Here is a 60,948-nt window from a genome sequence, read left to right on the forward strand (position 1 = left end):
TAATGATTTCAATACCTGAAAGTTTAGCATATGATTATTAAGTACCTTAACAATTTCTTTCAATTAATATCCTGCTGATAATGACCGATGCACATTACTGTTGAAAGTATATTTCTCATTGGCACAGACTTGTAAATATTAATTTTATTTAATCCAGTCAGCTCTATCCTCATCAATGAATATGAAAATATTCTGTCTTAATTTATCTGCAAAAAGAAATACCACAAAGTACCACAAAGTATATACTACATCCTGTATTGTAAAATATAATATTATACTTATCTAATTCGCGAATCCTTCAGTCACTGTTAATTGAATTATTTGTGATTGTAGAGATTAACAGATGCAATATCGCAACACGATGAATAACCTCACTGCATTAAATAAAAATAACCTCACATTACAATTTACACAGTTCAATATAGTCGCCGAATTGACAGTTCACAACCATACATAGTTTGATCGTTGAGTATATTATGTTGGAAGCGTTGTGAAAATGACGTCATTTTTCTTAGCGACCAACTTCAGCCCGAGACATACACTCTGGCTGGAGAAGAAGAAGATAACAGAAAGAAATTAAATTTGTTATATATATAGCTAACAGATTATGAGATCTCTGGATTGCGTGAACCAATTTTGATGTTTATGGGCTCAAATAAAAGCTTGTTCTAATCCATTTCAAGAAAAGCTTTACTGAAATCATGACAGTGTTTCATTTACGGAAAAAATCGATTTAAAAATTGAGACGGCCAATCTTGCTGTATAAGATACAGTAGTGCCTGGACGGCGGTATAGACACGTCTATACCTACTTTTATGTACTTGCCGTCGAGACACTACCGTGTCTCTTGATTGATTTCTGGCATATTCTCTTTCAGATCAAAATCATTTTTATCTTCCTTTCAGCATTCTGTATCAGGAAATACCACAGAGAATATCATTGAAGCCTCAGTTTCTTAGAAATTCTACTGTCAATTTCCTACTTTCATCTACCGTATGCCTGTAATGTGATAAATGATAAATTGGTAGTATTTTCATAATTATAAGCTTCTAGATGTTCTGGTCATAATATTTGTAAACTATTAGCCTCATATTCTAAAGAATTTCAGTCCAAACTGAATTAGAAGCCCTTCATTTGTTAGGATTTGGCATTAAATTTACTCCTTTTTTCATATTTTTATTAACTCCAGGTCTCAACATCACCATTGAGTTCTGACATATCCTCTGCCAAACCAAGATCATTTTTATCTTCCCCTGGACCTTCTGTATCAGGAAATACCACAGAGAATTTCATTGAAGCCTCAGTTTCTTAGAAATTCTGCTGTCAATTTCCTACTTTCATCTACCATATGCCTCTAATGTGAAAAATGATAAATTAGTTGTATTTTCATAATTATAAGCTTTTAGATGTTTTGGTCATAATATTTGTTAACTATTTGCCTTATGTTCTAAAGAATTTCAGACCAAACTGAGTTACAAGCCTTTCATTTGTCAGAATTTGGCATTAAATATACTACTTTTTGATATTTTCAGAGACTATAGCTCTCAACATCACCATTGAGTTTTGACATATCCTGTGTCAAACCAAATCATTATTATCTTCCTCTAGAATTGAGCTTTCTGTGCCCATGGTAAATATCTGATGAAATATTTGTAATGCTTCATAACCAAAAAGGATATTAAACCATGGTCATTCAATGAATACGTAGAAACCGTTTCTCTTTCTGGTATACATCATTTTCTGTAATAAACTTGCGTAGTGACTGTAAAGTACTAAACGATGGCACTGATAGTAAGCCTAAAACCAATTAATCATTTAATAATCAAAATTCTTCAATAATAATAAATATTTGATGGAACATAAATCATCTCATTTACTTACCTGCATTTGACTTTGTACCACCTTCATTTCCTTTATTTCTTAGTGGCCTAACGTCCTTGAGATTAAAGATCTTTAATACTTGGGTATGTATTTGTTTCGTTTGTGAACATCTACTATTGTAAAATCCAAGCACTGGTCAACTTGGTTTCTACGTAAAGAGGGTTATTTGGAATGTTTCACATCTTTCAATCAAGCATTACTATAATTTAATTTGATATATTTGTTTGTATATATATCATATAACCTATCGGACAATTGAAACCCACATCAGTGTAAAGAAAAGAAACAGTTAAATATGCATTTTGTTAATGATTTCAATACTGGGAAGTTTAACATATGATTTTCAAATACCTTAATAATTTCTTGCAATTAATATGCTCCTGATAATCACTGATGCATATAAATGTTGAAAGTATACTTCTCTTTGGCATAGAATTGAAAATATGTAAATATTAATCTTACTTCATCCAGTAAGCTCTATCCTCAGCAACGATACAATAGTCACATTATATTTCTCTCTACACAGCTCGATCCTTAGCAGTCACAATAAACACATCACTATAATTTAATCTGAAATAAAATCCCACAAAGTACCACAAAATATATTACAATTTATATTATAAAATTCATTGTTATACTTATCTAATGTGTTGATTCCTTTAAGTAATTTTAAAAATCCTTTTAATGAGTATGATGAGTACGAGTATAACCTCATCGGTTTCAAATAAGAATAGCCTAATCATTTTCTTTCATTTATTTATTATAAAATTGGGTTCATTTTAAGGTTAATACTGTCAATCAAACTTGCAGCTTAACCTGATTTACCATATTAAACGAAATAAATCATATATCGCTGAGACACACACACACACACTATTTACGATTGTGTGCAACTATGTTTACGTTTACGTCTACTGACGTCACTAGCATCTACGTTAAGCAACCAACTTCAGCCCGAGACATACATTCTGGCTGGAAAAGAAGAAGAAGAAGATTATGGAGAAAAATCTGATTTTCGATATATATATAGCTAACATAGTATGAGTTCTCTGGATTGCATGAACCGATTTTCATGTTTATGGTCTCAAATGAAAGCTTGTTCAAAACCAGTTTAGGAAAAGCTTTAGTAAAATCATGACAATGGATTATTCACGGAGATAAATCGGTTTGAAAATTGGGACGGCCAAACTTGCTGTATAAGTTAACGGTAGTGCTCGGCGGTATAGACATGTCATTATCTACTTTTAAATGTACTTGCCGTCGAGACACTACCGTGTCTCTTGATGTCTCGGGCTGAAGTTGGCTGCTTGATGTAGGTTTAGTGACGTCAGTAGACGTAAACGTAAATATAGTTGCACACAATCGTAAACAGTGTGTCTGTGTGTATCTCCTAGATATGTTTTACTTCGTTTATTACGGTAAATCAGGTTAAGCTGCAAGATTGACAGTATTAACATTAAAACAATTTGAACCTAATTATGAAATAAATAAATGAAAAAACATGATTAGGCTGTTCTTATTTAAATTTGATGAGGTTATACTCATTAAAAGGATTTTTAATTACATAAAGGAATCAACAGATTAGATAAGTATAAAACTGAATTTTATGATATATAATGTAATATATTTTCTGGTACTTTGTGTGATTTTATTGCAGATTAAATAGTGATGTGTTTATTATCTGACTGCTAAGGGTCGAGCTGTGTGGAGTGAAAGATTAAAATATAATATACACCGTGTCTCTTGATTGCTGAGGATGAAACTACGTGGATTGAGTTGCTGAGGATAGAGCTGACTGGATGAAGTAAGATTAATATTTATATATTTTTAACACTGCTAAGAAGAAGTATACTGTCAACATTTATGTGCATCGGTGATTATCCAGAGTATATATAAATTGCAAGAAATTGTTAAGGTATTTGAAAACCATATGCTAAACTTCCAAGTATTGAAATCATTAACAAAATACATATTTAACTGTTTCTTTTCTTTAAAGTGATGTGGGTTTCAACTGTCCGATAGGTTATACCTTTGTCAAGAATTAGCAGCATAAATGTGACAGTAATTGGTGCTAAAAAGAAATGTGGTATGCAAAACGACAATGTCAGCTTTAATTATATGCTTGATTGTAGTTTATTTAAAGCTTTGCGAATTGCTTGTCCAGTCATGCCCCTGTATCACCCCAAGCAGCTGATGAAGTTACTGAAGTTTCGCAAAGTCAGATGTTGGTAAAAAGTCAAATGTTGATTAACAAATGGAATGATTCATGTTTCTTTAAAATATTATTTTCTTTGAAGAATTGAGATTTTTAAATGATGAATTTGATTTTAGGTTTACTCAGATGTTATCATTTAGTATTTTACAGTCACTGTGCAAGTGTATTATAGCAAATAGTAATACTTGTGCTTTGACTTAAATACATTTGGTACAATTGAATTAAAAATCCAAGGAGGAAGGTTCGCACACATACTGACTATTGGAGTTGAATCAACAATTGGGCTTTTTACTCCTGCATTCTGGTACTAGAAACAGGCAAAGATGCAAGCATTGAAAGATTGGCAAAGTAAGAATAAGCCAATATTCAGAAAAACGTCATCCATTGCTCAGCCATAATTTAAGGATGAGACTCATTGGATGAAATTCTGTAAAATTGAGTTAAAACTGTTGATTGTTTTCCTCTGTTACCTATTCTAGTATTCTAGGCCAAATGCAGAATACTGGTCATTGGTATGGATGAAAAATGCACGTTTATTCTCAATTGAAACTCAGTCCAAAAATTAATGGTTTCCACTCCATTTTGCAGCACTAGAAATCCGATCAGTTTCAACAGTGTATACAAATTAGCGAAACGAACATTTGAGGACTCTGGCACAGGAAATGTTATAAGGACGACTCGCCAATGTGTCTCCTATATCACCTTTGTCAAGAATTAGCAGCATAAATGTGATAGTAATTGGTGCTAAAAAGAAACGTGGTATACAAAACGACATTGTCAGCTTTGAATATATGCTTGATTGTAGCTTATTCAAAGCTTTGCGAATTGCTTGTCCAGTCTTGCCCCAATATCAACTGAAGTAGTTGATGAAACTAGTGAAGTCTGGCAAGGTCAGATGGTGGTAAAAGTCAAATGTTGATAAACAGAAAATGTAAATTAATTAAAACATGCATTTTACTTAATTATTTTTATATGTTGAAAGTATGTTTATTGATTATGAAAAATTAAATCAAACTTTTATTATAGTGAAACTGAAAACATTAAACAAGTAGCCGGGGCATTAATTATGAAGTTCATTTATGCACAATGCATTACAAGTATCAATAAATTCAATGTGTTGATTGTGATATTTTTTCAATATTAATATATATTATTTTATTAGTTAAGCGCTGTTGTTTCAAAAAATGAGAAGTGTGGAAATTTTCTTTAAATTCTGTAGAAAAATTAAGAGAATTATTCAATTTTTTATATATTATACTCTTACAAAACGTTATGAAATCCCACAAAAAACAGACTTCGCCTGTAAAAAAAGGCGGCAAGTACATAAACCATTTAGCATAAATAATATAGTAAAATTATCCAATTAAAAAAAGTAGTGAAATCCAAATATTAGGCAAGTGTATTTTTTCACCTTAGCAAAAGTTAAATTTTTGAAAAAAAAAAGGAACAACAAAGTTACTTGCCGGGCCCGTAATGTCCATGCACAGTGAGAAATAGAATCGTCTGTGGTTCGGCTAACTTCACTCTGTATTTTAACATGAAATTTGCTGTACTACGCTATAGCTGAATCTCACACACGATTCAATTTCCCACTGTGCATGGCCATTACGGGCCCGGCAAGTAACTTTTTTGTTCCTTTTTTTTTCAAAAATTTAACTTTTGCTAAGGTGAAAAAATACACTTGCCTAATATTTGGATTTCACTACTTTTTTTAATTGGATAATTTTACTATATTATTTATGCTAAATGGTTTATGTACTTGCCGCCTTTTTTTACAGGCGAAGTCTGTTTTTTATGGGATAATTATTACTTGTTTGTATTGTTTTTAAAATAAAGTGAAGAAGACGAAGAGAAGCAGACTGAGGAAGATATTGAGTCAAAGGAAACGAAGAAGGAAGAAGAAGATAAAGAGGAGAAAAGAATAGAGGAGGAGGAAGAGGAAGAAAAGAAGGAGGAGGAAGAAAAAGATATTGAGTCAAAGCAATCGAAGAAGGAAGAAGAGGAATAGGAGAAAAAAGTAGTGGAGGAAGATTGTAAGTATTTATATTATCTTTTTTTTTACCTTTTCATAATTATTACCTGTTTGTATTTTTAAAATAAACTGAAGAAAGACAAAGAGAAACAGACTGGGGAAGATATTGAGTCAAAGGAGATGAAGAAGGAAGAAGAGGAGAAAAAAGTAGTGGAGGAGGAGGAGGAAAAAGATATTGCGTCAAAGCAGACTAAGAGGGAAGAAGAGGAACCACCACATTTCTTTTTCTTTTACTATTAAATTATTTTATAGAATAGTTTAAAAACATACATTAATGATTCTTTTATTAAATAAATGGAAAAAATATCATTGTAAATTAACCTTTACTATTTCTTTTATCAAATAAATTGAAAAATATCATTGTAAATATACCTTTTACTAATTCATCTAGAGTTAACGGAAAGAAAGCTAATACGTATTGATAAATAGATATAAACTTCTCTCCGCATTGATAATGAGATGTAAACTTCATCTGAAGTGGAGAGAGAAGGCTAATATGTATTGATAAAGAGATGTAAACTTCATCTGAAGTGGAGAGAGAGAAGGCTAATATGTATTGATAAAGAGATGTAAACTTCATCTGGAGTAGAGAGAGAGAAGGCTAATATGTATTGATAAAGAGATGTAAACTTCATCTGGAGTAGAGAGAGAGAATATTTGAAAACGGAGAGGAGAGCACTCTTCACTTCAGTACTAATTCAAGCATCATGAGCTCCGGACGGAAAATTAATTTACCAGAAAAAAAATTGACTTTATCGGACTTGGAGAAGTCCTCTGTGCCAGTGGGAATTATAAAACCATATGTGCATGATGAAGAGCAGCAACAGGCAGTCCTAAGAGGTCATCGCTGGATACCTCAACAACAGCAGCCACTACGGCGGCCAAATTCGCTGCCCGTATCCCTGCCGATGCTGGCCGCAGCGGAGCAACCTGCAGTCTCGCGTAGGCAGCAATTATTATTACGTTTACGTAATATGCAGCCTATGTGAGCATGTGGATTGTGTGACAGACAGTCACCACCAATCGGTAAGAGTTAATAAAAGTCAATACTAATAAAATAATAATAAATAAATATATAAATAATTTTCTCTTCAATTATAGATGCTGTTACTGTTTGGGAGCCGAGTGGCGGCAAATACATATATATTTAATATCAGTAAATATGTATTTCAATAAAGAGGTTTTTTTATGCCGAAAGGCTTTTTCCCTTAAATTTGTGTTTTTCAATTAAATTACCTCTCCACCAATCCAATTTATCGCGTACTAGAAATATTGCAAAAATCAGCTACAGAGGAACAAAAGAAAAATTTACAACGTATGACATAAGCCCTGAAGATTTCTATTGGACTCGTTATTGGCAAGGTCACGTAGGCTCCGCTCCTGAGGTTTATTACAGAGCGGATGATAAGTATCCCGACGATGGATATAGCGACAGAGGCAAAAAATATGCAAATAAATATTACGATCGTCAAAGATACTAACATAAATAAGGAGGAGCGATCACTGGTCGCTCTCTACGAGTGCTTTCTCTCTCTTTCTCTTTCTCTAAGGCGTCTACACTATTTACCTTAAAAGAAGTCGTTCGCGCGGGCACCCAGGAGCGTAAGGACTAGTGATGGCGATATTGTATCGATATTTGTCAGTCGATATTTTCATGACGATACTATAGATTTTTATATCGATAATTTGCTCTTCGATATAGATCAATATCGATACTAAAGTGTCAATATCGAACTTCGATACATAATTATTATATATTTGAAATATGATTGCATGAAGTATTCCGCGTATTGTAGTCCTCCAACTTTATAAAAAATTTGAAAAAACCATAAGAATCAAATTTCTACTTAAATATTTAGTGGTCATCCAACGGTTTTTAGAAAAATTGCATGGTTATTTGGAATAGATGCAGAAAATAAAAAGATTTTTCAAGTACTATTAGTTAAAACTACATTGAAAGGTATTTTTCTATAATTTGTTATAAATTTGAATTAAGGTTATTTTTTTATTGCTTAGGTATTTATTATAACTTTAGTTAAGAAAGGTTCTAAATTGATTTTTTCAGCACAAACGATCATTTCTTTCCAAAACTCCTTCAAATTTATTTCCTGATTTGTTGCAGTATCCTTCATCACCAGTATGCATAATTATTTCCTTATTTCAACCTTGATTTTGCATTTGTTCCATTTTAAATTTTACATGCAATGATTTAAATGATGGAATTATTAAATTACTAGTAAAGGATTCTATGTGTGCTTTTATTCTAGTGCCCCGAGCAAGTCCAGTATGGAAATACTTTATTAAAACAACAAGAGGGGGAAAGTGTAAATAATGTCAAAAGGATATAAAAGGGAGTGGCAATACAACTAACTTAAGACTTCATTTGGCGAGGGTCCATAATTTGGAGATAAGCATTGAACTTAACAAAAATATATTGACATCGAAGAGAAAATCTATGTTAATAAATGAGTATAAAATAATTTACATAAAAGCATAATACTGTATAACAGTACACACAAACACTAATAAATGTATATGATGAAACACCATACACTTGAAGATATTTTAAATCAAGAGGATCCAGATGACCCGGATTACGCTTCTGTGAATTCTCCATCATGTTTCACAACTTCCACTGTATCTGTTGCTTCAACTTCTTCGCTTGTACAAGGACCAAGAAATAAACAACCTCGAATAGACACAACTTTAGTTAAGCAAAGCTCCTTTCAAGGTAAAGTTAATGAAATCATAATATTTGTATATTCAGTATTACTCTAGATAGAAATTATCAAAATAAATGAAATTGTAACATTTTTATTTTTATTATTGCTAATATTTTCTGAACTAATAGTACGTTACAATAATAATATAATTTCAGATGGAGGAAGTAGAGCATCGGAAATAATAAACAAGTTGTTATTTATGCTTGCAAAGGATAACAAGCCTTTACAAACCGTAGAAAAGGAAGGATTTAAATTATTCGTTAAATCCATAGCCCCATTGTACAAACATTCTGCCAGGACGACAGTTACAAATCTAATGGAAGAAAAATATGAAGCATTATCTGCAATAATTAAAAGAGAAGTGTCAAATGTGGAGCACTTATCTTTGACAACAGATATTTGGACAGACCAAATAAACACCAGAAGCTATATAGGTGTAACTTCTTATTACATATCAAATAATAAGCATAAATCAGTTACGATAGGTGTCACCGAACTAACTGAAAGACACACTGCAGAGAATATAGAAGCATAGCTCTTAGGTATCATCAATGAATGGGAAATCGACAAAGAGAATATAATAGTTATTGTAAGTGATAGTGGATCCAATATTAAAAAAGCCAATAAAGATGCCTTTGGTCATGACAAACATTTACCATGTTTTGCACACACTTTAAACTTAATTGTAGCAAAAGTAATTGAATCTCCTGATATTAACAGTATCTGCAAAAAAATTAAAGCAATTGTCACACACTTCAAAAAATCAGTTATTGCAGCAGATAAATTAAGAGTTATCTCCAATCTAAAGTTAGTTCAGTCTGTTGAAACACGCTGGAATTCCACACATGACATGCTGCAAAGGTTTATTGAACTATCGGACACAGTAAGTGGAATTCTTTTACAGTGTCCTACAGCACCTTCGATGATCACTGCCTCAGAGTTACAAACTGCCAAAGAATTTGTAAATCTTTTACAATCGTTTGTTGATGCTACTAAAATAATATCTGGTGAATTTTATCTAACAGGAAGTAAAGTAATACCAGTGGTTAATACATTAAGAATTGCTTTAAATGTAGCGCAGCCAGAAACAGATATTGGAAAAAAAAATGAAAGTATTACTAACAGAGCAATTTAAATAGCGGTTTGATACGATAGAGAAGGAGATAATTCTAGCAGTATCTACAATATTAGATCCTCGATTTAAAATTATCCATTTTAAGAATGAAAATGCTTGCACTAACACTATTAGTAATATTTCAAAAAATCTAAATAAGAGAAGCTTAGACAAGCGACAGATTCAAACTAATTCTACTAATGCTAATATTAAAAACAACTTTTGGTCGTATCATGAAGATTTAGTGAACAGAATTAAATCGCAAGAAGCAGTACATTTTAATGAAAGTGAAATGTCAGATGATTTAAGGTATGACTTAATATATATATAATATTAAATTTATACATACATATACATATAGCTCACTTATACTACTTCCTTAAGGTATTATTTGATCCAACCTCCAATTGGCATGAACAGCTGTCCTATTCAATTTTGAAGCTTCAATGATACAGTACTAGGTAAATTAGGTAAAAAATACTTAGCTGTTATTGCAACATCAGTTCCATGTGAGACGGTTTTTTCGAAAGCTGGCAGGATTGTCACTGAATCAAGAAATCGTTTAAGTGCAAAACATCTACAGCAGTTACTCTTTTTACGTTCATTATCTAGTCAAGACTGGCAATTACAGATTATTTATTATTAATTAATGTATAATTTTCATCTCATTCAAGCTCAAAAAGATTTTAATAGGATAAATGTAACACATAGTCATGTAAAAACTAGACAAATTAAATTGCAAGCTGGTAATAATAATATAACTGTTTTTTTAAATAAACGTTTTATTTATTATGCATATATTCTTACATTCTTTCCAATAATTTCAACTCACTTTAGACTGCTAAAAACTTTTTACAGCGTAAACACTGATTTTCAAAGATGGATAACTAATTGACCAAATATAAAAGATACAAAACTTTGTTACGTACTGGGTAGTCGTGGCCGCCTATCGGTCGAGTTTCGGCTGACTTGACACTACAGTCTGGGTCAGAAGAAACGCCGACTGAGTTTTGCGACTCGCAGTACAATATACTAAAGTATAACACTCCGAGCGGTAAGAATGTAATGAGTTGGCAAGATTCGGGGTGAATGATAGTATGTATAAACATATGTTGGAACAGCAGATTTGACACAAAACTATGTATTTTCAGGTATTACAATTATACTTACAGTAAACGCTAATTATGCTGGAGCAGCATTCGCAGGCTTATTGACTATTCGTCACAACTATTAGAGAGACTAAACTCTCTTATGGTTGTGGGTTATTCGCACTAGTTAACTATGATCAGTTCGTAGTAGTTGTTGTTATCTTTCAGAACGGTACATGTTAGGCACGACTGAAAGATACACACTCGTGATGATTACTACACGACTTGGTTCGGATTTACTATTACTAGACTTAACTACCAGTACATGGCGACTGGGCAAAAGGTTTGTTAGAATAGGGTGGAGTACTCTGCTCCCGTAGAACGAACACTAGAGTTACGACCTTGGAACGCGGATGATGCGGCTGCGGCTAAGCTTGCACAGAATAAGACTCGACTTGAGGGTCGCGGAACTCGCATATATGTAGGAGGCTTAATAGGTCATGTGTCGTCAGTAGCGCCATGATCTTTCGACACATGACAACCAAAAAGTCTCCACATCCACGGCCGACGCCCAAGGTTTGACGCATTTCCGGAAAAGAAGTCCGGGTGTCAGCAACGTGCAATACTACCGGTATTGCACACGGACGCGTGCGATCTACTTTGGTTCGGCGAGGTGGCTGACCCCTACGTTACACCTCCCCCCTTAGATGAAACATTGTCCTGTGTAGGTCAATGTTTCCAGGACAAGAAGTATGGTGTAGGCCAACTGCCGAAAATTTTTAGAGGAATGTGGTGCTTATTAACTAAAGGGTAGCGAGTCTCGTGGCATTGATATTGGTTCCAGGTAGGGCATACTCTGCGCGTGGCAAATAGGTTGTTGAAATGGCATGTTGACGGTGCGTACAGGAAGCATTGGCATGCTCTCGGCTGCTATCGTTGGAGTGCTTTGAACTCTGATGGAGGTGGTTGACGTCGTGCTGGCACGCGCAGGTGTCGGATTTCGTTTAAACCACAGGGCCGCAGCAATTAATATAATGAATATAAAAAGAGATCCGCGCGCGAATGAAGCATATGAGATGATAGATGCTCTAAGGGTGATAGAATCTTGACTCTGCAGGTCCTTTGCTTCTCGGGCTATGTCCTTTAGGGCTACGCTGTTTTTGGACAGATTCAAGTCCGCTAACGGTTTAGTTATAATGGGCTGTATCTTTATCAGTTTCTGTAGAGCCGGTAGGTAACCTTCGGGTAGAAGTTCGGGGAGAGCCTTCGGCTCTAGGGCTTCGAAGTGGGTCACATCGGACACCATCAGGGTTTGCAGAGATCGTAGCTGAGTAGATGTAGTGTCCGCGAAGCATCCAGCTTCTAACTGTATAATTCCATCTCCAAGGATGGTTTCAGTCCCTCTTACATTTCCTTAGCAAATGAGAGTGATTGGTTCAGGTTTTGATAGAGAGTATAACCAGGTTCGGGGTTGGACCAGGGGTATCCAGAAGGGACCGCTGAAAGAGGCGACCCTGATGTCGCAACCAGTCCATTGGGTGGTGTCATGGTGCTGGAGGACGGATAACTCGCATTCCTGGTTATACGAGATCTTATGAAGAGGTGCTCCAGGAGCGCAGTAGTATGTTTTCAGGTGATGGAGGCAATGGGAGAGAGATTCGGAAGGAATGGGGGTGTAGACGCGTTGGGAAGAGGAGACTGCCAGATAGGGATGGGCACGTTGAATAAAGGTGGTGATAGTTTGGTTATCGGGACGATCATGGTGAGTTGGGTAAGGATAGGTTTTGTACAGATGGTATTCTTCCTTGTTGAGGAGAGGAATTTCCATGACGACCACCAATTGTCCTTTGTAATGATTAACATGTAGGTGAGAGAGTTCCTGGATGTCCTCCATCATTAATTCTTCTTCATCGAATGGCAGGGAAAATCCGGTCTTGAGGATGGCTTCCTGCAAGGCCTGTTGTAACCGGGTAGGTGTAAGTATCATGGTGTGCAAAATTCCACGACGAGCGAAGAGAACAGCATCCACAAGGAATAAAATACTGGTCCTGTATTGGTCTGTGTACATTTCCATTTGTCGGACGTAATCTCGATGTACCCTCGCGTGTTTTTCTTGTTCAAGGGCGACGTCGGTGAGAGCGATAGCGTCAGCCAAGGCCTTGGTTTGTTCTTGAAGCTCTTGAGTATGGTTATTTAGGCTAGTGATAGAAAGTTACAAGGTGGAGAATTCCGACTGTACCACATGCGTCTGTTTTTCCAACAAACGGGCGGTGTGTGCTCCTTTTTCTTGTAGCTTTAATATTTCGCTGGTGTAGTATTCGCCATCTTTTTCGGTCAAGGTACCAAAAAGGGTTTTAGAGACTCCTCCTACGAATCCTAGTGGAGCGCTTCTACGGTTCCGATTAAGGTCCGTAGGATGTAAGCCTCGGCGAAGTATTGAAGCAAAAAGTTCAGTGTCAACGATTTTGCGTCCGATCTCTTCGAGTTTACTGTCATTGATGCAAGAGATATTGCCCTTGCACACATAGAAGAGTGTCGTAGAATTTTCCGAGATTAGGGGCTTGACTAGTCAAATTGGCGATGTCAATGGTTGTGGCGACCTTCCATAGCACAGGATAGTACTGTAGGGTTGCGATTTTTTCAAAGAAGATACCGGGGTTGTGTTTCAGGTGAGTGATGTTGTATGCGTGGATCCAGAAGATCTGCATGAGGCTTAGCATCATTATAAATAATATATTTATAATGGTAGTCATGGTGATATCGGTTGTGTAGTGCAGTGAATCTCGTGCGTCACAAAGGTGGTGTTGCAATCCCGAGCGGATTGGGAAATTTGGTATAAAGGTGAGGTGTTGACGATGAGCGATGTTGTTCTGATTAACTTTTAGGGGCAGTAACAGTGTTGTCAGAGTTATAACAAGAAAAGAAAGGAAAAGAGGAAGAAAAAGGGGAAGAAAAAAAACAATTTCAAGGGAAGTAGAAGTGAAACACGGGATGGTGAGGAGAGACAATAACGCCCACCTTGGGTTTAGAGGAGTGAGGTTCGCAGGCGGGGTATCAATATGTACCCGATTTGGTAAGTGGGTTGAAGGATATTGCCTTCCAAACAACAGTGGCAAATTGTAGCGATTGATAATAATTCGTTTTATAATTTTAGTGGTAGTTTTGGACCTGGCGGAGATGCGAGAGATCAAGCGGGAAAGAGAGTCCAACCGGAGGGTCGATACATGGATTGGCGAGAGGGAACTGGAAACGTGGTCCTTCCGGGAGGACTTCGACTGGTGGGGCCTGCGCTGGCTTCAAGACAGCCGTTGGGAGAGGATAAACCTTCGGGTGGAGGATCCTTGGAGTGGCTGGGAACCAGATTTGACGGAGCAGGAGGTGCTGGAGTGGCACGGGCTGGCCTAGATTTAATTAGACTTAAATAACATTAGTATTAAAGAAAACCAATTGTAACAATATATGATAACTAAAAGGAATTCTTGCGTGTTTATTTATGGAGTATTTCCCTTGCGTCCAATCCTATAGGATTCCAGTTGTCGAGAAAGGGGAGGGACAGGTTTTAAGAAAGAGAGGGATCGTAGAAGTTCGGTGGGAAACGGTGTCCTGCGTCTGGGTTTGCGTGGTCCGGGATTCCTGAAGAACTTGGCGGATAAGGCAAGAGAAGGGGCTTCCTGGGCGGACTTCGAACCTTCCGTCTTGTTCCGGCTATAGGAGGTGCTTGGGTGGCACGGATTTGACTTAGAGTAAAGAATAGATGAATAATTAGGCTATAAAGATTCAGGAATGTAACAATATATTGGTTCTGGTTTCCCCCTGAGATCGTCTCCTTTTTCTCTCTCCTCTTTCCCTTTTTTTTATGTATATATATATATATATATATATATAGCCCAGAGTTCATCAGCAGTTCCCTTCGGTTGTTGGTTGGCAGTGCCGTCCTTTGAGGGTTAGAGTTGGTTGTTCCAGATAGAATGAACGTGGAAGTATGGTAGATTAGTGAGATTGAATAATCTCTAGAATAGTTGCTAGCAAACAGTAATCATTACTACTGGTCGCTAGTAAACGCTAATTATCACCAATGGTCGCTTAGTAAAAGTTAATTATGCTGCAAGAGTCGCTCTATAAAAAGAAAGTCGTACATGCATTAGATTTTGTGGTTAGTAGAGGTGGGTGTAGGGAAGGGGGGTGTGGAGGCAGGTTTTAATTTGTCCAGATGTTTAGTGATGGGAATTCCAGAGTCAGTAAGGATGATAGCGTTGTGCCTGTCGTTGATGGAATCAATGACGTATGGTCCTATATACTGGGAGTCTAATTTATGCTTTCTAGGTTCTCGTAGGACATAGACCAAATCTCCAGGGGAATAGGAGACGACAGCGGCGTTTCGATCGTAGTATTCCTTGGATTTTTCTTTAGCTTGGACTCCGTGTTCTCTTGCTAAAGTGTGAAGCCGGGTTAACTGCTAAGCCAGCTCTTGGGCATATGCGTCGTAGGTTAATATCTCCTCGATCGCATAGGCGGAGACAGGGGACTGTGCTTTGCGCCAATAAACTAATTCATACGGCGTAAATCCTGTAGCTTCATGCACGGAAGTGTTATAGGAGAACATGGCGAAGGGAATGAATAAAACCCAGTCCGCATATTGCTTGATGTTATGTTTTAGGTATTCAGTGAGCACTAGGTGACTTCTTTCTAGGGATCCATTGGTCTGGGGTCGATAACCGGAGGTAGTCAGATGTTTGATTTTGAAAAGAGAGGTTACGCCTTTGAGTAATTTTCCTAAAAAGCTGGTGCCTCGATCCGTGAGAATGGCACGCGGAAGTCCGAATTGCGCAACAAAGTGTCTTGAAAATGCGTCAGCAATGGTAGCGGCGCGAATTTTGGGTATTGCGACAGCAATGCAAAATTTAGTCAAATTACACTGCATGGTTAAAACATGTAAATTTCCGGAGGGTGTAATAGGAAAAGGGCCTACGGTGTCTAAGGCTACCTTATCAAAGGAGGCATAGGGGGTGTCCGATATTAGCATTGTTAGTTTGGGTTTCACACGAACAAGTTTCTGCCGTTGACAGCTATCGCAGGATCGTACAATGCTCTGAACGTCCTTATGGAGACCGGGCCAATTATAATGTTCCCTAATCCCATGATATGTCTTGGTCACTCCCTTATGACCTCCAACTAAGCCTCCATGATACTCCAGAATGATGTGTCTTCTTATCTGAACTGGAGGAGTCACAACTTCACCAGTGCAGATAGTGATTTCGACATCGTCATCGTGGAACGCACGGGAGAAGACGGGGCTCAAATAACGCGCCGTCAGCCGGGTGGTTCCGAGTTTATACGGACCGATGCTGAACTTTGTAATTTTATTCTCGCGAACAAAATCTTTTAGTTTTTCAGAGAATTATGAATTTCTTCGTCGCTGGCGGGGATTAATTCGCGGGGATGGGTAATGACCAGGATGATCTTGGTGGTTTTGTAGGGAAAGTCTTGAACGGACCCAAGAGGAAAAGGATAATTTTTTATGTGGTTTTCAGGTCGATTCTTCCGGTTTCTATTAGCATTTGGCTAATGGGGTCTTGAAAGGAGCAGTCAGATGCGATCAGATGGACGATGTAGCTGGGCCGGTTACACAGAACATAAGCGGAGGTTTCTATGTTACATCTCCTAGGGTTAGGGGAAGAGCTAGAGGAGAATTTCACTGAGATAGGACTGGGCTCGATACGGCTGAGATCAGGATCTAGGGATGGATCATATCGAGGGGGTGGCATGGTTTTGTTTTGGGTGGCGTCCACTACGGTGATATCCGACTCGGCGTCGGAGCCAGATAGTTCATCTTCGGGTTTTTCAAAATCACTAGGTATCCAAGTGGAGCGTCTAATGGGTTTTATTTTAGCAAGCGAGGGGAGAGTAAAGTTCAGGGGTTCAGATGTTGCGGTAGGTGTTAATCACGAGTCCGCATCGGTTTCCTCTTCGGATTCAGTCTCTTCGTCCGATGACTGTTCGTTGTGGAGGGACGTCAAAAGTTTATGGAGTTCTTCTTGGCTAGTGCTCAATTCGGTAAGAATGGAGCATTGTTCGGGAGTCAGTGGGGTACAATCGGCCTCGAACGAATCTCCTAGAACACTGGGTTCCTCAGAGACGTCTTCCAGGTGATTCTCCAAGTTGGTGTCGTCAGGGAGAGTTGTTTCTTCCATAAAAGTGGGTAACATGCTGGTAGGGGGCCTGGAGTCGATACTGGTTAAAGGGTGAACTTCTGTAGAAGTCTCGAGATCGGCGGAAGAGTCCAATTCGGCATAATTAATAGGGGGAGCGGCTTCCTCCCGGCGGCGGCTTCTCAGACGGGCACCAATGGACTGTGTATTCACTGGAAATTGCTTTTGATGGGGAAGGTAGCTGGGGTCATCGCGGAACACAGGCAGAGCAATCGGCACAGGGTTCCGTGATAAATCGTCAGCATTGCAGTTAGTTGCTCCTTTCTTATAGATGATTTCATAATCGAATTCCTTTAAACAGAGTTTCCATCTTTGGATACGATTGGTGGGGTCGGTTGCATTGCTGAGCCAAACGAGAGGTTAGTGGTCAGTGACTAGAGTGAATTTTCTTCCATATACGTAATGACGGATCTGTTTAATAGCATAAACAGCAGCCAGTCCTTCTTTCTCGGAAGTAGAATATCGAGTTTCAGGGTCGGTAAGCGTACGAGATGCGTATGCTATGGGTCGATCGTGTTCAAGTTTTCCTTGACTGAGGATGGCCCCTATAGGAAATTCAGAAGCGTCGCAGGTGATGATAAAAGGGATCTGGAAATCTGGATAGGCCAATACTGGAGCTTCGCACAGGCAGGCTCGTAAGTCTTCAAAGCCTGCCTGGGCCTCCTCGTTCCAAGTAAAGGTGATACCTTTCTTGAGCAGTTGAGTCAGGGGTTTGGCTCTTTGAGCGAAATTTGGAATAAAACGTCGGTAATAACCGGCTAATCCTAGAAATTGTTTGATGTTTTTGGGGTTGGTAGGTACTGGAAATTTTCGTACAGCCTCCACCTTGGAGGGAAGGGGCTGGATGCCATTCGGGATGATAAGGTGGCCTAAATAAGTGATTTCTTGTCTTAGAAAGGCACACTTTTCCGATTGTAGCTTGAGACCGTATTGTCGAATTCTGCTGAATAAGCGCTTGCATTTTTCAATGTGTTCAGAGAGTGTGGCGGAAAATACGATAATATCGTCAAGATATACAAAAAGTTCCTGTCCTTGGAGTCCTTGTAAGACTCGATCCATAAGGCGCTGGAAGGTGGCGGGGGCATTTTTGAGTCCAAAGGGCATACGAGTATACTCGTAATGTCCGAAGGGCGTAGAGAATGCTGTTTTATGTCGATCCCGGGGATGAAGGTGAATTTGATGGAATCCACTGGCCAAGTCGAAAATAGAAAAATACTTAGATCCGCCTAGCTTGTCCAGGATGTCCACGATGATAGGCAAAGGGTAGGAATCTCCTATGGTTTGTTCGTTTAGTCGACGGAAGTCGGTAACTAGGCGCCACCGTTTCTTTCCTTGTGAGTCGGGCGCCTTTGGTACAATCCACAACGGAGAATTGTAGGGAGATGAGGAAGGGCCACTATGCCGTTCTCTAAAAGTACATTGACCTGGCTCTGTACCTCGGAATGTAGCATTTCTTCAATTCGGTACTGTCGGATCTTGAAGGCTGCTCCTCCGGGGGTATCGATTTCATGGTAAAGATCAGCCTTGTTCTCGGTGTCAGGTCGATCTCCCGTCAAATAGAATATGTCAGAATATTCGCGAGTTAAAGAACTAATCACAAGTTGAGCGTCTGGATCTTCCGGTGATGGGTTGAGGAACAGGGCTTCCAAGGCGGTAATCCTTTCCTGGGGTTTTAAAGGTTCAATTCCGGGTCTAGCATCTTCGTAGGGCAACTCTAGTCTAGGATCTTCGCCTAGGTAAGGAAGAGTTGTTGGAGAATCTTCCTCCGGAGGTGATGTTGCAGGAGAGTTTATGGTAACATTAAGGGACTGAGGAGGGTGATGATAGGCGTTGACCTTAGTACACCCTTCTCTTATACTTAGGAGTTCGTCACTATTTTTGAAGGGTAGAGACCTCACTGGTTTACTGGAGGTAACTAAGGTCCGATGTAACAGGTAGATCTGTGCCTCGGTTTGATTGAGGAAGGGCATCCCCAAGACTCCGGTTTAAGGGAGGTCAAAGTCCTCTATGACTTGGAATCTATGAGGTTCCTCATCGATGGTAAGGGTGACAGATCCTACTACGTCCAGTTATCCTCTGAGACCTCGTAGGGCCGGGAAATCGGGGTATTCGAGGCCAATATCCTCCTGAAGGGCATTATACACTATGATGTTAATGTGTGAGTCTGTATCCACCAAAAATTCTCCGTCCAAGTAGCTCTGTTGGGGAACTTTTTTGAGTACCAAGGTCGCGTGAGGCGAATAGCACAAATTGGTGGGTACGGGTGGCGGGTCTTTTCCCTTTTTCTGGGGTGCAGTTAGAATTTGAACGGACGCGGTTTCTATGATGGGTTCGTCGACGCGTCGTTCGGGCGAACCTGATCGTAGTTTAAATCACCGTCTTTTCGACAGCCTCCATTACTGCAGTAGTAGGAACATGAGTATTGGAAGGATATGCAGGAGAAGCTCGACAGCTGGATGCTCTATGCCCAACCCTTCGACACCGTCCTCAGGTGAGTTCCGGATCGTAGGGCTCTGACTGTGGAGGTCTAGGGGGTCGTGATCGATAGTGTTGATCGGACGGAGGTGGATAACCATTAGGTCCAGGTGCAGGTGAAGGTTGAGGATAGCGGGGGAACGGAGGGTATTGAGAAGGATGAGGGGAAGGATATGAGGAACAGTCGGGGAAGGTTGATGGGCACTTGGATTCTGGGAATAAAGAGGATAATTGGAGTGATCGAAGGCTACTCTTGTCTCTATACCGAACTCCCGTAAGCGCGCGTAGTCGCAAGCCTCTTGTAGATTTCGGGGATTTCTGGAATACACGGGAGTGTAATATTCTGGAGCTAATCCATCCATAAATACTTCCAGAAATTCCCGATCATTGGGCTCCTGTATCAAGTCGAGCGATTCTGACCCGTATTTGTTTTCATAAGCGGCATCAAGGTCAGCTTTCAAGCGTTCAGCTCGATCTATATACGAACCTAAGGCTTCGTTAGGACGCATAGCTAATTTTCCACATTGTGTGACCAAATCTATAAAAGTCCGGGGAGGTTGAAATTTTGGTCTTAAGTGAGTGATCAAGTCCTTGACGGTAGGGAATCGTTTACCAGTAACGCTCACACGAGCAGAACCGACTAATTTGGCCAATACCAAAGGAACGAATTCCTGACGAGCGGCGTCCGACAAGGTAGAATAAATATTCTCTAAATTTTCTATAAAAGGTTCCAGATCGTCGCGGGAGCCTTCATAGGAGGGTACGGTTTGGAGTTGGAATAATACCTCTCCTCGGGGTGGGGGGGGGGGGGGGAGAGAGCAAATTCCGTTGGAAACATTTAAATAACCGGACACATTTCCGCGGTGGCTACCGTTAGCGGGTGGAAGAGGTGGAGGTCCGGGTGGTGATCGTGTAGGGGTAAAAGCCATTTTATATAGGAAGTTAGTAGAAAATTGTGAAGAAAACTGTGTCAAAAAAGCTGTTCACACCCTGAGGAAATTCTATGGGAGCAGAATTTCTTGCGAAATCCCACCGCTGTCACCAGATTTGTTACGTACTGGGTAGTCGTGGCCGCCTATCGATCGAGTTTCGGCCGACTTGACACTACAGTCTGGGTCAGTAGAAACGCCAACTGAGTTTTGCGACTCGCAGTACAATATACTAAAGTCTAACACTCCGAGCGGTAAGAATGTAATGAGTTGGCAAGATTCGGGGTGAATGATAGTATGTATAAACATACGTTGGAACAGCAGATTTGACACAAAACTATGTATTTTCAGGTATTACAATTATACTTACAGTAAACGCTAATTATGCTGGAGCAGCATTCGCAGGCTTATTGACTATTCGTCACAACTATTAGAGAGACTAGACTCTCTTATGGTTGTGGGTTACCCGCACTAGTTAACTATGATCAGTTCGTAGTAGTTGTTGTTATCTTTCAGAACGTTACGTGTTAGGCACGACTGAAAGATACACACTCGTGATGATTACTGCACGACTTGGTTCGGATTTACTATTAATAGACTTAACTACTAGTACACGGCGACTGGGCAAGAGGTTTGTTAGAATACGGTGGAGTACTCTGCTCTCGTGGAACGAGCACTAGAGTTACGACCTTGGAACGCGGATGATGGGGCAGCGGCTAAACTTGCATAGAATAAGACTCGACTTGAGGGTTGCGGAACTCCCATATATGTAGGAGGCTTAATAGGTAATGTGTCGTCAGTAGCGCCATGATATTTCGACACATGACAACCAAAAAGTCTCCACATCCACGGCCAACGCCCAAGGTTTGACGCATTTCCGGAAAAGAAGTCCAGGTGTCAGCAATGTGCAATATTACTGGTATTGCACACGGACGCGTGCGATCTACTTTGGTTCGGCGACGTGGCTGACCCCTACGTTACAACTTATGAACAGATTGTTAAAAAAGTTTTGCTTTAAATTTAGAAGTTAGTTAATTAATAAAATGTAAATAATAAAAGACTCTACATAGAATTTAATTATTTATTCAAATAAATATTCACTGAGAATGCAGCAATAATATTTTAAGTATCGATACATTAACTTCGATATTTGACATGTATCGATACTTTCATTCGTGATATGTATCGGTACGAAATATCGACACTTTTGGAAAATATCGGCATCACCAGTAAGGACTCGGTTGGGCACCCCCCCCCCCCCCAACTCTCATCCCAGGAGCGTCAAGATTCGCTTGGGCACCCCCATCCGCTCTATAAGGAATTTAACGTAAGAGGGGGGGAGGTCACATATATACCCCCCAACTATAGGAGTTTAACGTGAGGGGGGATATACGCGGGGGCATCTCAACTACAAAACAATGCGCACAACCAGAGTTCCGCCGAGGAGTGGGGGCAATTCCCCTACTTCCCCTCCCCCCGCGGAACCACGACCCCCTCGACGCCCGGTCCCAGAATCCCCTTAGTCACACTACTAATAGCGATATTTTTGAACCTCAGGATCTGCACGAATATGTTTGGGTAATTAATTCTAATATCTGTGTGTCAATACTATGTGAAAGATACTTTAAAAGTACAATTTTCGGTACGTATTCCAAATGATCACTGCTTAACTCCCCCAAATTTGTAACATCCAACACAAATGCTGGCATAATGAAAACTGATTGAACTCTAAGATTTCATGCCTATAAATAGCTTGTGCAATTACGATTTAATCCCACAGTCGTTCGAGAATGCATTTCGTAAAGCAACCATTAAGTATCAATATCTCTAATACCGATTATCACACTGCCACCGTTAGTGATATTCGCGGATAATTTCGACAATTGAATAGCGACCAAATTCTCTTTAAATATCGCACGACTGTGAAAATTCGGTTTGGAAATCAGCGCTTCCGCCCCGTATCTTCCCTCCCACTTGGTTACGAGCCTCACGTCAACACTATTCCTAACATTTTCCATAGTCTTGCCAAATACCGCGTTGTTCATTAGCTTCAAGATATTCTTCTCGAAATCGTTTTTCGAGGCTGTCCGCAAGCGCGCATTTAATTCGATATACGCCTTCAGCCAGGTGGACTGCCGGAACTTTAAACCGCGATAAATGCGTTTAAGACGATATCGTTACGTATACACTGCTGTAAAGCACGGTAGTGTATCACATAACGCGTCTTATCGCCGACAGTTGCAAGCAGATTCTCCTGGCGTGAACCTAGCGGCTCCTTACGCACCGGGCAGAATGGTAGATCGGAGTGTTTGTCGTGAAGCTCGCTTGGTTATTCCAAGTCCACCTCCAAAATATAGCCTTCGGACGAATTCTCGGACACATTAAGGATGTCGAGATTGGCAGCGTCATCGATCCATTGGAAACCGTGGGTAGGCAACGGTTGACACATGCCCATCCATATAGATTATTAACGTCGTAATACATCAAGTATTTCGACGGTTCCGTCAAATCGTAGTTTCGCATGTACCGATTGTTGGCCCTCTCGTAGCAGTGGGAGAACTGGCTCAAACCACCGCGTACACCGCGTTCCATAAAAAGCAACATGTCCAGGTCTGTGAAGAGTTCCAGACGGATTCCCGTATGCTTGAGCATTGCGTCCCAAGTGAAGCCTGGAAGCGTATAATAGTGAGCGGGATCTAAACTATAATTTTTCATGCAGCTATCGCAAAAACCCTCGAAAACATCGGCCAATAATAGGACATCGGTCTTTAAATAGAGATCGCTGTACTCCCCGAGTGTTGTCACAGAGAATTTGGTCCATACCTCTTTGGCATGATTATATGGTTCTTCCGTAATATCGCTATCGGACAGTCTATTGTAGAACAACTCTCGTGCGGGTAAAACCGTTTCTTCCAAGCGAGTAATGTTATCCACATAATCGTAAGGGAAAATACCTTTTCTCGTAAGCAGGCTGAACTGTTCAATACTTAATTCCGAAAATTGTGACTCTAAATTTTTCAGCTGAGATCTATTCAGATATGAACTCAATTTATCCAAACTGGATGCCATAAATTTGAACGAGTCGATGAATCTTAGCTGTATATTATACTTTCGCAGATATTTACTAAATGAAGTTGTTCGAAATCAGAAGAAGCAGAAAAGCTCAAGGACCGCCAGCGTCCGTGCTCACTCTTTCTTCTATCTATCTTGCGTTCAGGAGCTGAACTGAACACCGATATCGCGCTTGGGCGAACCCTCGAATAGTTCCTCCCGACCGTTTCTCCCTTAATTTTCACAATTTCCTAGAAATAAGCATAGCTACGCATAGCCCCGAATGTTTACTTTCTATAATGTCTAAACAGCCTTTTTCGATAAAATCTGTTTTTACGGCTCAAAACAGCATTTTACTGATTACATGTCTGGGCTTCTATACCCGTCTCTCTCGCTCCGCGGCGAGCCAGCGTGCCTCGTAGGCACTGGCACGCCGCGGTAGCGACACTGGTTTCGCTCGGCCACCAGGTGGCCAGCACCACGATCGCTCTCGCTAGCGAAAATTGCATCGCACAACTATATAGATGGGTCCTTGATAAGGACCCATCGCAGCCTAATCACGCTCGACAGCAGCTCAGCAGCAGCAGCGACAGCAGCAACGACAAGCTCCGCCTCTTACTTTTGAAGCCTTCCGGCTACTGCGCCTCCACGGCCAACCAGCGCCTCCACCAGGCCATCTACGCCTTTTTAGGCATTCTTTGCTTCGGTAAGTATCACCAAACCACCCACCGCCATCCTAGGAGAGGACTTCCCTCCTGCGGCCTTCCACTCCCCTCTCCTACCCCCTCAACACTGCCTTCCAGGGGCTCGCCTGGAACAGTGTTCCTTAGTTCTCTTCCAAGGCTCTCGAGGAGTCGGGTAGTGGGAGGAAACCTCTCCGAGGCAAATTCCCTAGGACTTCTGACGGCAGGAAATTCCCTAGAAAAACTTATAATTGCGCGGCACCTTTAACAGTGCGAAAATCTATCTTTGTAAATTGCGTGAAACACATTACGTGCAATTTTATTGTAAAACTTTGTATATATTTATTTATTTATTTTAATAAACCACCTCTTGTCAACCGACAATTTTTCGCTCTTTTTATTTAAGGCAAACCTTCCCATTGTTCCTCAACAGATTTCTAGGTTAAGTTTCGGCGCACCATTTCGTACAAATTTTTGGTCCTTCGAGCCGGATATCCGGCAAAACGTTTGAGTGCATTTGGTGTTGTCGGCTTTGCTTGGAGCTGTTGGGGAATTTTGGTTTTGTTTTGAGTAAGAATTCGAGATGTCGAAGACAGAGGACGTTTTCGAGCTTATGGCTCTCGTATCTACGCTCCAAGGCGAGTTCAGCCGCTTTTTAACAAACATTAAAAAACGCGGCGTGAAGAATTTTACGGTTCCTTTCCTTGAAGAACGTCTAGCCACCATCGGGAAACGGTTAACGGAGTTACATATAACTCATGCCAAGATTTGCGCAGCATTTAAGTCTGCTGATTTCAGTAAATCTGAATATGTTATACGTGGCACTTACGACTTAGCATTGGATGCGTTTGATGTGGCAGAAAGTTACATTTTGGAACAATTAGAGAACTTACGTTGTTCGGAAGCAGCCGGGCCTAAAGCATCAGCAGCCGATGTTTCCAACATTCGTCTTCCAATAATTGACTTGCCAAAATTCTCAGGGGACTATTCAGAGTGGTCAACTTTTTTTGAAACGTTCCGCTCTATTGTACACGACAATCCAGCTTTACCGGGAGTTCAAAAATTCCATTATTTAAAAGCTAGTTTAAAAGGGGAGGCTGCTTCAATCATTCAATCATTGGCGGTCACTAGTGAAAACTATGCCGTGGCTTGGGGTATTTTAGTTTCGCGTTATACCAACAAACGATTGATCACAGCTACTTTTTTAAATAGAATTACTCAAGTTTCAGTAGCTCATGGGGATAATTTGAACTCACTTAAAACCATTCGGGATTCAGTCGCTGTAGCATTAGACGCACTTAAGGCCATGGGTTATTCGGTCGATAGATGGGACCCTCTGATAGTACACATTTTAACCAATAAATTGGACAATTCATTAAGGTTAGAATGGGAGAAATTACTAGGGAGCAGTACGGACTACCCTACTTACGCTCAATTTTTGGAATTTTTGTCCTGCCATATCAATACGCTAGAATCAATCGGCGTAAAACCAAAGACTTCTAGAAGGGAATCAGAAAAAACGTTCAAATCACATACAGCCGGCGTCGATAAAACAAATTGTGTTCATTGTGGAAGCAATCACTTGATATACCAATGTAAGGACTTCCTTGCCTTAAGCCCGAATGCTAGGTCTAAATTCGCGCTTTCGCAGAATCTTTGCATAAATTGTTTGCGTCCAGGACATAGTTGTACCTCGTGTAATTCTTCGTCGCGCTGTCGTAAGTGCAACAAATTGCACCACACATTATTGCATTTCGAGAGGTTAGGCACCGGGGGGAGCAAACCTAAGGAGACTACTCCTTCGTCGCGAACCGCCGTGGATCCTGAACCTTCTTGTTCAAATGCAGTTTCACATCTGAGCATAACTGATACTAGATCGGTTCTTTTAGCTACTTTCTCTGCTCGAATTGAGACCAACGATGGTTCTCATGTACTGGTACGCGGTTTAGTTGATCCGGGATCTGAAACGTCATTCATCACGGAAAACTTAGCTCAACAGATTCACGTTAAACGTAAACGTATCGCCGCTACCATTTATGGAGTCACAGGAGACTCTGCTCATACAGTTCGGGCAGAAACCGAATTAAAACTGCATTCTATCGCTCGTCGTGGTCTTTCTCTGGATGTAACTGCGTTAATTTTGCCGAAAATTACGAGTTACACTCCGCCGACGTATTCTCCGTCCATGTTTCCACAACTTCGCGAGCTAGAATTAGCAGATAACTTCGCAGCTACTAAAGCTCCAATAGACATACTATTAGGAGCCGATTATTTTCCTGCGTTGATCGAAGGTCCGGTAATTCGTTCTCCAGATCGATCTTTAGTTGCACAAAAGACGATTTTCGGATGGCTCGTTTCTGGGGTTCTGCCTAGTCCGGTCCGACATAGCGCGTTAACCGTTCATCATTGTTCCGGCCTCGAAAAAACGCTTCGTGACTTCTGGGAACTGGAAGAAGTACCAGAAGTAAAATCCGTGTCCACAGAGGACTCTCTCTGTGAACAGCACTTTGTAAATACTTTTTCTCGTACTCCTTCCGGTCGTTTTGTCGTAGCATTACCTTTCCGGTCTGAGGAATCGAAACTTAGTTTAGGGTCTTCTTCCCGCGCCGCGGAAAAGACATTATCACGCATACTCCGTAAATTGGAGAGGTCTCCCTCTCAGGAAGGTAGCTATTCTCAATTTCTACGCGAGTATCAATCTTTGGGACACATGTCTCCCATTAACTTAGATTCCGGTTTTCGAGTCTTTTTACCTCATCACGCGGTTTTTAAGATAGAAAATCAGAAGGAGAAGATTCGCGTCGTGTTTAACGCATCTTCTAAAACCTCGTCCGGTGTCTCGCTCAACGATACGTTGTTTATAGGCCCCAAGCTTCAATAGGATATCACACGTATATTAATGAATTGGCGCGCTTTTAGACACGTGGGTGTGACAGACATCGTTAAAATGTTCCGTCAGATACTTGTGCGCTCAGAGGACCGCAAGTATCAGAACATTTTGTGGAAGACTGAATCTGGTGGGATTCAGGCCTTTGAACTCAACACGGTGACGTACGGCACTGGGCCTGCGCCATTCTTATCCTCGCGTGTCTTACGCGAACTAGCATTTTGTGATGGAAGGGACTTTCCCTTGGCACAAAATGTTTTGCTCAATTCTACGTACGTAGATGATATCCTTTTCGGTGCTCACGACACAGAGCAGCTAGAAGCAACCCAGGATCAACTGATTCGCCTATTGGCAAAAGGAGGATTTTCCTTGAGCAAATGGGCATTTAGTGAGTCACGGTCTTCCGTGAATGAGCCATCCGAACCGCGCGTTTTCTCTGAAGACCCTTCGGATTCGGGTAAGATTTTAGGGATAGCTTGGGATCATGTACACGATCATTTCCGGTTTTTCGTGTCTCCATCGTCGATACTCGTTCTTACCAAGCGCGTTTTGCTGTCTGAAAACGCCCAAATCTACGATCCGTTGGGTTGGATCTCACCGGTAACGGTCGTTTTAAAGCAACTAATGCAATCAACCTGGTTGCTAAAATTAGCGTGGGATGATGAGATTCCAGATCCTATTCGTTCGAAATGGCTTGCGTGTTATGATCAACTTCAGGATCTACGCACCCTGCGCATCTCACGGTGGACTGGTCAAACTCTGACTACGATCAAACGTGAACTCTTAGGATTTTGCTATGCGTCTGAACTCGCTTATGGAGCCGTAGTGTACGAAAGAATTACTGCATCCAACGGGCAGATTTCAGTACATTTAGTTATGTCTAAAACCAAGGTCGCGCCGATCAAGACTACATCCATCCCGCGATTGGAATTGGTCGCTGCCGCACTATTAACCAAACTTATTCTTCATGTGAAACGCAGTCTAACCGGAGATCTCGATTCTATTACGTGTTACTCGGATTCACAAGTTACCTTGGCTTGGCTAGCTAAACAACCGGTTAATTGGAAGACGTTCGTAGCTAATCGCGTATCGCTTATCCAAACGCAACTTCCGAATGCCAAATGGCACTATGTAAATACTAAACTCAATCCCGCGGACCTCTGTTCACGCGGAATCAGCGCCAAACAGCTCACTGAGGACTCACTCTGGTGGCAAGGGCCAGCATTCCTTCGTGAACAGCCTACTCATGACATTCAGGTTTACGAAACCTCTGAAGAGAGTCGCAAAACCAATCTGAACGTTCACGTGGGTGTCGATCAGTGTTGGTTTTTGGATAAATACTCCTCTTGGCATAAACTCGTTCGCGTTATGGCTTACGTCATTCGATTTGTCAATCATGCACGTAAACAGAGTACGCACTCGGATTTAGCCTTCTCGGTCTCCGAAGTTCGTTTTTCTGTCGAAACTTTAGTGAAAGTGGTGCAACGAGCACAGTTCGCTAAGGAATTAGCCGCTTTACAGCAAGGGGAAAGGGTCCCCACGCGGTCAAAGTTGCTTCCTCTCTATCCAACACTGGATTCCCGTGGAATCTTGAGGGTGGGAGGTCGATTACGGAACGCGAATCTTTCGGAACACGCGAAACATCCGATCGTACTGCCTGAGTGCCATCTCGCGTCCATTTTAATTCGCCAAACACATTTAGATACTCTTCATGGGGGACTTCAGTTAACATTGGCTACACTGCGCCAAAAGTTTTGGATCATTAATGCTCGCAACCTTGTCAAATCGGTGGTTCATAAATGCACCTCATGTGTTCGTGAACGCGCTAAATTAGGGGTTCAACTCATGGGTTCTCTTCCGGCAGCTCGGGTCTCCCGGAGTTTCGCCTTCGAGAACACCGGAGTGGACTATGCCGGGCCTTTTTCCATTAAACTTCATCATGGTCGCAATGCAAAATCGGTTAAGGGGTACGTAGCAGTTTTTGTGTGTTTGGCTACTCGCGCCATTCACCTTGAACTCGTGTCTAGACTCGATACCGAGGCCTTCCTCGCCGCGTTAGCTCGATTTATCTCTCGTCGCGGAAAACCTGCCGCAATTTACTCGGATAATGGCTTAAACTTTCAAGGGGCAGATGCTGAACTTACGCGCGCTTTCAAATCATCATTAGAGATCGCTCGCTCTCAAGACACTGAACCGATCAGTGAAATCGAATGGAAATTCATTCCTGTCGCAACTCCGCACTGGGACGGTTTATGGGAAAGCGCCGTTAAAAGCATGAAGCACCATCTCAAACGATCTATCGGTGTTTTCGTGCCTAATTTTGAAGAAATGACCACACTCCTCTCGCGAATTGAGGCCTGCCTCAACTCTCGTCCGATTTCTCGTATGCACGACGATCTCGAGTCGCTTGACGTGTTGACCCCAGGTCATTTTCTGATAGGACGGCCGCTTTTAGCCCCCCCGGAATTCGCCACGCTTGATCTTCGCGAGTCGACTCTCAATCGGTGGCAATCCGTTACGAAAATATCAGAAGTATTCTGGAAGAAATGGTCTTCAGAATACCTTCACACTTTACAAAATCGGCCTAAATGGCAAAACGCTAACATGGACTTTCAAGTCGGAGATATCGTTCTCGTTAAAGTTCCAAACAATCCGCCTCGTACATGGACATGGGGTCGGATACTAAAACTTATTTCTGGGGTGGATGGGCTTGCTCGTGTTGCCACTATTAAAACAGCAAAAAAAGAGATACAACGCAGCGTTTCTCAACTTTGCAAGCTTCCTTCTTAAACCACTCTCTCTCTGTCTTCACTTCTCCTCCTAAATAGCCTTCTCTTATGGCCTCTTGGGACTTCCCAGGTCGCCATTTTGGTTTTTTTCTTCTGAACTTTCTGGGACTCCCCAGGTTGTTCCTTTCCTGTTCCGGGTTTCCTGGGACTCTTCAGGTTGCCGCCATACCGTATCTGTTTGTGAGTTTCTCCTCAAAAGGTTCCCAGCAACTTATGGTTTCTTCTACTCACTACAGTTTCAATTAATTCATGGCGGACAACCCGTGGGCCCATTTATTGGGCGTAGGGTATAAGGAGGAGGAGGAAGATGACGTTTTGGAGCTCCACGCTCCTTTGGAGGAAATTGACCTCCAGAAGGTTTTTGACCTGGAAGAGAGAAAGGAGGAAACCCCACCACCACCAGAACCGCTCATGCGACCACGGCGACAACGCCCTACCGTCGCGTCCACCGTGAGCATTGCGCCGACCAACTGGGCTGGAGGAGTGCTCCACGATCCCAGTGCCAGGGAAGTCGAGCGCAATGCTCACAAAATCATAATCAGGGCCTTTGGTCAAGAAATCGCGGTGCCATTCATATCGGCATTGAAGCATTGAAATGCCGCAAATGGAAGGCCTGGGCCCCTCAGGGTAAAATTATCCTGAAGTGGTCTCCCACTCTTGCCCTGAGGGGTGCCAGCCTTCTCCTGAAGCCGAAGCACTGAGCTTCACTCTTGTTATTGTCCCTATCTGTTTTATATTTTTTTTATATACTTTATTCTGTTAATAAAAATTGTTTGTTGTCTATACAACTTCTTTTATCCTTATTTTGACACCATCGTGTCAACGGGGGGAGTTTGTTCGAAATCAGAAGAAGCAGAAAAGCTCAAGGACCGCCAGCGTCCGTGCTCACTCTTTCTTCTATCTATCTTGCGTTCAGGGGCTGAACTGAACACCGATATCGCGCTTGGGCGAACCCTCGAATAGTTCCTCCCGACCGTTTCTCCCTTAATTTTCACAATTTCCTAGAAATAAGCATAGCTACGCATAGCCCCGAATGTTTACTTTCTATAATGTCTAAACAGCCTTTTTCGATAAAATCTGTTTTTACGGCTCAAAACAGCATTTTACTGATTACATGTCTGGGCTTCTATACCCGTCTCTCTCGCTCCGCGGCGAGCCAGCGTGCCTCGTAGGCACTGGCACGCCGCGGTAGCGACACTGGTTTCGCTCGGCCACCAGGTGGCCAGCACCACGATCGCTCTCGCTAGCGAAAATTGCATCGCACAACTATATAGATGGGTCCTTGATAAGGACCCATCGCAGCCTAATCACGCTCGACAGCAGCTCAGCAGCAGCAGCGACAGCAGCAACGACAAGCTCCGCCTCTTACTTTTGAAGCCTTCCGGCTACTGCGCCTCCACGGCCAACCAGCGCCTCCACCAGGCCATCTACGCCTTTTTAGGCATTCTTTGCTTCGGTAAGTATCACCAAACCACCCACCGCCATCCTAGGAGAGGACTTCCCTCCTGCGGCCTTCCACTCCCCTCTCCTACCCCCTCAACACTGCCTTCAAGGGGCTCGCCTGGAACAGTGTTCCTTAGTTCTCTTCCAAGGCTCTCGAGGAGTCGGGTAGTGGGAGGAAACCTCTCCGAGGCAAATTCCCTAGGACTTCTGACGGCAGGAAATTCCCTAGAAAAACTTATAATTGCGCGGCACCTTTAACAGTGCGAAAATCTATCTTTGTAAATTGCGTGAAACACATTACGTGCAATTTTATTGTAAAACTTTGTATATATTTATTTATTTATTTTAATAAACCACCTCTTGTCAACCGACAATTTTTCGCTCTTTTTATTTAAGGCAAACCTTCCCATTGTTCCTCAACAGATTTCTAGGTTAAGTTTCGGCGCACCATTTCGTACAGAAGTGTATTTTTCCTTATTTACAGGCAGCAAATTTACCGATCCCTCAAGCGTATTCACGATCGCCTCAAAAATAAAATGTGAATCATAGCCAGATAAATTACGGAATATTACGTGAATAACATGCGAGTCTTTAAAGTTTATGTTGCAATTATTATGAGCCGGTCCTCTATATCTACCAGTTAGGTGATCATGATCGCGAATACGCACTTGATTTGGAAGAAACGGTTTTCCACAAATGTGACAATTAGGTTCACTGTAGTGCCGCGAAATTTCAACCTCACTAAGAGTATTCATCGGTATTACAGTCTTCAATTTTTCGCTGACGATGCGTGCAATGCTCTCGAGCTCGCATACGAACCATTCGATGCAATTAGCACCTCGATGTGAATTATAACATGAGAGTGACGCATCGGGAGCACTTTTTAAATAATACCCTACACTAAAAGGTACATGTTTCTGATAATCGTAACTATTTTTACTACTATTACTACTATTGTCAATTTTCTGTAGTAAACATTCAAAGTCTGCATAGACGACAAACGGCACTCTTTCACTGTTCTTCTGGTTCTTAAAAGATACCCAGCAGTCCAGCTTTCCTTGGTAGAATTACGTGCAGGTTATCATTAAGCTGCATACAATCCCTCTCATGCGACTGTAGCTTATCTGCAGTACGGAAATAGTGTAAACAGCTGAAATGAGTTATTGATATTATTAGTATTTTTTATTACAATATTAATATCTCTAGTATAATTCTTACTTACCGATCAAAAATATGAGCACTGTGTTCTCTTTTACTTACTTGACTGTTTATCAACCTTGGAAGATTTCTTATACAAAGAAAGTGTGCAGTTCCCTGGTCATCCGTGATGAGGAGGAGGTTAACATGCCTAGACCGCTTCATCTTTGTTATCTGAAGCGGTACAATGATCACTTTGGCTTTACAATTATGTTCCTGCTCCACCTCCTCCATGGTAAAGACATTAACTGAAATGTCATTATCCGCCTCAAATTTCGGAATTTCTTTTAGAGTGGTCGGAAACGTTATATTTCCTATATCTAAAACAGACCGATAATGTGGATAGGAGAATATTCGGTAGGATTTGGCAGGTGGAATTGCAGGGAATAGTGCTACTGTCACAGCCCATGCGAAACATGCGCTATCTTCATTGTCAATGTTTATCACAGCTTTTTTATGTAAAATAGCGGCTGGAAGCTCAATTCTGCATCCAGCACGTAGTGGATTGTAATAATTAATATTAACTATTAAACTCAGAATTTTCTCCAGAGCCCAACCACTATCACGTTCTTGAAACTTACTCAACTCTTTTAGTAAAATCTCTACAATATTAAGCCTATACCATTCCTTACAATTATCAGTTTTATACAATACGCTATTCTTTGTACATACATGCTTATCATCACTAATGTCCTTAGAAACAAATTGTCCATTAAATACACAGTTTATCTTAACAATATTTACACTATCAAATACTTGGTTTACACGGGTGTACACAATTTCTTCTGCATCTAATAGAAAGCTGCGTGGTTCTATGTAACTACTATTTATCATCATACCACTACATATTCGGCTATTAAACGCTGATCTGAGCTCCTCCCAGATAAGTTCTCCCGCATTATGAGAACCAGAACCAAATTTAATGGAGCTTTTATCCTTTGATGCACGACGCAGAAGGCACTTAATGTTCGCGATTTCAGCAAAATGTTTCTGTCGTGTACCCACTGATGCATTCCGATTATCGTTCCTCAGCTCCTGGATACGATCACGACATTCACGTACCCATGCAGAGTATTCGTGCTCAGTTTTAATTAAGCTAAACTTTTTTCGAAGTTCGGTATACATTTTGAGAATGTAAAATTGATACGTAAAATGGGAGAAGAGGAAGATTGATTCGAGTCCGATTATAATGGAATGAGTGACACATTTCATCAATGATACATCTTTTTATAATTCACATATTGAGATGAAATTTAATATACTTAGTCATCAATTGGTATGTGTGTGTATATAAAAATTAGTTTTAAAATAGAATTTCTGCAGAAACTCGATATGCTTATTCTTCAATTTAAACACGTGTTAAAAATCGTTTCAAAAAGACTGTTGTATGAAATTGCTTAAATAACTGAAACGTAATTTTATTTTTTTTCTTATTTATTGTACATTTCTCTTTCATACATATATTTCATAAAATAAACATTTTTTGATGCACATAAACCTTTATGATTCATACACATGGAAAGCTCCAACTTGTCTTTGCTATCTTTCAATTTAAAATCTCCCCACTCGCATTTATCTGCATTACTTTTGTGGGGTTTTTGAAATGCCCGCCAAAATCCCCTTTGTATATAGAAAGTGTAACCCCGTAGTGAATAGACGACAGTTGGGTCAGTGGTGACGGAGACGTGAGCCGAGATAGAATAAATACTTGATTGTCTTGAACCAGAGTTATATTTATTTCAAAAAAAAAATCCTACAACTGGGGGCTCGTCCCGGGATCGGGTTGAAGTAACTCAAAAAAGTGACGTTCGTAAGCAAAAGTATATTGATCGGTACTTCTTAGACGTAAAATATAAAGTAAATGTACACACGCGCCCCATGAATTCGACGACAAACGAAGCTGCTCTACGAAGTTTAACTGTACTCGAGATTAAAAGTTTATTGGCCGACAGAGGTCTACCGACAAAAGGTACAAGAAAGAACGAATTATTAATTAGACTTCTAAGCGCCAGCCCAAATAATAAGTGGTTATCTCAGTGCACCTCTTCGAGTGATAATCGAGAGTCCAATATGGCGGTCAGTGAAGAAAATTTACTACATATTGGTGAGAATGGCTCCAATCGTGAAGGAATCGATGTGATGGCGGGAAGGGATCAGGGAATTAACTGCAGTAATGGTCCGAATATGCGAATCAACATTGATGGAGCAGGAAGAGAAGCCGAGCTAAACGAAATCTATCGACGTGAGATAGCAGTGTATAAACGAGAAAAAAGGCTCACGAATATCGAGAGGGTGACCTTGTAGCAATAAGGCGAACGCAGCAAGCTCCAGACTCCAAACTCGCCTCAAAATACTTCGGACCGTACGAAGTTATTCGACTTTTAAGAAATAATCGCTATGTTGTTCGCAAAGTAGGCACACATGAAGGTCCAGGACAGACTTCGTCCGCAGCGGACTCGATGAAACACTGGACACAAAGCGAGGATAGTGAAGATGAAGAATTTTAATCATTCGAGGACGAATGTAACCGTAGGACGGCCGAGTGTGGGGTTTTTGAAATGCCCGCCAAAATCCCCTTTGTATATAGAAAGTGTAACCCCGTAGTGAATAGACGACAGTTGGGTCAGTGGTGACGGAGACGTGAGCCGAGATAGAATAAATACTTGATTGTCTTGAACCAGAGTTATATTTATTTCAAAAAAAAAAAACCTACACTTTTTGTATAATCACTGATACCACTAAGCCAATTCCTTTTTTCGAGTCCTTTCATGAATATCTCTTGTTGTTCTTCTTCAGTTATCACATATTTCCTTATAACATATTTATACCTATAATAAGGTGAATAGCCATTTGTCCAATTTAAGCCGTGATAGTTATAATATAACCAGCTAGAAGTAAAAATAAAAATATTACAGAAAAAAGCTTCGGTTTTAATTAAACAATTTCACTTACTTTGCTTGTTTTATCTCTGCCTCATTTAACCAAGTATATGGAAATGATGGTGAAAATAAAATGTGACACACTTTTTTAATGCGCAAAACTGCAAACTCTTTCACTATAAAAGAATTATCTTTCAATAGAAACCCTTGAAAGTCCAAGAATGTAGGAGCCATCGTTTTCAGTATGATCATTCGAAAAATTTGTGTTAAACTGACGCGTCCCCTGCCCCCTGTCCTCGGATTTATTTAGCCGAGAAAACGGAACAGTACGTTGCACCAAGTATGCTTTGAATCAATTGTGTGTTTGCGCATGCTATTATATATTAGTTTAAAAATTGCTGAGCTATGGAAAAAAGTAACACACTCAGCTATATTTAGGGTAAAGCGGATTAAGCGGGGGTAGTAGCATGCTGCAAAGATTCAAGGTTACACGAGCAAAAAAATCAACGTAAGGAGAATCTCTCTCTGTTTTATCATCTAGGAAACTGCTTTTACTGAATGGGACTTGACGTCATACGAGTGAGGGTGTAACGTCAAAAGGCTGCAAGTATCCTCACGCACCCCGCGCAACCCTCTCGCCAAAACTTTATGCGAGCTCACGTGGAGGCTCCGATTTCCTTCACCACCACTTAGCATTTCTTGACTCCCCCCACTACCTCACAACCAGGCTGATCCGAGTGGACAGGAGGGGGGGGGGGGGCAGAACCGGCCTAGCTTGTCTACTGGGTATTATATAAAAAGTTCTCGTGATTCATCGCTCTCAAGTTTTAATTCATATCGAGGTACTGACTGCATCGAGTGGTTTGTACGTGAACTTGAGAGCGTTGCACAAATTATAAGCGATAGGTTAAAGACCGTAGTACCTATGTCAATCCTTAGTGTCAGCGGAAGCTTGAGGCATTATAGTTACCCCAACTGTCATATATGCAAAAAGCCGTTTCTTCCAAATCAACTTCGAATTCGCGATCACGATCACTTAACGGGTAAATATAGAGGACTCACACATAATAATTGCAATTTAAACTTTACAGACTCGCATGCTATTCCAATAATTTTCCACAATTTGTCCGGCTACGATTCACATTTTATTTTCGAAGCGATCGCGAATTTGTTGAAGGGATCTGTACATCTCCTACCTGTACATAAGGAAAAATACATTTCATTTAGTAAATTTCTTCGTCATTATAATATTCATCTGAGATTTATCGATTCATTTAAATTTATAGCATCCAGTTTAGATAAACTGTGTTCATATTTGGAGGAATCTCAGCTAAAGAACTTAGTATCACAGTTTCCTGCTTTAACGGAAGAACATTATAGCATGCTGTAACGAGGTTCTCTCGTTACGTATCAAGATACCGGATTTAATAATGAAATTAAAGAGAAGCTAACGATTAGTAGTGGTTATTTCACACCCTACATTACCGACTCGGTGCATAGGTTTCCGAGTGGACAGGAAGTACCGTCTAGGAACATCCCTGTGGACCGTCAGAAGACCGGATGAAAAGACCGGCGCTCCACTTAAAAGTCCAAGCCGACCAAACGAGCAAGGCAGGGCTGTGCCAAGTAACTTGGCGGCTTGAGACGAGGAGAAGTGGGCACAGGGACTCCTGCGACAAGGCGAATTCTCTAGTCCCCTGAGGAGGGGGAAATAAGAGAGGGAGTCGGGCCTGGGACGTTGCGCAAGGCGGACGTACCCCACACCGGCTCACCGAGGAATGTGTCCGTGTGCGTGAGGTGAGCTTGCTCCCTACGCAACGAACACACTGTATGCTATCGATGCATAAGGGACCTGTGCAGGTACGGTAGGTTTCTGCTGCATGCCGGGTGCCGCCGCTAAGTCTATGACAACGCGCATGGCATCGCGGACTTGGGCATTGCGGGGATGCACCACCCTGACAGTCCCCTATGAGAAAAGATCTCGATAATGTTCTCGTCTCCTCACCTCTCCTCACATGTGTGAGTGGGTGGGTGGGAGAGTATGTCTATTGTCGCGAGGCTCGGGCTACCTGTAAGGGACCCTCCCCTCTCTCCACGACCTAGCACACTGAGCAAACCAGGCTTCCGTACCGTCCTCTATGCACTACCAATCAGCCCACTGGAAAATGCATACGATTGGAATGGCGGGGTAAGACCCCTATGTTAACGCTGGGTTGTTGGTCACCCACACGACCAACTGGCGCCCTGAAAGTACCGAATATAAGGACGGCCGAAGGTAATAGGAAGATAACTATCACGATCAGCCCATCGTGGTAGAAGAATCCATTACAAATGGCGCCCAACGTGGTTTTATGTAAATTAAATTATTGACGGTTTTAATAATCTAAATAAGCCATGTGTCCGAGCATAAATATCGTCAGTAAAAGACTGAAAAACATAGTGCACGTGATTGTCAAGAGAATTTACTCATAGGCAGTAAATTGCTCAATCTGGTTCATGCAACCACAGGGAACTCGAGCAATCAGGGCAAGTTAACGAAAATCATATTAAATAAGAATCACGGACGATAATATAATTTAATATTATATTCGTCCGTGTTAAATTGAAATGCTCTCGTAAAGGCTCTTAGTACAGGCAGGATTCTGCCGAGCGCTTGTTTGTAAACAAAGCTAAGCGTTAGCCAAGGCCGAGCCGGCTGACAACAGTCGTCGGTACTCGCGCACCGGCTGGACTATCAGCCTAGTACCGCGATGTTGTCAACTCAATTAACCGGATTAATCCAGTTAATTAGAAATTCGGCAATATCGGATATCGCCTAGCGAGCGGTGAGCGAGCCGGCAGGAGCTCATATCTAATCCTTCCTTGGACCAGACCAGACCTCCTCAACTCCATGGCCTCACAAGCCCCCCTAACCGTAGCCGACGGCGAAGCCGTCGCCTCCGCGGCCCAGCCGCCTCCTGCAGCCCAGCTGCCCCCCGCAGTCCAGCTGCTCCCTGCAGCTTTGCTGCATCCTGCGGCCGAGCCGCTCCCTCCTGTTCCGCGGGTCCCGGTGACCTTACCACTTTCAGTGGTAAGGCCACTCACCGTGGGATCGGTGTCCCCTTGTGGGTCACCGATCTCATTTGTCGAAGGGGATCTCGATCCCCTCGACCTCCTGGTGGTGGACTTCGGTTCACCATCAGAGATTACCGGAGCGAGCCTCGGCTCGCTCGATCTCGAACTCGAGGAAGAGTTGCTGAACTCTTCCCCGAAATTGCGTAGGGAGAGCCCCAGGACACCTGCAAAGGTGACTGAGCTCTCCCAGCAGTTTCGAGGAATGAGCACAGCGTCTCGTTCCTCCGAGGAAAAGCCGCTGCCAGAGCCTTCCGTGTCTTACACGGAGAAGGACCTGGTGGCGTTTTTCCTCCGGGACCTTGACCTCTTTCACCGTGTGGTGAAAGCGGTCGAGGGGGCCTCGCGTCCTGCGACGGGGAAGCCCCCCCAAGCTCCGCCCCGCAAGGGACGTGGCAAGGGGAAGCGACCTCGTCCGGAGACAGAGGTTTCGAAGCCGCAGCCGAAACCTGCATCATACGCGAGTGTGGTGTTAGGCAAGGCCGCAAAGGCTAAGAAACCCCTGCCGCCGAAGGAGGCAGAGATTCCGCCGGCAAAAAGGCCGAAGCTGGATTCCAGCGTGAGGCCCAAGCAGCCGGCGGCCAGCGGTATCGGCGGTCCCAGCAATTGGTTTTGCTGGAACTGCAAAGGCAGGGGACACCGGTTCAGCCAGTGTCCCACACCCGTTGTGGAGGATTTCTGCAAGGGGTGTGGTCGCAAGGGTAAAACCTTGCGGACCTGTATCGCCTGCAGTCCGACGTGGCAGACACGCGGACCGTACGTGGCGAAGGCCGGTACGAACGTACCGTGGGATCGTCCTGAAGCAAATTCGGAAGGCGTCCAGGTCTAAACCACGGCCTTCGGAGAAGGCGAAGGTGGCATCGCGGAAGGCTTCACAGCCGAAAGCGGGGCCATCCAAGCCTTCAAAGAAGAAGGCGGCGAAAAAGGAGGTAAGCCTCGATAGGGTTTCACAGCTCGTGGAACCGTAAAGAAGCTCCTCCTTAAGCTATCGTTTAAGATACCGCATTATTACCGTTTATGATATCGTTTATGATACCGCAAATCCTTGTGATTTTCCTACCCATCCAAAACTCCTTTCCTTATTTTCCTTCCTTCCCAAAATAAACAAAAACAATTTTCGCGAGGAAATGGATGGGCAGATTGAGGCTGTAAACAGACTCTCTGCCAAAAATGTTAACGGTGCTGCCACCTAGCAGTCACCGATAGAGCCACCGATCGATAATCGATACGAGTGTTGCCATCTAGCGGTGATTGAAGGAACTAGGCCATTGATCATTGATTATCGGCGACTAGATCTATGCAAGCACTGCCATCTGGTGGTGACTGTTGGAACTGGATCGTTGGTGATGGATTATCGATGGATAGATCAATCAAAGAGGGCAGCACGGGTGACAAGCGAATAGTTCGAGTGAGGGCGCCACCGTCCTCGACTATTGCGCGCGCACCCAAGCCACGGGTGGGGCAACCTACCGTGAGCGGGTTATCGGAGCCAGCGGAACAAACCTGGCTCACTCCAGCGACAACCTCCGACATTCATAGACGCCTTAACACCGAACGAGCCTTGAGTAAGTGCGATGGCAGAGAATGCGGAGAGGAGAGGGAGTACCGGGTCGGGAAATACATCGGAGGATTTCGATGACCCGACAGATAACGAGGCTGTCCAGGTTGACCTGGCAAGCAAGGTATCGAATCTCGATGCGAGAATGGAGAAATTGGAAAATTCTTTCCAAGATCTCATCTCGCAAATATCGAGATCCTTCGAGCAATTAGCTCAAGGAAAAGCTATCGGAGGAACAGCGCAGGCTGTTCCCGCTAAGCGTCCCAGAGGCCGTCCGCCTAAAAACGCGACGAACCAACCGGGAACGGCCAATCAGGGCCAGCCTTTGCTGACACTGTCTAGGCCAGGCGAAGATATCGAATCCCAACTAGCATCTGATGAAGCTTCGGGATTAAGTACCGCTGCGGTGTATCGAGGAACCTACGCAACGAAGGTCCCTCGCAAGACACCCGGAAAAGATATCGGCCGAGGGGACGACACCATGCCCCGTTGGCGAGTTCTCGAGTCACTCCAGAAATCGAATCTAACCTTTGCGGGCGATTCAACGGAAACGGTTGAGAGCTTCATTGCCAGGACCGACGCCGTTTTGAATCTGCTTAGGATTAGAGATTCCGACCTGGTTGACGTCTTTCCCCACATCTTAACTGGTGTGGCGAGGATGTGGTTTGAGGATAACAAATTCTCAACCTGGTCTGAAATTAAGTCCGGTTTACGGTCGTATTTCAGATCACAAACCTGGGAAGAGAAGTTGGAAACTGAGCTTCTTACAAGAACTCAGGGAGTTAACGAGCCTGTGCGAGCCTATTTGCAAATTATACAATCGTATATTCGCAAAATAGGCAGAGATAGATCGGACTGGAGCCGAATTGCTATCGCGCACAAGAACATGCTACCGGCGTATAGACGAGGTATCGCTATACATACTGCGATGACGTATCGAGAATTTGAGCGTTTAGCGCTCAATTTCGAAGCCGCATATCGGCCATCATTAGGATATCGGCCACCTGCTATGCCAGAGGAAACTTTAGTTCCCGAACTGGCATATAAAGGCAATCGTGGAAAGATACGGGAGTCTAGGAGACACGCACTGCGTGCTCTTGAAGTGGACGAAAGTTCCGACTCAGATACCGATGAATCTATACCAGAAGATTCAAAAGATACCGAAGAGTATCTACAAGCTTTCAAATCATCCGGTAATCGAGGAAGGAATAATAATTCCAAATCGAAACCGAAGGAGAAAGCTAATAATAAACATCAAGGTCAGCGCGGCTCTAAACAGAAACAACCTGCCTCGAACATGACCTGCTTTAATTGCGGTAAATCGGGACACGGTTGGAGTATGTGTAAAGAGGCCAGAAAGATGTTCTGCTATCGATGCGGGCAAAAAGACGTTTCCCTTGCGGAATGTCCTAACTACTCGTCAAAAAACGGCAAAAGGAGCTCGTAAATTCTACCCAGAATTATACGCAGCTCCAGGCGTCGGATGAAAAGATATCGCAAATCTCGCAAGTGAAGCGAGACGAAAAGATACCGAGTAATCACGAAAATCCAATTTCGGAACAAGGATGTTCGAATATCGAGCATGATTACAGTTATCGCACGTTCCCAAACCCATCGGAAATGCCCAGGTTAGAGAATGTAAATAAAAACAATGCGGAGCGTCCAGACGCTCTGGTTGTCAATACCGAAATCTTCGAAGATTTATCGATCGAGGACAAGTTATCGACTGGTGATTTAGCCGATGTAATAATTACCACATGTGGTAATAGTGCCGAGAAATTAGCGTTTTACACGACAGTCACCATTCAAGGGAACGAACTGCGTGCATTAGTAGATTCTGGTGCATCACGCACGTTCGCAGGACAAAAAGCCATAGATTTATTTAAATCAATTGGTATAAAGTCCAGAAAAATAGAAACCTTGAAAGTTACCGTTGGAAACAATTGCGTTTGGAAAGTTAATGAATCCGCTAAGATACCGATCCTGTTGGAGGGGAAGACAACTATAGTGGACACACTATGGATGCCATCCTTGTCCAGCAATTTTATTCTGGGACTGGATTTCCTTAGTCACGCTTGCGTGATTGTCGACTTCTCTGCAGGAGAATGGGCGTATAAGGAAAAACGACAGAATAAATTTATGTTCTCGAATGCCGAAAGACTAAATTGCGTAGTCATATGTAACGGCTTAACAGTTCCCGATACAGATAACGCTCAGAGGTTACACGATTTTCTAGAAATCAAACTACCCCCCATTTCTGGAAAACCGGGAATCTCCAAATTACCGGCAGTCATAATTGACGTGCAAGATCACGAGCCAATCAGACAGCGAGCTCATAGATGCACGGAGAAAATCCGCCAAGCTATGTGGCAAGAGGTTGATGAAATGCTAACCAATGGCATCATCGAACCATCGCAAAGCGATTGGGCAAGCCCGGTGGTCATGGCAAAGAAAGCCAATGACAAACTTCGGTTTTGCGTAGACCTACGGCGTGTTAACGCAGTAACAAAAAAAGATGCCTACCCATTACCAAATATGGCGGGTATTCTTGACGAGTTACGACAAGCCAATTATCTAACGACGCTCGATTTAAGTCAAGCGTATTGGCAAGTACCGTTAGCGGAGAAATCTCGTGGTATCACGGCTTTCATCGTTCCAGGCAGAGGTTTGTTTCAATTCAAACGTATGCCGTATGGATTAACTAACGCTCCCGCAATTTTCCAGCGTGCTCTGGACAAATTACTTGGTCCCGAATTCTATCCTCATGTGTTCGTCTATTTGGATTACATTATAGTTGTCACCAAAACATTCGATGACCACTTATTGTGGTTAGAGAGAGTTATCGAGAAGTTAAGGCGAGCAAACTTAACAATAAACAAAGAGAAAAGCCATTTCTTTAGAACAGAAGTGAAATATCTCGGGTTTATTGTCGACAGCCAAGGACTTCGGGTAGATCCAGCTAAAACTGAAGCTGTGATTGCCTTCCCGATACCGAAAAATCTCAAGCAAATTCGTAGATTCTTGGGTATGGCTTCCTGGTACAGGAGATTCATACCCGAATTTGCGACTATTGCTGAGCCATTAACAAAGCTAACGAAGAAAAATCAAGCGTGGGAATGGACAACCAATCAGCAGTCAGCAATTGACGCACTGAAAGGATGTTTAACGAGCGCACCAACGCTCGCATGCCCAGATTTTTCCATACCGTTTTCATTACAAACCGACGCCAGCAACGTTGGCCTAGGAGCTGTTTTGACACAAGTTATCGAAGGTCAGGAAAGGGTAATTGCCTACGCAAGTAGAGCGCTTATCGAACCTGAAAGAAAATATACCGTAACCGAGCAAGAATGCTTGGCAGTGGTATGGTCCATCAAGAAGTTTAGATGCTATCTTGAAGGCTACCGTTTCACTGTTATTACCGACCACAGCAGTCTCCGATGGTTACACAATTTAAAAGATCCATCCGGACGACTCGCTCGATGGGCTCTCGCCTTAATGGAATACGATTTTACAATCGTACACCGAAAAGGAGCATTAAATCATGTTCCAGATGCTCTGTCACGAGCACCGGAAAGTTTGAATGCACTAATACCGACAACTTACGCCGATACCAAAGATGCTTGGTATCTGAAGCGCGTAAAAGATATCGAAAAGTCACCAGAAAAGTTCCCAGATTGGAAACTAGACGGTGAGTTGATGTATCATCAACGACGCTCTAATCTAGCTAACGCTGAATTAGAGGATCTCGATGCTTGGAAATTGGTAATACCAACAGAATACAAGCAAAAGGTACTCGAAGAGTGCCATAAATTACCGCAAGCCGGCCACCAAGGTATCGATCGTACCTATCGACGCCTTGCGATAAATTATTTTTGGCCAGGTATGTTCAAAGACGTGACGTCATACGTCAGCCATTGCAACGAATGCCAACGCTGCAAAGTAGAACAACAAGCTCCCGTCGGCTTCATGGGTCGCCGAATTGTTGAACAGCCGTGGACCGTAATATCGGCAGATATTATGGGTGCACTGACGCCAAGTAAACAAGGGGTCTCGTACGTACTGGTCATTCAAGACCTTTACACGAAATGGATCGAGATCGCTCCACTTCGAAAAGCTAACGGCAAGAAAATTGCAGAAGCTATCGAAAACTTGGTGATACACAGATGGGGTACACCGAAAGTCTTAGTGACCGACAACGGTACTGAATTTGTTAACAAAGATATAAACGCTTTGTTACAACTAACGGGTATGAGGCAAACGACAACACCTCCTTACCATCCTCAGGCAAACCCAACAGAAAGGGTCAATAGAAGCCTGAAAATGATGATACGGGCCTTTCTCGATTCTGATCATCGAGAATGGGATCGTCACTTGAGCGCGTACTAATTTGCATTCAATACGGCCCACCATAATTCATTGCAAGCTACACCGGCTTTTGCGAATTTTGGGAGAGAACCAGAAGCAGCAAGGTCGATGAAGCGTGAATTAGAAGGCGATACCGATATCATTCCGCAGCCTACCGAACAGTGGCTAGCGAGAATGAAACGCTTAGAAACCTTAAGGTTGGTTTTCAAGCATGCTCTCGACGAAGCTCACGAACGACAGGCTAAGCCTTACAACTTACGCCGTCGTGAAAAGCAATACGAGGTTGGCGAATTAGTTCTAATTCAAAACCGACAGTTATCGAATGCAGCAAAGCATATATCGGCCGCGTTGAATAAACCATTCACCGGACCGTTCATGGTTGCTAAAAAGTTATCGCAAACAGTGGTTGAACTGTCAGATCTGGCAGGCAAAATGGTTGGAAAAATGTCAACAGTTGACATCAAGCCTTACAAGCCAGAAATACCGCCAAAAGTAGACCCTTAACAAGGATAGAGCGAACTAGGCTCGAAAGTATCGGTTTCGGGTCGAAACCTTCGTTACGGAGGGGGGTATGTAACGAGGTTCTCTCGTTACGTATCAAGATACCGGATTTAATGCAGAAATTAAAGAGAAGCTAACGATTAGTAGTGGTTATTTCAAACCCTACATTACCGACTCGGTGCATAGGTTTCCGAGTGGACAGGAAGTACCGTCTAGGAACATCCCTGTGGACCGTCAGAAGACCGGATGAAAAGACCGGCGCTCCACTTAAAAGTCCAAGCCGACCAAACGAGCAAGGCAGGGCTGTGCCAAGTAACTTGGCGGCTTGAGACGAGGAGAAGTGGGCACAGGGACTCCTGCGAAAAGGCGAATTCTCTAGTCCCCTGAGGAGGGGGAAATAAGAGAGGGAGTCGGGCCTGGGACGTTGCGCAAGGCGGACGTACCCCACACCGGCTCACCGAGGAGTGTGTCCGTGTGCGTGAGGTGAGCTTGCTCCCTACGCAACGAACACACTGTATGCTATCGATGCATAAGGGACCTGTGCAGGTACGGTAGGTTTCTGCTGCATGCCGGGTGCCGCCGCTAAGTCCATGACAGCGCGCATGGCACCGCGGACTTGGGCATTGCGGGGATGCACCACCCTGACAGTCCCCTATGAGAAAAGATCTCGATAATGTTCTCGTCTCCTCACCTCCCCTCACATGTGTGAGTGGGTGGGTGGGAGAGTGTGTCTATTGTCGCGAGGCTCGGGCTACCTGTAAGGGACCCTCCCCTCTCTCCACGACCTAGCACACTGAGCAAACCATGCTTCCGTACCGTCCTCTATGCACTACCAATCAGCCCACTGGAAAATGCATACGATTGGAATGGTGGGGTAAGACCCCTATGTTAACGCTGGGTTGTTGGTCACCCACACGACCAACTGGCACCCTGAAAGTACCGAATGTAAGGACGGCCGAAGGTAATAGGAAGATAACTATCACGATCAGCCCATCGTGGTAGAAGAATCCATTACAATGCTTACAAGGAAAGGTATTTTTCCTTTCGATTACATAGATAGTATAAGTCGTTTGAGGGAAACCGCTTTACCATCACGAGTGTTGTTTTACAACAGATTGTCTGATAGTCATATAATTGATGAAGCATATAATCATGCTAAATATGTATGGACCAAATTCAAAATCCGAACACTTGGGGAGTACAGTGATTTATATTTAAAGACTGATGTTTTATTGTTGGCAGACATTTACGAGAATTTCCGTGATAGCTGTATGCTAAATTATAACTTGAATCCAGCCCATCATTATACGCTTCCGGGCATCACCTGGGACGCGATGTTGAAGCATACGAAAATCAGGCTGGAGCTTTTCACGGACGTGGATATGTTGGTGTTCGTAGAGCGCGGTATACGCGGTGGTTTGAGTCAGTGCTCCCATCGCTATGGAAAGGCTAGCAATCGGTACATGCAAAACTACAATCCCGAGGAACCTTCTAAGTATTTAATGTACTACGATGTAAATAATTTGTATGGATGGGCAATGTCTCAACCGCTACCTACTCACGGATTTCGCTGGATTGAAAATGTTAATAACTTGGATATCTCTAATATACCGATAGATTCACCCGAGAGTTATATTTTAGAGGTTGACTTAGAGTATCCAAGCATGCTTCACGATAAACATTCCGACCTTCCATTTTGTCCCGTACGTGATGCACCACCGGGTACACGTCAGAAGAAGCTACTTGCAACTTTAGAAAATAAGGAGCGCTATGTTATATACTATCGTGCTTTACAGCAATGTATGCGTAATGGTGTTGTCTTAAAACACATTCATCGCGTTTTAGGATTTCAGCAGTCCACCTGGTTACGTAAATATATCGATCTGAACACTAGTTTGCGGGCAGCATCTAAAAATGAGTTTGAGAAAAATCTTTTCAAATTAATGAACAATGCGGTGTTCGGTAAGACTATGGAGAATGTTAGAAATAGAGTTGATGTGAGACTCGTGAGTAGGTGGGAGGGAAGATATGGTGCTGAAGCAATGATTGCTAAGCCTAATTTTCACAGTCGCACTATATTCAGTGAGAATTTGGTCACGATAGAATTAACAAAATTAGCAGCTAAATTCGATAAGCCTATATACGTAGGTATGAGCATTCTTGATATTTCGAAAACATGTTTGTATGATTTTCATTATGATTATATGCTTCCTACGTTCGGTAGCAAATGTAAAGCGTTATATACCGATACGGATAGTCTAATATACAGCATTGAGTGTGATGATATTTGCACTATTATGTAGGAGAATCTTGCTAGATTCGATACAAGCGATTATTCTCCCAACAATCAGTACAATTTGCCTCTAGTGAATAAAAAAGTCCCTGGGCTGATGAAAGATGGGAATAATGGGCAGATAATGACAAAGTTTATTGAACTGAGATAAAAAATGTACACATTTAAAGTACAAAATAAAATTATCAAAAAAGCTAAAGGTATTAAGAATTACGTTGTTGCTAGAAACATAACCTTCGAGGACTATAAGGAATGTTTAACAAATTTTACTGTACAAGTCCGCAATCAAAATTTAATTCACTCAAAATTGCATAATGTTTATTCGATTACGCAACGGAAAGTAGCTCTCAGCCCATGCGATGATAAGCGTTATATCGTGCACGGAACTGTATCGACTCTACCATGGGGTCATTATAGAATAAATTAATTATATTTAAATTGAATAATTTTATTAATGAATATTGTTTTTACAAAATATTATCTTTATTTATCCATGAATTATGTTTATTATCAAATCCTAACCACTTCACAAAGACCTTATCACCCTTCTTACGTAATACCTACTCCACTAGATATACATTAGGATTAGCAGTTTTTAAAAGTTCATATTCGTAGAATCCTCCATATATATCAGTACCACTAGAGTCTCTAAGTAAATATGTAACAGGATTTGTTTTCTGCACTTTTATGATTTCAAATATTTCAGTTGTCCAATTTGGTGTGTATCGCTTTGCGAATACATTCTTGTATTTACTGATTCGTACAAAATCACCTACTTTGAACTTGGCACGGCCAACAATCTTTATATTATTGTATACTGTAGTCAGGAACATATTAGCATGATCTGGCGTCACATCAACTGGTCGCATTCCTATAGTACGATGTTTTCTTGCGTTGTAGTCTTCAACTAGTCGCTGCAGTATGCCTCGCCACTTATAATTTCCATTCAACGTAAATCGTTTCCACATTTCAGTCTTCAGCGTGCGATTCCAGCGCTCAAATATCGTAGCTTTCAATACGCTGTATGTTGAGTAATGATTTATTCTACGTTTTTTTATAAGCGATTTGAAATCACTATTATAAAACTCCTTGCCATCATCTGTCTGCAAATTTTTGGGACATCTCCCACTTTTCAGAATCTTCGTAAATGCGTCTGTCACTTCCTTGCCAGTTTTGGTTTTCAGTGCTACTGCCCATCCAAATTTCGACAATGCATCAATAACTGTGAGATTATAGTGGTAACCTCCGTCAGTATAATTCTTCATATCAACCAGATCTGCTTGCCAGAGGTCATCGAAGCCTCGTATTATAACTCGTCTACGTTGAAAATTCCGTCTTGCAGGTACATGCAGTTCTTCGACCAATTTTTTCTTTTCTTCACTATCCATAACTCTTCAGGTATGTGTTAGGTTTACAAGGGTACAATGAGCACTGATGGTAGTAAAAGTTTCTTTTTCCTAATAAAACTCTTTGTAGAATTATTTCAAGAAGAATTCTCCTTAGCATGATTCTCCCCATGAAAGATAGCACTTTTTTTTTTTAATTTCGCATTATCTTCATTATATTTTCTTTTGATTCAGCATCCTCTTTAGTCTGATTCTCCATGAAAATTGATGCATATTTCTTTAAATCTGCATTATCTTCAGCATGTTTCTGCATGAAATTACTCAATTTCACTTGAAAATCATTCAGCCTTAACTCGGTTTCATCCAGTCTTAACGCAATACTTCGTAAAATATCACTGTTTTCTTGCATTTCATTTTTAAGGTTCTCACGTACAGCATTCATATTATCCAGCAGAACACGCATATTCACAGCACATTTCTCATCAGTAGCATCAAATCCTAAATTTGAAATAATATTCCCCTTAGCATTAAATGCATTCATACATTTATCAAATTTTAATGTTTCATCTTCAGTTTTGCGGAAATATTTTCTCACATTACTGGCAGTGGAAATACCTCCAAATTTATTTATCGACATTGTGAAGTAACACAATCAACTGGGAAATTATGGAAAGTGTAATCTCTTTTATAGGATAATACGTTCTTCATGAAGCTCCTCAATTATTGATTGTATCTCATTATGATGATTCGTATGTCCTGCAGCAGATGATGCTATCAAAAGTCTCAAACGTTCTGTTATGTACATAGAATAAACATACATAACTCATTGCTACAATAAGCATTATATAATTAATATTATTAATATTATTATCATTTGAAGACATAATTAATAAATCTAAATCTATCATAGTTATACTAAAATACCAATAGCCGGACTTTCGTTTCCGGTGTGTGTGTGGATGGATGGAGTGAATGTGAAGGAGGAAAAAGGAGTAGGAAAAACAGGTTAGTCAGAAGGGGGAAAGTGGGAAATTAGGAAAGGTGAAGGCGGAAGAAAAGGGAGGATAAGGGCATAGTAAGGGAAGTGGAGAATGGCGAGGAAGGGAGGGAAAAAAGGGAAAGAAAAAGAGTTGGATTTTGGAGGTTAGGAAGAAGAGCGGGAAAGTGACAAGTAGAATAGGAGACAGGTGAAAGTGAAAGGTGGGAGACAGAGACATCTGTGAGAGAAAAGGAGAGTAAGGAAGAGGAAAGGGTCGGTAAGGTAGGAAAGAGGAAGGAAGTTAAAGAAAGTTGGAGAAATGGAGGAGGCGAGAAAGGGGAAGGAAAAGGAAAGGAATAAAGAAAAGGAAAAGGGAGTGGAAAGAAAGGGGGGAAAAGAAATGGAAAAGTTACAATTAGGGAAACCCGGAAGGATGGGAGGAGAGGAAGGGAGAAGAAGAATTGGGAGTATAGGTAGCTGGGAGGATTTCATGAGAGGAAAAAGGAAGGAAAGGGAGGAGGAAATGGATGAGGAGAGGGGAGAGGGGTGGGCATTTCAAAAGAGTGCAAGGATAGGAAGGACACCGGAGAAGGAAAAAGGGGGGGGGGATGGGATGGAGAGGGTGTTAGGAATATTGGAGGATATACGGAAAAAGATTGAAGGATTAGAAGAGGGAAAGAAGGAGATTATGGGAAAAATAGAGGGGGTAAGGGAAGAGATGGAGAGAGATAGAAAAGAGTGGAGGGGGGAGATTGAGAAACTGAAAAGTAGAGTGAGCGTAATGGAGGGGAGGGAGGAAGAGAGGGAAAAGGCGGAAAAAGATGGGAAGGAAGGAGGAAAGGAAGAGAAGAAGGAGATAGAAAGGAGGCTGAGAAGGATCGAATGGGAGAAGGAAAAAAGGGAGAGGGAAAGCAGAAGAAATAAGGTGGTGGTATGGGGAGTAGAGAAGGCGGAAGGAAGTATGGAGGAGCTAAGAAGGAAGTAGAGGGGATAATGAAAATAGTAGGGGTGGAAAAAGGGGTGAAAGAAGTAAGAACGATGGGAAAAAGGGAAGGGGAAGGAAGAAAGGGAGTAACGGTGGAAATGGAGGATAGGGAGTCAAAAAGGAAGGTGATGGAGGGGAAGCACAAACTACGAGGAAGGAAGGAAAGAATAGAAGAGGATTTGACGTAGAAGGAAAGAAAAGTTATGGGGATAGTGAGGAGAGTGTCGGAGGAGGAAAGGAGGAAAGGGAGGAGGGTGAATGTAGGGTATATGAAGGTATTGGTAGATGGAAGGGAATGGAGATGGGATGAAGAAAGGGAAGGACTCTGGGACAAGCAGGGCAGGAGAAGGGGGGGGGGGAAAGGAGGAAGGAAGCGGGGAATTTTGGGGAAGGGAGGGAGGGATCGGAGAGGGGGAAATGAAGATTGGTGGAAGAGGGAAAAGGGAAAGGGGCAGGGATGAAGAAAAAGCAGAGGCAGGGAGAAGGGAGGAAGGGAGGGGGAGAAGGAGAAGGTGGGAGGAAGGAAAAGAAAGAAGGAATAAAAATAGCTTTCTGGAACGTAGCAGGAGTGACCAATAAAGAAGAGGACTTTTGGAACAAGGTGAAGGAGTGGGATGTGGTGGGAATGGTGGAGACATGGATGGAAGAAAAAGGGTGGAAAGGGATAAAAGGAAAATTACCAAGAGGGTACAAATGGTGGATGCAAAGGGCACGGAAGGAAGAGAAGAGAGGTAGGGCAAAGGGAGGAATAATAATAGGAGTAAGGAAGGAAATGGAAGGGAGAATAAAGGGAGGAGAAGAAGATGAAGAAGGGATAATGGAAGTAGAAGTAAGGATAAAGGGAGAAAGATGGAGAGTAGTTACAGTATATGTGGGAAAGGGAATCAGAGGAATGGAAGAGGGGTTGAAGAGAATAGTGGAAAGGGAACAAGGGAAGAAGGTGATAATAGGGGGGGACTGGAATGCTAGGACAGGGGAGTTAGGAGGCGGGGAAGGGGAACATGAAGGGATGGAGGGAGGAAGGATGTCAAGGGACAAGGTGATAAATACTGAAGGAAGAAGAATGATGAATGTGATAGGAGAAATGGGTCTAGAGATATGGAATGGGAGAGTAAAGGGGGATGAGGAAGGAGAATATACTGTTATGTACATAGAATAAACATACATAACTCATTGCTACAATAAGCATTATATAATTAATATTATTAACCCATTAACGTCCAAAATGTCAAAATTTCTTGCACGTTTTCAAAGTGATTTTTTCCTATGTAATTGGCGTTGAAAAAATTCTTGAACCACATATTCTGATGTAAAATTGCATGCTCTTTCAGAATCCGTTGCCACAATCATGATAAAACTTACAGGAAAAGAGATATGCTCGATTGAAACATAAAAAACACCTAAATTTTCGAAAAAAAAAATTTTTAGGATTTTTTTTCGAAGTGTTACGGTGAAGATATCACCTTGCGACCGTGATAAAAGGTGATCATGGGAGTTGAAGTTTAACAGGGAATTTTTTTGTTGACCTTGAACCATCGCTTCTTTACAAAATGGCGGAAAAAACGATTTTTTTTTTCAATCTTCATCAACTTTTTCCTCGAAATCTATGGTCTTTAGAAAAAAATTCATAAAAACAAAGATGCCTTAGAATCGCTCGAGGAACATTCTCAAATTTTTTCAGAATTTTTTGAGACAATTTTTGATTTTCCGGGAAACTTGTGAAATGGAATTTTCAAAAATGTCTCCAAAAATTCTGAACAAATTTTAGGATGTTTCTCGAGTGCTTCTAAGACATTTTTGTTCTTATGAATTTTTTTCTAAAGTCCATAGATTTCGAGAAAAAAATTGATAAATTTGAAAAAATAAAAATTCGTTTCGGCCGATGTTTTGAAAACCTATTGGTAAAAAAACGTTCTGTCTACGAAAACTCGGAAAAAATTTTACAATATTGCTCGAATGATTCTAACTTATTTTCATTCTTTTTTCAAAGACTTATAGATTCCGACAAAAATTTCATCCTTTATTTCCATTTCATTTCGGCAGATAAGCGTAATTTTTGGTCTCATGTATTCATGAATATTCGTCTTTTTTTGTTCTCTTCTTTCGTATTTTTGTACATACGGATGAGTGATAAATAAACGAAATCATTAATTTCATACATTATGTCGCGGAAACGTGTAAGATCTTCTGAATATGAATCAGATTCTTCAGATAGTGATTCAGAACGCAACGTATTGATTCCGGATCCTGACTATTCAGGTTCCGATGATTCTGGTTCCGATTTTGATTCAGATTGCGAACATGAAATACCCAATATCACTTACAATAAAGCTCGTGCAAATTATTCTGAAAAACAAGATAAACTTGAAAAAGGTCATGAATTCACTTGGATTGAGGGTGAAAAGTTACACCCTGATTCTTGTGAAGATAAAGTATTTGTTCGATCTTTGCATGGCAACAAATCGAATAAGGATCTGAAGTTGTGTAATTAATTTTACGCTCAGCAGCTTCTAGAAAAAATCGAGACAGTTTGTGTTTTGTTTAAGGTAGAGATAGTCAATTTTTTAGATCGAGCATCGTCAGTCACCCAACAACTTTCCTACGATTCAGACGTGTCGGAGTAAAAGATATGTAAAGGCCCGAGCCTAGACGTAAGACGTACAAGTGGAATGAAATATGTAAAGGGCCGAGCCTAGACGTAAAATTGTATAAGTGGAGTGAAAGATGTAAAGGCCCGATCCTAGACTTCAGAATTTGTGCGAACGGAGTAAGAATTGTAAGGCCCGAGCCAAACGAGTGGAGGTGAAGTTAAAGCAGCCCGGCTGTTTGTCCAAATCAAGGGCCCGGCCCATAAATGAAATAATAGCCATGCTATTAAACATAATATCAGGCCCGGCCTAAATTAATAAACGAGGTGATGAATAATTCAGATATCTAACGTGTATCGACCTGAGAGTGAAAATAAATTGTACACATCAAAAAGACATTTTATAAATTGTGTAAATTGTGTAAATTCTGGACAATAAAAAGGGTTTTTTATGCCTTCGGGCTTTTTCCCTTAATTCGTGTAGTTTTCTTTATTTCCTAAAAACCAAGGAATTCATCCGTGCGGAGTAATTCCTCAAATCCATAGAAAAAGGATAAAACATTGGTGCCTCCTGTGAGGTATTCGCACGAAAATAGTGGCAGTGAGAAAGAAGTGAATCTGAAAAAGACACAGTACGAGCAAACGACAGAGCTGAAGGCGGAGACAATTTCAAACAGATCAACAGCGGTGAGCAAGGAAGCAGAGTTTGGATCTGGGCAGCAACAACGAGGAAAGCGGCATACTTCACATCAATCTAGCAGGAAGGAGCTCCAGGGCCAAGCGATCGAGCTGCGGGCGAGAAGGCATAGGAACATCGAAACGGCGAGCGATATTATCTTTATCATATGCATATTTATGTTGCGTTTTCAGCTAGATATTAAGATAGAGCGTTAACATCGGTTCTCACCCCAGCAGAGAAATTCGGAAAAACGAAATAGATATTTAGCTCGGTATTCGCATTCGTTTTTTAGATAAAGATTTAAAATGAATCATAACGGGAGAGCACGATTAATATTACAAAAGCGAATAACGCTTAAAACTCAAATTACCATTTTAACAAACACAATCGATAATGACCGGTTGGATAATGTCAATGTAAAATTGAGGTTTGAACGTATATCGGACCATTTTAAAAATTATGAAGAACTGCATGACGAATTGATGATTCTTGAGCCAAACGGGGACCACCTCGAAGAGATGCTAGAGGTGCAGGATCGTTTTTATAGTTTAGCGAGTAAAGTAGATGCAATATTAAAACAAATTAATTCTAGCACTCCTAATCATTCGGGTAATAGCAATTACATAGAGACATCCCAAAATGAAAGAGTAAAACGAATTAAATTGCCGATCGCTCAGTTACCTAAATTTTCTGGAGAAATAGAAAGTTGGTTATCTTATAAAAATACATTCATAACGATGATAGACTTAAGAGAAGATATAACAGACTTGCAAAAGTTTTTATATTTAAAGGATTCTCTAAAAGGAGAAGCTTTAAATAAGATAAACATATACGATACAAGTGATGCGAGTTACAAACTCGCATGGAACTTGTTAATCGAAACATATGAAAAGCGAAGAATAATTATTGCAAAACATTTGGATGCAATATTAGACATGCCTGCACAAGAGAGAAATGGCAATTTAGAATTAACGCAGATAGTAGATAATATGAAGCAGCATGTAAACATGCTTGCGGCGTTGGATATATGTATTGATGAGATTATTTTAATAAGAATTCTAGAAAGATCGCTTCCATTAAACATACGCTCCAGATGGGAAGAAAGTTTAAAGCTCGACGAAATTCCTTCATTGAAGCAATTGTACGATTTTGTTGCCGGAACTGCATTCAGAATCGCTACAATTGAAAAGGAAAAATTGCGTAAAAGAGCAAGCAATAGCTGTGAACAAAGACATCATTCGAAAATTCGAAAACAAAATATAGATGCTCGAATAATGCTGAGTACGACTCAAGAAGAGAAATGCTCCATTTGTCAAGAAGAAAAACATGTAATATTTCGATGCCCGGTTTATAACAAAATGAACGTTAATCAAAGATGGGATAATATTCGGAGATTAAGACTATGCCAAAATTGCTTGCGCGCTCATAGTAACGATTGTAGATCAATAAAATGCAGAAGTTGTAATCGTTTTCATCACACTTCACTCCATAGAAACAGAATTAGAGAGGAACCGCGTCATTCATTGCAAGCTAGCTTAAACCAAAACACTTCCACGGAGGGGGGAACTCAGGGGGGAGCAGGTTGACGAAATGCGGTCGCGATGCAAACAATCGCGACCCGATTTATGTCTCAGCTGATTATGAGCGCGGAAGTAAGACTAAAGGATTTAAAAGGAAATTTTATTAAAGGCCGCGCATTATTGGATACATGCGCAACTGCAAATTTCGTAACAGAAAACATGGCTCAAAGATTAGGGGGGCCCATTAAGGCTTGCAAATTCAATATCAGCGCAATTGATGGTATTAAAATTTCGGCAAGAGGAATAACAGAAATTACATTTTATTCGATTCACGGGCAATTCAACAAAAAAATAACATGTTTATTAGTACCTAATATCGCAGAATCCATTCCGAGCGAAGTCTTTCCGCGTGAAAATATAGATATTCCTAAAAACATAAAACTTGCTGATCCTAATTTTCATTTACCGCAAGGAATTGATATTCTTATAGGCTCCGGAATAACACTTTCATTATTCAGTATTGGTCAATTAAATTTATCTCGAAATGAATACGATTTATACGCACAAAAAACATTATTAGGATGGGTTATCGTAGGTGAGGCACCCAATAAAGGGCAAAGAAAAGGGGAAATATGTCAATTAACAGGGTTTTTTAAACAAATTGTTTCATTAAACTTGCCAGGAAAAGAGCAAGTTATAAGCAACACAGATGCATGCGAGAGTCATTACAAATTAAACACTGTGCGGAATGAAGAAGGTAGATATGTTGTGCGTTTACCATTTAAAATAAATAAACCAGATTTGGGAGATTCGAAGATTATCGCCACTCGTCGATTTCATGCATTGTTGCGCAAATTTCGAAGTGATCCAAATCTAACAATTGAGTATAAAAAGGTTATGCAAGAGTATATAGATTCCGGACACATGACGTTATTAAATTCGGAAAAGGGAGATGGATATTATTTGCCGCATCATGCCGTAATCAAAAGGGATAGTCTTACAACAAAGGTTAGAGTGGTATTTGATGCATCTGCTAAAACGGAAAAAGGAATATCATTAAATGACATTTTGTTAACCGGTCCAGTCATACAAGATAAAATATTTGAACATCTGATACGAATTCGATTAAATAAATACATAATTACTGCTGATATTGAAAAAATGTATAGGCAAATTTTAGTTAACGATGAGGATAGAAAATATCAAAGAATTCTATGGTTTCATCAAAATGAGATTAGAACGTTCGAACTAAATACGGTAACATTTGGAATATCTTCTTCATCGTTTCTAGCCATTCGCACTTTAAAGCAATTGGCAGAAGATGAAGAAGATAAATTTCCAATCGGAGCAAAAATTTTGAAAAATAACCTATACGTAGATGATCTTATGGCAGGTGCCGATACATTACATGAAATATTGAAAATAAGAGACGAATTAATAGCCCTATTAAATTTGGGTGGATTCAAAATTCGAAAATGGGCTTCCAATCATCCCCGGGCTGTCGAATTTACGAAAGAACGAATGACTGATATGGAATTTTTAAAAGATGAAACAACTACAAAAAAAACCCTCGGAGTATTTTGGAATGCAGCATGTGATGAGTTTTCATATATAATTAAAGCAAATAATACCAATAATAGAGTAACTAAACGAATTATTCTATCGGCAGTTGCAAAAATATTTGATCCAATAGGATTATTGGGCCCTATAATATTTATGGCGAAAATAATGGTACAGGAGTGCTGGAAGGATAGGGTCGAATGGGATGAAACAATAAGCACAGCATTGAATAAAAGGTGGTTATTATTTTCAGTTCAATTACCTCTTTTAAATAATGTAGCAATAAACCGTTATTTATTAATAAATGATGCTTGCGAAATACAAATACACGGATTTTGTGATGCGAGCAAATTAGGATATGGAGCTTGCTTATATCTTAGATCTCAGGATAAAAACGGGAATGTAAATAGTAATTTAATTTGCTCTAAATCTAGAGTAGCTTCGCTAAAGGAAACAACAATTCCACGAATGGAATTAAATGGAGCTTTAATTTTAGTACGCTTATATAAAGAGATTCGATTTCTTATAGAGCACAGAATTCAAAAAATTATATTTTGGTGTGATTCCACAATAGTGCTACATTGGATACGCAAATCACCAATAGAATTAAAAACATATGAGGCTAATCGTGTAGCTGAAATACAGGAATTAAGCGAACTCGTTGATTGGCGGCACGTTAGAACATACGAAAATCCAGCAGATTGCTTATCTAGGGGACAGACTCCAAGTGAATTTGTACAGAATAAGACTTGGTTCAATGGGCCTGCGTGGATTAAAATGAGCGAAGATAGGTGGCCTAAATCAATACAAATATTAATCCCAAACAATTACGGAGAACGAAATGAAGCGTGCTTATTGATTAGAAATAATGGTAACGAAATACTTGAGAAAATATCATCATATTCTCGTTTAATAAGAATAATAGCATATTGTTTGCGTTTCATAAAGGGTAATAAACAAGGAAGAGAATTGAGTAATGAGGAAATAAAACAAGCAGAAACAAGAATATTAAAGCTAATACAGGCTGAAAAATTTTCTTTAGAGTTAAAATGTTTAAAAGATAGCCGAAATATTAAAGAAAATCGGTTAGCATCTTTAAGTCCATTCTTAAATGATGATGGTTTAATGTGTGTAGGAGGACGATTAAAAAATGCTAAAATACCGTTATCGCAAAAACATTCTATTTTATTACCTGCGAAAAATCATGTTACCGATTTGATTATCCGTAATTTTCACGAAAATCTTTATCATGCTGGGGTGCAGACCACGTTATATTCAATAAGACAACGATTTTGGATACCTGACGGCAAAAATCAGGTTCGGAAAATTATACGCAATTGTGTTCGATGTAGAAGATTTAATGCTAAAACGATTAATTACAAAATGGCTGATTTACCTATGTCGCGTGTAGAAGTTTCAACACCATTTTATCACACTGGAATAGATTTTTTCGGGCCCATGTTCATTAAGGAGAAAAAATACAGAAATCAAAAACGGCTAAAGGTGTACGGTTGCGTATTTATTTGTATGGCTAGCAAGGCGGTACATATTGAAATTGCGAGCGAATTGTCTTCAGAAGTATTTTTAGCAGCTTTACGAAGATTTACTGGAAGAAGAGGTATTCCTGCACATATTTATACTGATAATGGGACGAATTTTGTAGGAGCTAATCGAGAATTAAGTGATTTATACGCATTATTAGAGTCCGAAGAGTTTGTAAGTAAAAGAGATCATTATATGTTAAACAATAAGATAGTTTGGCATTTTAATCCGCCTAGTTCTCCGCATTTTGGAGGGATATGGGAAGCTGCGGTTAAATCATTCAAGCATCATTTTAAACGAGTAGTTGGAGATCAATTGCTTACATTAGAGGAGCTTAATACTTTTGCAATCGAGATAGAAGCAATTTTAAATTCTCGACCTTTATGTCCAATCTCTTCTGACCCGAATGATGCATTAGCATTAACACCGGCGCATTTATTAATAGGAAAGCCTTTAATTATGTTACCCGAACATGATGTATCAAACGAAATTAGTACTAGAGGTAATGTTTGGCGAATAATACAAAAAATAAGGATAGATTTTTGGCGAAGATGGCAGCAGGAATATTTAACTGAACTACAAAAGAGAACAAAATGGATTTATCCAGAGCAAAAAGTAACAATAGGATCTATAGTTCTTATCATAGAAAAAAATCAGCCCTGCATGCATTGGCCAATTGGCCGAATAATAGAAGTACATCCTGGTGACGATGGAGTAGTAAGAGTAGTAACGATCAAAACTTCTAAAGGTAATTTTAAACGAAATGTAAAAGCTCTATGCCCTTTAATTGAATGTAAAGAAGATATTTGATCGCCAAGCTCTCAACGGGAGGAGGATGTTCGATCTTTGCATGGCAACAAATCGAGTAAGGATCTGAAGTTGTGTAATTAATTTTACGCTCAGCAGCTTCTAGAAAAAATCGAGACAGTTTGTGTTTTGTTTAAGGTAGAGATAGTCAATTTTTTAGATCGAGCATCGTCAGTCACCCAACAACTTTCCTACGATTCAGACGTGTCGGAGTAAAAGATATGTAAAGGCCCGAGCCTAGACGTAAGACGTACAAGTGGAATGAAATATGTAAAGGCCCGAGCCTAGACGTAAAATTGTATAAGTGGAGTGAAAGATGTAAAGGCCCAATCCTAGACTTCAGAATTTGTGCGAACGGAGTAAGAATTGTAAGGCCCGAGCCAAACGAGTGGAGGTGAAGTTAAAGCAGCCCGGCTGTTTGTCCAAATCAAGGGCCCGGCCCATAAATGAAATAATAGCCATGCTATTAAACATAATATCAGGCCCGGCCTAAATTAATAAACGAGGTGATGAATAATTCAGATATCTAACGTGTATCGACCTGAGAGTGAAAATAAATTGTACACATCAAAAAGACATTTTATAAATTGTGTAAATTGTGTAAATTCTGGACAATAAAAAGGGTTTTTTATGCCTTCGGGCTTTTTCCCTTAATTCGTGTAGTTTTCTTTATTTCCTAAAAACCAAGGAATTCATCCGTGCGGAGTAATTCCTCAAATCCATAGAAAAAGGATAAAACAGTATTATTGTCCGAATCGCAAAAAAAGAAAATACGTAGGAGCGAACCTTTTCAATTGTTTGAAACCTTTTTTTCTATTGAAATGAAAAAATATATTATTGATGCGTGTAAAGACAATGGTTATGATTTGAAATTGAAAGATCTTGATACTTTTATTGGAATAGTTATTTTTTCTACATTCAATCCCAGAAAATCACAGAGAGATTACTGGTCATCTGATCCGTATTAATCTAATGAAGTAGTTTCTTCTGCAATGTCTCGCCAACAATTTGAAATCACAAAATCTAAATTGAAGTTTTCAAAAAACAAAGACAAAGATTCAAATGATCGAGGATGGCGCGTTCGTTCTCTACTGAAACTTTTTCAAAATAACATCATGAAATTCGGAATATGGAGAACTGCTCTATCCGTTCATGAGATGATGGCCAAATCCTATGCAAAAACTGTTTTGAAACAATTTATTCGAGGAAAACCGATAAGATTTGGTTTGAAATTTTGGGGCTTGTGTACTTCGGACGGCTATCTACTGAATTTGGATCTTTATTGCGGCAAGAATTCTCAAATTGGAGATAAGTTATCTAAATGTGCTTTAGGTTCACGAGTAGTATTATATTTATTACAACCATTTTTTCAAATAATAAGTTATAACAAAATTTCTCAATTTCATCTGTACTTTGACAACTTCTTCACTAACATGGATTTGGTATTACATTTGAAGAAATTGCGTTTGAAATGCACTGGTACTATCAGAGATAATCGAGTCAAAGAAAAAAATGTGCTT

The 60,948-nt window shown here is 41.0% G+C and overlaps 4 protein-coding genes across 4 annotated transcripts; all 4 read left to right on the forward strand.

The window, feature by feature from the left end:
* The first annotated feature begins 24,983 nt into the window (after positions 1-24,983).
* Positions 24,984-27,281, forward strand: LOC136781313 (uncharacterized). The gene has a single exon (XM_066740164.1). It carries the CDS (start codon positions 24,984-24,986, stop codon positions 27,279-27,281), a length of 2,298 nt encoding a protein of 765 aa, XP_066596261.1.
* A 66-nt stretch (positions 27,282-27,347) lies between these two features.
* LOC136781314 (uncharacterized) lies at positions 27,348-30,077 on the forward strand. The gene has a single exon (XM_066740165.1). The coding sequence runs from the start codon at positions 27,348-27,350 to the stop codon at positions 30,075-30,077; it is 2,730 nt and encodes a 909-aa protein (XP_066596262.1).
* Positions 30,078-54,304: 24,227 nt separating this feature from the next.
* Positions 54,305-55,585, forward strand: LOC136781316 (uncharacterized). The gene has a single exon (XM_066740166.1). The coding sequence runs from the start codon at positions 54,305-54,307 to the stop codon at positions 55,583-55,585; it is 1,281 nt and encodes a 426-aa protein (XP_066596263.1).
* A 153-nt stretch (positions 55,586-55,738) lies between these two features.
* On the forward strand, positions 55,739-59,431 carry LOC136781317 (uncharacterized). The gene has a single exon (XM_066740167.1). The coding sequence runs from the start codon at positions 55,739-55,741 to the stop codon at positions 59,429-59,431; it is 3,693 nt and encodes a 1,230-aa protein (XP_066596264.1).
* Positions 59,432-60,948: the final 1,517 nt, after the last annotated feature.

This window comes from Prorops nasuta, unplaced genomic scaffold (genome assembly GCF_024137725.1).
Source record: "Prorops nasuta isolate Cenicafe-Biocafe unplaced genomic scaffold, Cenicafe_Pnas_1.2 PNAS00022, whole genome shotgun sequence".
Classification (NCBI taxonomy): domain Eukaryota; kingdom Metazoa; phylum Arthropoda; class Insecta; order Hymenoptera; family Bethylidae; genus Prorops; species Prorops nasuta.

Coding starts and splice junctions, on each gene's coding strand:
- LOC136781317 (XM_066740167.1), top strand. CDS start 55,739: ATGGCTCAAAGATTAGGGGGGCCCATTAAGGCTTGCAAATTCAATATC.
- LOC136781313 (XM_066740164.1), top strand. CDS start 24,984: ATGTCGAAGACAGAGGACGTTTTCGAGCTTATGGCTCTCGTATCTACG.
- LOC136781314 (XM_066740165.1), top strand. CDS start 27,348: ATGTTCCGTCAGATACTTGTGCGCTCAGAGGACCGCAAGTATCAGAAC.
- LOC136781316 (XM_066740166.1), top strand. CDS start 54,305: ATGAATCATAACGGGAGAGCACGATTAATATTACAAAAGCGAATAACG.